Below are 69,787 nucleotides of genomic sequence, written 5' to 3' on the forward strand. Positions count from 1 at the left end.
CTGAATCTAGCCCTTTCCTATTGGTTGTCACTCTTTGTTGCTGCTGGAAAATCATGCTGAAGAGGAAATGTACAAACAAATAATGGTTATTGCTAAGGCACAGTTAATAATGCGCAGATCCTACTGCCTGCATTGGAGAAATATACTTGGTGGTGGCCAGGATTTTGACCCTTCAGAGCAAGAATGTTTCAGAATTAAAGGGAGGCGGTGTGTTGATTGGTAATTATGCTTTTATTAATAAACATGAACAAAAATAACACCACAGCTTGATTATAGTCAACCACACACAAACAAAATTCAACCATATGTACTCACAAATTCAACTTTCTTTCACTCACACACAGATACACACATACATCTGGGATTTCAAATACAAATGCATTACAAATGGTCAATTTGGACAATAAAATGTAAAGTATGAAAGTGCATTGAGCAATAAGGACGATAACTACTCAAAATAATACGTACAGTATGCTCATGTCACATTTGCTTCATAAGGTAAGGTTTATTTAAAGTCAGTGTTCAGTATTCCTCAATTTCAATGTGTTTTTCCATGTCGAAGTCTTTGGGGTCACATCATGGTCCAAGAGTAAAATATTTTAAATAGAATTACACCACACTGTTTTAAAATGACAAATTTGTATTTTAGTATATGTATTTATTAAGGATCCTCATTTTATAATTACGAAAAATAACAAACCACTCATTTCCAGCCTTGAGAACATACAAAACAACAAGTCCATCTCAGAAATAGATGTAACAGCAATCAACCACATACATATCTTTACCTAATCTCAGGCATTTGTTTGCGCAAACCAGTAGACAAATAATGAGATCACTTTGAACTGTGGTGTGGGAAAAGTTTAACATGATTCACCCCACAGACACATAGACATGGATTTTGTACTCTTCCTGGGGTCCAGCAACACTAAGGCAGTTATGTATAACTTAAAATATTACATTACATTATATTTCAAAACACTTTTCACAACACATTAAGTGGGTTCCCTCAGGCCAATACTCTACTACCACATATCTACAATACAAAATCCATGTGTGTGTAGAGTGCGCGGTGAATCATGTTAAACTGTGCGGGGTGCATCATGTTAAACTGTTCGAGGTGTAGATTACATCTAGCATTCCAGTGTTTGAACGTATAAACAACGCATGGAAATGATGCAGAATTATCTATCTGCAATATTAAAGCTAATTTCCCCCAGGCTCAAGATTTGTATTCTTTGGAATACAACACGAGTGAAGTTTCCATAGTTTAAAGCGCATGTTATTAGATAAAATGAGGGTCAACCTAATACTGGGCAACATACTGTAAATGTGTACATTACAGGAACTGATTATGAAAGCTGTAAAATAATATGGTATAGATTGACTACGAATGGCAGCTCAAAACGGTCTCTAAAAAGATATTAAACTGTAAAACTCCTTATTAAATCAATCCTTATGGTTCCATTGCAGTGAAAATGCTTGAATTAATGTGACTCAAACATTGCCCTTTTATGTCCCCACAAAGAAGAGAAATATACGTAGATATGGTTCTTGCACTCTCGCAAACACAGCGCTTTTGTCCTTAATGCTTTTTCTGTGGTTGTGGTTTAACCGTCAGTCAAAGGCCCTCGGATTCTTGAAGGTTCCTTCAGTATAAGGCTAGTTCAGTGCAGCATGACGACATGTACAGAACAGGGAAGGAACTACATTGACTTCAGAAAGTATTCATACTCCGTGACTTATTCCACATTGTGTTGTGTTACAGCCTGATTTAAAAAAAGAAATTCTCACCAATCTACAAACAATACCCCATAATGACAAAGTGAAAACAGGTTTTTTGATATTTGTGCACATTTCTTAAACATAAAAAACAGATACCTTATATACATACGTTTTCAGCCCCTTGGCTATGAGACTTGAAATTGAGCTCAGGTGCATCCTGTTTCCATTGATCATCCTTGAGATGTTTCTACAACTTGATTGGAGTCCACCTGTGGTACATTCAATTGATTGGACATGATTTGGAAAGTCACACACCTGTCTATATAAGGTCTGACAGTTGACAGGGCATGTCAGAGCAGAAACAAGCCAGGATTGTGGCAGGATTGTGGCACAGATCTGGGGAAGGGTAACAAAAATAATTCTACAGCATCGAAGGTCCCCAAGAACACAGTGACCACCATAATTCTTAAATGGAAGATGTTTGGAACCACCAAGACTCTTCCTAGAGCTGGCCGTCTGGCCAAACTGAGCAATCGGGGGAGAAGGGCCTTGGTCAGGGAGGTGACCAAGAACCTGATGGACACTCTGACAGAGCTCTAGAGTTCCTCTGTGGAGATGGGAGAACCTTCCAGAAGGACAACCATCTCTGCAGCACTCCACCAATCAGGCATTTATGGTAGAGTGGCCAGACGGAAGCCACTCCTCAGTAAAAGGTATATGACAGCCCACTTGGAGTATGCCAAAAGGCACCTAACGACTCTCAGATCATGAGAAACAATATTCTCTGGTCTGATGAAACCTAGATTGAAATCTTTAGCCTAAATGCCAAGCGTCACATCTGGAAGAAATCTGTCACTATCCCTACAGTGAAACATGGTGGTGGCAGCATCATGCTGTGGGGATGTTTTTCAGTGGCAGGGACTCATACTGGGACAAAAGTTCACCTTCCAACAAGACAAGGACACTAAGCACGCAGTCAAGACAATGCAAGAGGGGCTTTGGGACAAGTCTCTGAATGTCCTTGAGTGGCCCAGCCAGAGCCTGGACTTGCTCCTCAGTAAAAGGTATATGACAGCCCACTTGGAATTTGTCAAAAGGCACCTAAAGACCATGAGAAACAAGATTCTATTTGGCCTGAATGCCAATAGTCACATCTGGAGGAAACCTGGCACCATCCCTACCGGGAAGCATGCTGTGGGGATGTTTTTCAGTGGCAGGGACTGGGAGAGTAGTCAGGATCAAGGTAAAGATGAACAGAGCAAAGTTCAGAGCAAAGTTGATGAACACATGCTCTAGAGCACTCAGGACCTCAGACTGGGGTAAACATGACCCTACGCACACAGCCAAGAAGATGCAGGAGTGGCTTTAGGACAAGTCTCTGAATGTCCTTAAGTAGTCCAGCCAGAGCCCGGACTTGATCCCGATCGACCATATCTAGATAGACCATAAAATAGCTGTGTAGCAACGCTCCCCATCCAACAAGACAGAGCTTGAGAGGATCTGCAGAGAAGAATGGGAGAAACACCCCATTAAAGGTGTGCCAAGCTTGTTGCGTCATACCCGAGAATAATCAATGCTGTAATCGCTGCCAAAGGTGTTTCAACAAAATACTGAGTAAATGGTCTGAATACTTACGTAAATGTAATATTTCAGTTTCATTTTTTATAAATTTGCTTTGTCATTATGGGGTATGGGGTATTGATGGGGGGGGGGGGGGGGATAATACATTTTTGAATAAGGCGGTAACAAAATGTGGAAAAAGTCAAGGGGTCTGAATACTTCCCGAAGGCACTGTAAGTATTCACACCGTTTTGCTATGAAACTCCAAATTGAGCTCAGGTGCATCCAGTGCATCCAATTTCTTTTGATCATCCTCGAGATGTCAATACAACTTGATTGAAGTCAACCTGTGGCCAATTCAGGATTTAGAAAGAAACACATCTGTCTATATAAGATCCCACAACTGTCTGTAGATCTCTGAGGCTGTAACACAACAAAATGTGGAATAAGTCAAGGGGTATGAATAGTTTCTGAAGGCAATGTACATGATTCAAGTTTTTGTTGTGGTTTGAGGACTCCCGTTTGTGGTTTTGGTTGTTTGTGTTGCTCATAGGCACTAGTTGCAGAGAGCAGGGCACATATTTGACTGTCTCTGACCACCAGACCACTACACTCTAATGGCTTCATCCTGTACACACCACCCCTGCTCATTCTCATCTCCTGTGCAGCTTAATTTTGCCCTCTGTGTCAAGCTTTAGGATAACCTCCATCTCAAAATCAGCATGGTGGACTCCGGTTTTCCTAAACGCGCCGCCATACTTGTTTTCCTCCCAGTAGTGATGCCAGTTCCCATGTTGATCGGCTCCATAGCCAAATACCGACACCTGTAGAGGTCGTTAGCATTAGCATTACTAGTGTTATTAGCATTCTGTTTACTTTCAACCAGGCTTCTCATACCAAAGATACAGCTCTTGATATCAAAGGATACACACCTCATCGCAGATGTGCAGGGAAAATATTATGGCCAGCATGCCCGTGGATGGGTATCTGCCATGGCGCTCTGTCCACCGGTCGTGGGTGTACTTAAAGAATGCTGGATTTATCACCATTACCTGCAAACGAGAGGGTGATTAGCTGTAACGCAACACACAAAAAAGCATTAATAATTCAATGTTTTCATCCAAAATGACAATAAAAAAATGTTTTTTCAGCTTTTTCTTTTGTTACATGTACAGTACATTCTACACACATTTGACATAAATGAAGTTTTGATTAGATTTTTCACAGTAATTGCATTGCAAAAATCAAGTTATTTGATATTTTGATATACATAACATTTCTGTAGATAGATAGTAAGTTTACATTATAAATCATGTTTTCAGAATTTTGTACAATCATTTAAATTGAATAACACTAAGTTTTGAATCAAGTGTTGTTTTGCGTATCAGTTCATAAACCATGCACCATGGAATTGGCACATCACAAACTCTTTCCAACTATTTTGCAACCTGTATGGCGCCACAGTCAACATTTTGTCAAGTAAATGACGAGACTTACCTTATCCTTGTCAGCCCGTACTCGATCTTTCACCCTCATGTATGTCCTGAAGAAACATGAAAGGAAAACAACAATAAGATAGTTTTATTTATTTAACCAGGTGGGTCAGTTGAGAACAGTTCTCATTTACAATGCCAAACATTTGTCACGATTAAAACGGAACAGTAAAAATTGACACAACAAAGACAACTGTCACATACCTCATTTGCACATACTGTATATAGATTTTTCTACTGTATTATTGACTGTATGTTTGTTTGTTCCATGTGTAACTCTGTGTTGTTGAACTGCTTTGCTTTATCTTGGCCAGGTCGCAGTTGCAAATGAGAACTTGTTCTCAACTATCCTACCTGGTTAAATAAAGGTGAAATAAAATGTAAATAATAAAAAACATTAAAAAACAGACTAGGGCCTAGATTCAATCAGATCAAGTGTTAACCGGCGATAGCCTACATACTGTAGTGGAGGTGTGATTATGTTGGAGCTGTCAAATCTGTGAGCAGCTGGTCTTGATCATTGTCACGAAGCCACATCCATCCCGCTGACGTTAGAAGTCCAGAACAAGAAAGTGTAGACTATTTAGAAATAATGGCACTCAAAAAGAAAATCATTAAACTAAATCATGAGGATTTATATCAGCCTAGTCGAGGTGTAGTTTACACCTCACATTCCAGTGATCGAACTTGTCAACAAGACTGCATGGGATTTCTCTTAATGCGACTCTTAATGCAGCCAAAGGCAATGTCAGCTTTGTGGATATGACAGATCAGACACCACTATGTGGATGTCGGCTTAAGTGGATCTGATTGAATAGAGCCCTAAGACAAGATCAAGGTCAACAATTGTCAACAATTAACTACGCCATCTGTTTTAGTCAGTCAGACGAATACCATGCAGTAGTCAGTTGAGTGCACAAATGCAGCTACTGCAATTTGGGAAGTGACAGTAAAAAGCTTGTAATTGGCGTAGAGTAGACCTACGTTTTGATCTCTCCCGTCGACAGGGCGCTGGCTACCCACTGTAGATCGCGGAGTTTAAAGGGCAGCAGGACGAGGTGGACCCCAGGGCCGATGTCCACTGCACTCTCAGGGTACATGAAGTGGTGTGTCGTTCTGTTGCCCACGTCCACCTCGAACCCTAATGTGGTGGCTTTATTCATTCTTGACAGCAAAGTGAGAACATTGCTTCAGTTCACAGGCATGTCATGTATGGTGTGCGAGATAACAATCAGACACTGTATTAGATTTATTAACATGGTAACCCTGCAGCTACTGCGCTGTAGTGTACTGTATTCATTAATTCATTCCAGACAGTCAGTCAACCACCTGACTTAACCAATAGTTAACTAATTATGGTGTTGATTGAGCTCATGCGGTATGCCTCCCTGGTTTCAGGAGATGAGGTAATTGGGTCAGGTGGTTTGTTGCGTGTCTGGAACTGAAGCCTGGTCACTGCAGTTCATCAGGCTCATTATTGCCTAATCCTGCCAATGTGAAAAGCGGTGGGTTGTTTGGATCATGGCAGTGATGGGGTTGTGTAATGCCTGCTCTCGCTGTTTAGACTGTGTTGGTGTGTGAGAAGCATGATTTTTTGGATTTTCTATTGTGGTTGTTTTGTCTGTTAATGGTTGTTTTGAATGTTTGATTGATTGTGTTGTCTGCGTTGGGTCATGTTTTCTCTGGGCCATACCTTATGACACTGTTATGGGAGTCTATCAAGGAGCCATATTGAGAGCCCAGCAGGTTTCCTGAGTTCCCCACCACTGCACACTTCCTGCATTGAGCTTGTTTGGGTTGGACATCCCTGGCGGGGGGAGCGATGACCTGGAACATCTTCTGGATCACCTCGTATATCGTACGCTCATCGGTGGACCGCTGCAAAGCCTGACGGGAATGTTCAAAACTCACTTTAGATGTGGAACAACAATATCTCACAGGAATAATGCCTGTGCTCTCCTTTGGCTACCAACAAACAAAAACAGGGCAATATACAAGGGTCCTTTTAATATTCAGTACTCAGGAAATCCCCAGACTAAATAGATTCTAATTTTGGCAGCTCCAGAGGGAGGCCTTGTGTTAAATGTGCCCCTTCATAACCAGCCAGCCTCTTTGTGGCCATCTTACTAACAATTTTGGCATGGCATTCTTAGCAGACCAGCACTGTGTGTGTGTGTGTGTGTGTGTGTGTGTGTGTGTGTGTGTGTGTGTGTGTGTGTGTGTGTGTGTGTGTGTGTGTGTGTGTGTGTGTGTGTGTGTGTGTGTGTGTGTGTGTGTGTGTGTGTGTGTGTGTGTGTGTGTGTGTGAAATGTAAAATTCAGCATTAGTGGAGACTGCATTCACGGTAAACGCTGCATATGTCGTCTCGATTGGAAGTTGCCGTTGAATTTCTGACGCTTCAGCGATAAAGATTAAATAGAGCCCTAAATTCCTCATATGAATAAAATTATAATTGGCGAGTATATCTGGGAATACATACATTACAGATCCATATACAGTGCCTAGTGAAAGTCTACACACACCTTGCATGATCTTTACATTTTGCTGCCTTAAAATTACATCTAAAAAGGGATTACATTTGATTTTGTTTCCCAAAGATCTACACAACCTACTCCACATTTTCAAATACTGGTGGAAGCACTATTTTCAGCTATTACTACTGTGAATATTTTGAAATAATATCAGACCGACTTTGCTCTTAGAGCAGAGAGCAGAGAGTATATACTTTTTCCACATTTTGTTGTGTTCTAGCCTGAATTTAAAATGGATTAAATTGAGATTTTGTGTCGCTGGCTTACAGACAATACCCCATAATGTCAAAGTGTTGTTTTCGACATCTGTACAAATTAATAATACAAATGAAAAGCTAAAATGTCTTGAGCAAATACATATTCAACCCCTTTGTTATGGCAAGCCTAAATAAGTTCAGGAGTAAACATTTGCTTAACAAGTCACAGACTAAGTCGCATGGACTCACTCTGTGTCCATTAATAGTGTTTAACATGATTTTTGATTGACTACCTCATCTCTGTACCCCACAATCGAGCAGTGAATTTCAAACAAAGACCAGGGAGGTTTTTCAATGTTTCGCAAAGAAGGGCACCTATTGGTAGATGGGTAAAGATAATAAAAAAAGCAGACATTGAATATCCCTTTGAGCATGGTGAAGTTAATAATTACACTTTGGATGGTGTATCAATACACCCAGTCACTACAAAGACACAGGCATCCCTTCTAACTCAGTTGCAAGAGGAAGGAAACCGCTCAGGGATTTCACCATAAGGCCAATGGTGACGTCAAAACTGTTAAGAGTTTAATGACTGTGATAGGAGAAAACTGAGGACGGATCAACAACACAAGACATCACTGAGTACCACTCTTCATATCTTCAAACATGGTGGTGGCTACATAATGTTATGGTTATGCTTGTCATCGGCAAGGAATATGGAGTTTTTTTGGGGGGGAAGAAACAGACTAAAGCTAAGCACAGGCAAAATCCTAGATGAAACAGACACTGGGAGATAAATTCACCTTTCGGCAGGACAATAACCCAAAACACAAGGTCAATTATACACTGGGGTTGCTTACCAAGATGACATTGAATGTTCCTGAGTGGCATAGTTACAATTTTGACATAAGTCAGATTGAAAATCTATGGAAAGGTTTGAGAATGGCAGTTTAGCGATGGTCAACAATCAACGTCATGAATAATGTGCAAATATTGTACAATCTTGGTATGCAAAGCTCTTAGACTTACCCAGGAAGACTCACAGCTGTAATCACAGCCAAAGGTGATTCTAACATGTATTGACTCAAGGGTATGAATATTTATGTAAATTACATAATTGCTAAAAGTTCTAAAAACATGTTTTCCCTATGATAACATTTTAAGGCAACAAAATGTCGACTGTGCAAGGGGTTTGTAGACTTTCACTAGGCACTGTACCTTGAATTATTTTCAAATGACTTATTATTGAACGATAGTGAACAGGATATACAGTAATACAATGTAATACTACATTATTACTATCATTACTAAGTAGAAATGTATTACATTGTACTGATGTACTTCTAATAATGTACAGACATATTATTTGGGAAAGTGTCAGAGATACTTTCTGTCATTTTTGTTACAATATACAGAATTTTTGATGTGTGGTCCTACATCTTTAACAATAAGCTGACAGTATTTGGCCACATACATGGGCAGAGTCTTTGGCCCCTGTCATCAATAGTAATGGTCTTACCAGCCACCACTTCAGGGCCAGGCGGTCCATGTTGTTGTCTCTGTCTGTGAGGAAGGGCTGCTGCTGGGGATCATAGTGCTGAGCGAACCACGCAGAAAACTTCATGTCCGCTATGCAGGATGGGCACTCACATATCCTGTCTGGACTGAGCACCGTGACACTGGGTGTTGCCCATGTTCGGTTAACAGCGGGCCCTGGCACAGTCCTGGAGGTGGCATGGGTCTCCATCAAAGTCATAGACAGGATGTTGTTCTTCTGAATGGTGATCATGACAAAGAGAATCCCACCAAACAGAGAAAACAAGCACAACTTCCTCTTGAAAAGCATGACCGGACGTTGTGAGGTAGGTAGGTAGAGAGGTGTACAGTCAGTGCCCTGGGGAAAAGGCAGTCCAGTGATAGGCGTTGGCACCAGGAGTTTCAGTGGTGGAACCCAACTTAGGCAGTCCAGTGTTATTGTCTTGGCTTATATACTTAGTGATTCTGGATTCAAAGGTAAGAACCAGAAACATTCAGCAACTACTTTCTGATGTTCTATCTCCCTGCTGTCCCAGCCAGAGAGATGTCACACTTCTTAAAATCACAGGTAACACAAACATGCAGAAGAATTGGTTGATACCTGAGTTTATAAAGGGTGTTAGCTGGATTTTGACCCTGGCCTGATGTGTCCTAGTTGATCGAGGAGAATAAGTCCCATGAAACAATTCGACCCAAAAATGTTGTCTGCCGCTTACGAGGGAGACTGCCTTGCTCTGCTCAAGGCAATCGGCAAGGAAATGTAAAAGAGGAAGGGAAACATATAGCCTTCGGTTTCCAAATTCCCTACCCAAGCTTAAAGAAGGCCTCTCATTGGTAAAACCTCCATGTTTCTCTCCAGAGCTCCGGTCTGAATGCGCTGCACAGCTTCCTGCTTCTAGAAGACACAAACACACAGCATCAATGCAACGATTCAGAAAACAAAATCAACATGCTACATGCTGCTTACGTAACAAATAGGAGATGGGGAGAGAAATCAATACTCCAAGAGCCACATACTGAACAGTCAACGGCAGCTTTTGATAAACTGCCCATCAATGTAGGGCTAAATACATACCGTATCTTCAAAAAATCCATCAAAAATATACTGTGTGCATGGCCATCTGGTATTTACAGTATTTGCACTGAATATATGCGCTCAGTACTAACTCCACTTCTTATCAGCACGATCGATAACAAAGCTTGCACAAATGTAACAGAGTCAACCTATTGGCTGTAAAACTTGTTGTTAGTACCCCTCTTCCTGTGTGTGCAGAAAGAGGAAAGTCAGCAGAACTGTTAACGTGCAGCCTTTTTTCTTCACCTTGAGTTCTCAGAGCACAACACTACCATCGAAGGAGTGGAAAGCCAAAACAACTGTTGCCTCTCGCTGAGGCACGCAACTGAGCCTGAGCGTCCACTCTGCAACACACAAGTTTATAAATAAAGTCACATGCTGGCCCTGCATTAATGCATCTCCCATAGATGCAATACCCCCCCCCCCCCCTCTTTGGGGCCAGACTCAGTGACACCAGGGGTGCAGAATCACTTGCATTGAACTCACTTGCATAGAATAAGCCAGCCTTCTGACTACCCTCACTGGGATCCTGCTGCCTCTGGATATTAGCAACAGGGACTCCCCACCTGGCTGCCAAACTAAAGACACAGTGGTTATAGAATCCGAGAGAGGAGGGGTTGGAGGGAGAATTCCCAGGGATCAGCTGATCGTCAGCTGATGCAGTGGAAGAGTTCTGTTAGATGAGATGAGATCATATCGGTGTATCCCTGCCTGCGTGTCTGTCTGCCTGTCTGTCTGGTCCTGGTGCAGAACAAACATCCTTGCATCTTATCCTCAGAACAGCGTAACAAAAGACCCAGGCCCAGACGCTTCACATTCCTGAATTACAATGGCAGGGCAAGAGAGAGAACACCCACATAGGGATACACACAGGGCATCACAGCAGAGTCTGCTTTATATGTGCCAAGGCATATACACATATGCTTAAAAGGAGTAGCTACAGTGCCTTCAGAAAGTATTCATAACTTTGTTGTGTTACAGCCTGAATTCAATATAGTTGAATTTTTCTACACACAATACCCCATATCAATACTTTGTAGACGCACTTTTGGCAGTGATTACAGCACCGAGTCTTTTCTAGGTAAATCTGTAAGAGCTTTCCACTCCTGGACTGTGCCAAACATTAGCCCATTGGTCTATGCAAAATTCTTAAAGCTCATTTTCAGGTCATGCCATAGATTTTAAAGTAGATTTAAAGTGCTGTGGAAAAGTATTTGCCCCCTTCCTGATTGTATCTATTTTTGGGCATATTTCTTTATACTGAATGTTATAAAATCTTCAAACAAAACCTAATATTAGATATAGGGAACCCGAGTTAACAAATAACCAAAAAATATATAGAATTATTTTATTTATTGAATTAACAAAGATACGCAACACTCAATTCCCATGTGTGAAAAAGTAATTGCTCCCTTACACTTAATAAGGTTGTCCCACCTTTAGCTGCAATGACTGCAACCAAATACTTCCACATCCCTGGGTCGCTCCTCATTTCAGTTCGCTGCAGCTAGCGACTGAATCAAGCTGCAACAAACACTCAAACTGCACAGTTTTATCACAATGTCTTAATTCAAAGACTCAATCATGGACACTCTTACTGACAGTTGTGGCTGCTTTGTGTGATGTATTGTTGTCTCTACCTTCTTGCCCTTTGTGCTGTTGTCTGTGCACAATAATTTTTGTTTCATCTTTTGTGCTGCTACCATGTTGTGTTGCTACTATGTTGTTGTTATGTTGAGTTGCTACCATGCTGTGTTGTCGTGTGTTTCTGCCTTGCTATGTTGTTGTCTTAGGTCTCTCTTTATGTAGTGTTGTGTTGTCTCTCTTGCTGTGATGTGTGTTTTGTCCTATATTTATATGTATTTATTTATTTATTTATTTTAATCACAGGCCCCCGTCCCCGCAGGAGGCCTTCTGCCTTTTGGTAGGCTGTCATTATAAATGAGAATTTGTTCTTAAGTGACTTGCCTAGTTAAATAAAGGTTCAATAAAAATAAAATAAACAAAGTTGTTGGTCAGTCTCTCACATCGCTCTGGAGGAAATTTTGGCCCACTCTTGCATGCAGAACTGCTTTAACTCAGTGACATTTGTTTTGTTTTCACCGCTTGTTTCAAGTCCTGTCACAACATTATTGTTGTCTATCAACAATGACAAGCCACTGGGTCTGACCATCTGGATGGAAAATTACTGAGGATAATAGTAGACGATATTGCCACTCCTATTTGCCACATCTTCAATTTAAGCCTACTAGAAAGTGTGTGCCCTCAGGCCTGGAGGGAAGCTAAAGTCATTCTGCTACCCAAGAATAGAAAAGCCCCCTTTACTGGCTCAAATATCCGACCAATCAGCCTGTTACCAACCCTTAACAAACTTCTGGAAAAATGTGTTTGACAAGATACAATGCTATTTCCAGTAAATAAATTGACAACAGACTTTCAACACACATATAGAAAAGGACACTCAACAAGCACAGCACTTACACAAATGACTGAAGATTGCCTGAGAGAAATGTATGATAAAATGATTGTGGGGGCTTGTTAGACTTCAACGCAGCTTTTGACATTATCGATCATAGTCTGCTGCTGGAATAACTGATGTGTTATGGCTTTACAATGCCTGCTATAATGTGGTTAAAGAGTTATATGTCTAACAGAACATAGAGGGCGTCCTTTAATGGAAGCCTCTCAAACATAATCCAGGTAGAAGCAGGAATTCCCCAGGGTAGCTGTTTAGGCCCCTTGCCATGACTACCACTTTTCCACATTAGGTAACTGATGCGAGCAGTAGAATCAGATTTAAAAAGCAGGTAAAAATACACCTTATGGAACAGCAGGGACTGTGAAGTAACACAAACATAGACACATGTATACACACACATGATAACATGTGCACTATACACACAAGTACACAAGGATTTTGTATTGTAGATATGTGGTAGTGGAGTATGGGCCTGAGGGCACACACTTAGTGTGTTTTGTGAATTCTGTAATGAATGTATTGTAATGGTTTTAAAATTGTATAACTGCCTTAATTCTGCTAGACATCTCAAGTGGGATTAGGTCTGGACATTGACTAAGCCATTCCAAAACTTAAAAAGTGTTGCATTTTAACCATTTATATGTAGACTTGATTATGTGTTTTGGATCATTGTCTTGCTGAATTACCCATCTGCGCTACAGCCCACAGATGGATGGCCTGACATTCTCCTGTAGAATTCTCTGATACAGATCAGAATTCATGGTTACTTCTATTAAGGATTAGCCCCTTTTTAAAAATGTTTGCCTAAAATGACATACCCAAATATAACTGCCAGGCCCTGAAGCAAGGATATGCATATTCTTGGTACCACTTGAAAGGAAACACTTCAGTTTATGGTAATGTTAAAGGAATGCAGTAGAATATAACACATTAGATCTGGTAAAAGATAGTACAAAGAAAAAAAACTTTATTTTGTATTTTTTTGTACCATCATTGTTGAAATGCAAGAGAAAGGCCATAATGTATTTATTACAGCCCAGGTGCAATTTATATTTTGGCCACTAGATGGAATCAGTATATGTGCAAAGTTTTAGCCTCATCAAATGACCAATTGCATTTCTGTTCAAGACTGCCCAAATGTGCATAATTTGTTTACTAATAACTTTTCATGTTAAAAAATTGTGCACTCTCCTCAAACAATAGCATGGTATTCTTTCACTGTAATAGCTACTTCAAATGGTACCGGAAGAAATGGCAGCAGTTTTACGGGTTCCCAACCAATTGTGCTATGTGGGTTTCTTTCACGTTATTTGTAACTTATTTTGTACATAATGTTTCTGCAACCGTATCTTACGCCAAAAAAAGAGCTTCTGGATATCAGGACAGCGATCACTCACCTCGGATTATTCAACAAGCAGGAAGCACAGGACATTCTCCAAACACCCGACAGGGCCAACATCCCCATTATTTGCTAGATTAGGAGACGCAGGTATAGAGGACACAGAGCGGGATGCCTCGTGAGGACCCGCAGGAGGCGAGTGGGAAAGCTGTCGAAATTACTCGCCATTGTGCAAACATTGGACAATAAATTAGATGAGGTATGATCACGAATATCCTACCAACTGGACATCAAAAACGAATATCCTACGTTTCACGGAATCGTGGCTGAATGGCGACGTGGATATTCAGCTAGCGGGATATACGCTGCACCAGCAACATAGAACAGCACACTCAGGTTAGATGAGGGGGGGGGGGGGGTCTGTGCATATTTGTAAACAACAGCTGGTGCACTAAATCTATGGAAGTCACTAGATTTTGCTCACCTGAAGTAGAATATATTGTGATAAATTGCAGGCCACACTACTTACCTAGAGAATTTTCAGCTATACTTTTCGTGGCTGTTTATTTACCACCACAGACAGATACTGGCACTAAGACCGCACTCAGTCAGCTGTATAAGGAAATAAGCTCCTAGTGGCCGGAGACTTTAATGCAGGGAAACTTAAATTAGTTCTACCAAATTTCTATCAACAGGTTAAATGTGCAACCAGAGGGAAAACAATTCTAGATAACCTGTACTCCACACACAGAGACACTGTAGTGGAACACAAAAAGGATCTCCCCTCTGACCCGCCTTTCATCCCGACTCAACAAATACCCATGAAAGAACTGACAGTACCGGATGAGCTACCCGCCTGGACTATGTCACCCCCTGAAGAACCAAGCTTCCAAACAGCAGAACCTGACTGGTATCAACTGGCTCCGCCCACGGTAGAAGGAGAATCTGCTGGCTGGGAAAATCTATTAGAATCATTATTGCTTGAATAGGCTGGTCTCTATAAGAGGAAGGTAGCGCTTTAAGCTATGTAGGAAGTACATCCTTATATGGGTATGGACAGATATATGTACTAGCCAACCACACAGGAAATAATATTGGGAGGAAGTAGTAGGTAATAACAGGATGAATTATTCTGTGGAGGACACCTAGGGGATTTTGGACGGTGAAAAAAGGTATATATAGAGAAACTGCCGATACTTCGGCGCTGCCTTCTTGAATTCTGAATTCATAGAGACAACCATTTGAACCAGGTATTGGTGCCTGGCTCATCTCTAGATTCTAACTCTATTGAATTTGGACTAGATTCTTGTGCTGAGACTCCTCGTGTTCCTATCTATTCCAAACCATTACTATTGGCAGTGTGTGGTTCTTGAGGCTTTGTCCACTATACGACAGTCCCTGCTTTGTGATCGCCTGACCAAGGTCTAATCACCGGCATTACTGGAAATAGTTTGGCATCCCGAGACAGGACTTAAACACTGAACCCAGGGGTTTTTCGTTGGAGGATAGTGAAACATCAGTAGACGATCAGTTGACCAAGAACGACTCTAGTTTCCTCATTCAATATAACTTGAATCCAATTTAGTTAAAATAACGACTCCAATTCAACCTCTCAGCAGGTAGAGGGGAGTCGCTACACTAAACTAAATTTCTCAAATTCTGACCGATTGAATCTCTGCTCCTGATCTCGTGGGTCTCCTCGTCATCTCTCAAAGGTAATTAAATAACTATTATAAGCATTTAATATAGAGATAAGTGTTATCATTGTACCAGGCATTTTATAGAGCATTAAGGCATTTGCATGTTTTTGATTAACGCTGTGTGTGACCGAGTAACAAATTGTGTATTTTGAAGTGTGTTTGATTGTAAAAAGACAAAAAACAGAGTGTTTAAAAAAATAAACGGTAGTCTTATTTTGTCTCGAGTAAAAGGTTCTCTCAAAGACAGTTAACGGCACAGGAGATAACAACTCTGACACTCCCCGCTACTGGGACACTGGAAACGGGGATCAATGCTCTATGACGGGGCGGCAGCGTAGCCTAGTGGTTAGAGCGTTGGACTAGTAACCGGAAGGTTGCGAGCTCAAACCCCCGAGCTGACATGGTACAAATCTGTCGTTCTGCCCCTGAACAGGCAGTTAACCCACTGTTCCCAGGCCGTCATTGAAAATAAGAATGTGTTCTTAACTGACTTGCCTGGTTAAATAAAGGTAAAATAAAATAAATAAAAATGACAGAATGAGTTACCATTAAAAGAAGGTGTGTCCAGTAGTGATTCATTTAATTGTCTTATCGATCTATCTAAGTTTTATTTTCCAAGCGATACATAGCCGATGGGCAGAGTAGTGAGACTAAGTTGACTAAAGGTCTTCACACTTTAAACTAGATACATCACAGAGGGGAAATACTCAACCACAGGGAAGTCATATAGAGACTGGTAGGACTAGTGCTTAATAACAACTCAAGGACCAATTAGTGGTGAAGCAAAGAGTCTAGAGGATAAAGGTGGGGTTCACACATCAAAGCTAGAGCTAGACCGTTGAGAGTGACAAGGCAAAAGACCTCTCTACGGGGACAACGCTTCGATATAGAAAGAGAGGCAGGGCTAAGCGAGCGGTCCTGGTTATACCGAGATAACCTGAAGTATCTATAGTGCCCTGTCCAATCCAGGGAACCACCTCTAGCACCCCGCTGCCGGCCAAGGGGCGGGGCTGAAGGTTTCGTATCGCGACACTTGGCGCCCCACACCTCTATTTTAAGACTCTACTACTACCTAAGTTAACGGCCCCTACCAGCACTCTATTTCCAAACAACTTACTAAAGTAGGTATCTTTAAAGAGTTAGAGATATGGCTACGGCAGTACCAACCTACCCAGAGAGCATTGGCTCTCCCTGCGGATGAGGAGGAATTACAAAAAAATAGGCGAGCTAGTGCCTTACCTTACAAACCATCAGGATGTTTCGTCGTACCGGGTTTACCATGGGGTAAACTGAGAACGGTAGACCAGACAGCCATAAAACATATTCTGGGAATAGATGGAAGGCAAATTTTCTGGGATGATAAAAAATTCCAGAAAAGAACCCTAAATGGCAACTACCATAGATACTACGGCAGCTCATGAGGAGCAAAGTAGGGTAGAAAATAATGGTACAGAACAGGAAATGATACGCAATCAAAAGGCAGGTCTACCCAACACTAGGCTCGCAATGTGCGAATACCCTGGGGTCGCTGACCAAGAGGGAACAGACGGCCCCTACAATAACAGGATTAGGCAAATAGCCCTGAATCATAAGAATTTCCCGTGAAGACTGATCAACTTCACTAGAAATTGTTGGAACAGGTGGAAATTAATTATAAAATGATTAAGGAACACCAGCCTCTATTCAAAGTGTGTAACTACTTTGAAATTGTATTATTTCCTTGGGAAAGTAAAGCTAACATAGGGCGTAAGCATCACTATGGGCGTTGTATGCGTAGCCTAGTGGTTAGAGCGTTGGACTAGTAACCGGAAGGTTGCAAGTTCAAACCCCCGATCTGACAAGGTACAAATCTGTCGTTCTGCCCCTGAACAGGCAGTTAACCCACTGTTCCCAGGCCGTCATTGAAAATAAGAATGTGTTCTTAACTGACTTGCCTGGTTAAATAAAGGTAAAATTAAAAATAAAGGTATGAGGAAAAATCCCTGAGAAATAAGAAAGTACTATAGAGTTTATAACTAAATAGGAAATCTAAATACAATCTCAAGGTAAAAAAGCAATGGTGGGTTAGAGTCTACTCTTTGAGGAAAAATCCCTGAGAAATAATAAAGTACTATAGAGTTTATAACTAAATAGGAAATCTAAATACAATCTCAAGGTAAAAAAGCAATGGTGGGTTAGAGTCTACTCTTTGAGGAAAAATCCCTGAGAAATAATAAAGTACTATAGAGTTTATAACTAAATAGGAAATTTATACAAACCTCAAGGTGAAGATATGTTAACAAGAGTGAATTATTTTCAGCGCCGTTAAGGCAGGCAGACCTCGTAGTAATACGAAATTGGGTTCTAATTAAAAGTCATTCCAGAAAAAGAAGGGGGGCCAGAGGATGTAAGTGTGCATTGTGGCAAAGTGGCCTTCTATGCACAGCCCTGGTACCCCATGGCAATGGCCCTGCTATAAGACGGGACTCCAACGAATCTAGGAGACACTAGTGTAATGTTGAGAGCCATACAGGAAGATTTATGTTAAATATTTAGGATATATTTTAAGCCAACAGGGCAGAAAAAAGATGAAGGTAGAAAATGAGTGATTTTATAAGCATTAAATTTAATTATGAAAATAAATATGTTGCAGTTCTTAGGGATAATAAAGTACTGTAGGTAATGGATCACATACTACGCAACATATATACAATTATTGATGAGACTGAGTTAAGATTAACCCAGGTTATTGTTAGATAAAATACAGTGGACTCCCGAAAGAGAGATTTCATTAGTACAGAAAACATATGCTATGTTTAGCAGCGTTTTGGACTTATCTAATCATTTGAAGGTTTGTCTTCAAATAGTAGAAAGATGACAAGAATATATGGCATCTGTTGTGACCCAGGGTCATTGAGAGTATCGGGTTAATTAAGTTGAACTATATAATTATCTTATAGGTTACTACATAGAAATGTTGAGTTCTATAAAATGCATTAGTGTAAACAGGGAGACAGTGAGACAGTCAGTCAATATTTGGAAACAGAGACCATATCTGGTACTGTCAGTATTAGGCCGGTTTTAAACCACAGTCATTAAAACAGCAGTTAAGGGGAAGTTAAACATAGAAATAACTACATTGAAAGAAATGAGACAGATAGTGGCCCATGTGCAAATGTATTAGGTCAGTTAGACACTGACACAGGAGTAGGGGAATGGGACTTTACATGGAAGTAAATAATGCAAAGAGTGGACACCTCAGGGTAAAACTTCAGGGTGGACTTTAAAAAGGATATGAAAATAATAAACCACATAGGGATAAATATGCTACAAGGAGAAGAAAATCTCCTCAGCTTATCGGACGCAAAAAAATTATAAGTAAGGGGAGTCATAAAAATGAACCAATTTTTGTTCCAGACCAAATAGAGAGAGTCAGAACACACAGAGGCAGTAATAGCAGCCCTAGACAGACTCAACAGAGCAGGCATGAAACTGAACTTGACAAAGAGCCAAAGAGGTCGAGAGGAAGTGAACTTTCTCGGTTTCACTATAGGCACTGGAATCACCGCAAGCCAAAATTTCTTAGAAAAAGTAGCAGAGCTCAGCAAGCCTCGCACAGTAAAGGAAATGCAGAGGGCCCTAGGCAAAATAGGGTATCTAAGAAACCACGTCAAAGGTTATAGCAGAGCTGCAAAGCATTGCTACAGAGGCATAACAAGAGAAGAGCATCAAAAGGCCATGTCTCACAAAGAATATGACAGACAACCCATTAATTGGGACATAAATATGGAAGAATCATGGGAGAACTTGAAAGTGATGGCCCTGGAGGCTCAGGAGAATGAGCCCAGGGATCTGACACTACCGCTCTGGCTATGGCTTAAACTAGAAGGGCCAGAGGTGGAAAGAGACGGCTACATTTGGATATCAAACAAACTCTCTCCAAAAACAATCAAATGTTACAGCAAACAGCTGAAAGGGCCCATCATGAAGTACTCCAGTACAGGGGCCAAAATGGCCCTGCTAGAGCTATACTGGAACACAATAGTGTCCCTTGCCCAAGGACAGGCCATAATCATAAAAGACACAGAACTAAACGAACTATGGGCCACTAACCATACGAAAAAATGGTAGGTATTACAACCACCACTTGGGATAAGTGGAGGAACGTACATGCCACCAAAGGAGTTATGTTCATCAGTGACCAAGGATAGGACACTGATGAACCAGGGCCAGGACCTACAACAGTCAAGGTGAAACCAAAGGAGGATAAACCTAGGGACATAGTAGTGTTCACGGATGGAAGCGAGAAAACAGGAGTAACCAAGTGGGGTTTTATTGTAAAAAACAAAGCCACTGGCGAAACACTCATAAAAAGGAAACAAGAAATAGCAGGCACTGCCCAGAAAGCAGAAGTCATGGCCATAATGGAAGCACTCTGCTACACTGTTCTACATCCAATCTAAAGAGAATAGAACTGGTTACAGACAGTTACTACAGTGCACAGGCCATGACTTCCGGCAAAAAGATATGGCAGAACAAGGGTTACAGAAGTGCTAAAAACAAAACAATTCAGCACGAAGGAGAGTGGAGAAAGATCCATGAGTTAATGGATAGAATGGATATTGTTGTCAGTCACCAAAAAGCCCACACAGTAGATGGGGGTGGAAAGGAAGCTGACTTCAATCAACAAGGCAACAGGGAAGTAGATGAACTAGTCCAGATGGGCAGAATAGTTCTCTACAAAACTGAAGCAGACTAACTCAAGGCGTTACACATAGATTGGGGACATCTACGTCCCAAAATCTTTATGAGGCGTCTTAGACAGGACCAGATTGAATTTGACCCAGTAGAGGCCAAACTGGTGTGCCAGCAGTGCATTACCTGTCAAGCGCAAAAGCCTAGTAATCTAGGAAGAGTGTCTGATCAACACATCAAAACATGCACGCCCTGGAGTCAAATAGCATTAGAGACTATGGGTCCCATGAAAAGTGCTACGGTACTGGGACATAGGTATGCTATAGTAGCGGTGTGCATGGCAACAGGCTACACAATGGTACACACAGCGAAAACATGCAATGCTCTGCCTGTGTTGACAATGCTTAACCTTTTGACTCGATCAGGACTGACGATAGATGTCAGTATAAAAACAAAAAGGTAGAGGAATGGTGCACCCAGAGGGGAGTAAAGCACACTTTCTCACCTCCCTGCACACCTCAAGCAAATGGGTGTGCAGAGAGGACCATTGGCAAACTCAAAACAACTTTGGGGTTGTGGAGAGCGGACAAAGATTGGGGACCAAAGCTAGTGCAAGCATGCATAGAGTTAAGTAGCACCCCAACCAGTTCAGGGCCTAGTCCAAGAGAGTTAATGGGATTACCAGGACAAAATAGTACGGTGGATGTTCCTAATCCCCAGTCTACCCCTCTACCTTGTGTTTTAAAGGTAGGAGACTGGATCAGGATTAGAAAAAATCCAGCGGCAGACAAAAGTGACCTGGTAGTGCCCAAGAAATACGGTAAAAAACGTATTAATGAGGAAATAATAAGCGCTAATACTGTAAGGACAGCTTGTGGAAGAACAGTTGACATAGCACAACTTAGGAAAGTATGTCCTCCATAATCGTACCAGACTGGAAATACCTCCTAGAGTGCAGAGCAGGCCTCCAAGTCAGGAGGAGTCCAAACACAATTTTAGGGCCTCAAAGGAGGGAGCACAGGAAGAGTAGTCCGGGAACGAAGCGTTCCGACAGGTCTACCTGGCTCAAGCAGACTGAAGTGTGTCCCTTGTGACGTATGCAATGAGCCCACTGGCGATATGCAATACGAAGGGCCCGTTGAGCATCAGGCAACTAGAGGTGTGCTCTGATGGAGCCTCAGGAGAGTATAGGTGCAGGTATGGAAGAGTTCAGACGTGTGGCAGGTGCAACTGCAACACCATGACCAACTGTGCACTAGACATAAGGACCATTAATGGTTCCTGGGACCTCAGAGGGTGTCAGTGTGCCTGGGATAGATATGGAAACATCTCAGACAAAGATTGCCTGGAATGTCTCTGGCCAATTCCCACTGGAACTGCAGGCCCAGACCCAGCTCTAACAGGTCAAAGGTTCCAATTTAACTCCAGCTATAAGTATCTGAGAGATAGGGACCTTGGAGAGGGACCCAGTGATGGATATGGGATAGACAGAGTCAACAGACAGGCTTGGATGGATCCTAGTAGACCCTAGTGTAGCCTGGGATGGAGTGCTTCTGGAGTCCACGGGTTGGGACCAGGTGGACAAATATCCCCTAGACAACAACCAACAAACATCCTGGATGGATGAGAAGGTGTTGGTGGGATGGTCAGTGCAGGCCAGTTAGAGAGCTACACTGGGGCAGAGCAATGGAAAAGGAACAAATGTTCACCTTCGTCACCCCCATGACTGGAGGAAATGATGTTCCTCCCCATGATGGAGATGGCAGGAGAAGGTACAGGTTAGGCCTAGGATGGCAGCTGTACTTAGCCCAGGACCCTGTGTATAAAACTGAAGGAGTCTACTCTTGTCACAAGTACATATGTAGAGATAGTGCTGCTGGAGAGGGAAAAGGTAAACAAAAGGCAGCACTCAAAAGAGAATATAGCCCACCTAAGAAATCATTCCTGGCTAAGGTGAAACTGGCATTTGGATCAGACCCTGGAGAGGGCCTATCCAAACCCAGAAACCCAATAGTTAAAAAATAAACTAAAAGATGCTCTCCCTCTTATATTTCACAGGAAATATGAAGTTGGGGGAGTGCAGAACAAAGCATAGGGAATGTAAGGTAGGATGGTGCTGGTGGGGGAGTATGTTTTAATAATAGTTGGCGTCCCCATCGCCACCATATTAGGGTTTTATTTGGGCCTAAAATACGATCAAGGAAATTTAGAAATGGGAAAACTAATATACCTAGAGAAACAAAAAATTTGAAAATGACTTAATCACATTTAGAACATACACAAAGAAATGGGGCATACTGGTACAATGTGACACAGCCAATGAAACTGAGTGTCCTGGTTTCCTCACTGTAAAGCTAAAAAGCAGAACTGAGCCTAGGTGAAAATGTCACAATAATGGCAGTATTAGGGTATGCGAAAAAAAATGGGCATGCCTATAGACAAAGTGTTCAAGAGAATTTGGAGAGGGCTGTTTAAAATGATGGTCAAAATAAGTAAACTGGCCCTAAAAATCCCCTGGTCAATCCTTAAGGGGATCAGATGGTTGATAAAGGGACTGATCATCTGGAGCATGGTATATGAAAGAGTGCACCCTCCTAGAAGACAGGAACCAGCAGTTCCTGTTGAACAGGACGTACTGCTCATGACCCCGAGAGGAACGGATGTGACTCAAGTTTAAGGGGCAAAAAGGCGAATAAATAAGAGAGCCCTGGACAACTCAGATCACAAACACCTTCCTGCTCAGAGACAAAGAATCATCCTGCTCTTCACACCACGCAAATCCACAACCAGGTTAACTTTAGGCATAGTGAAACTTAAAGATATCCTCTACCATGACTTCCAACGAAACTGACCATGACACCTCGGCTGAGGCATGCAGTCCCTTCTCTGACCAGGTATGGAAAAACATCTGTTGTCAAATATTAGTTCTCGTAATTTTTTGGAAAATAGCATGGGAAAATAGGCATAATAATGGCTTAGTAACTTGGGTTACTCTATTTATCAATTCATTAGTGGCCATTGCTAGACTAGGGTTAACGATGGGACAAAGAATAATGCTCTCCGTTGTACCAATAATACTAATCCAGAGAATGTACACATTATTAGGAAAATATTAATTGGTCTGTCTATGCTTAGAAGCTCTAGTTGCTGCTATGACTGTAGTAAGTAAAATAGGTGCAATAGAGAAGAACGGAACAGACGGTAAAATGGAACCTGTGTGTGCTACCATAATTGGAATATACTATGTGGTGCGGATCATTGAAGCAGGCCTAGTTGGCATGCTATGTGTCCAAATAGTCAAATTAATGAGAAAACTAAAACCAAAAGATCACCTGAACACAGCCTTAAAGGCCGTCCCACTGGTCCTCTGGGTAACTGTCCTATTGATCCTAAGTAGCGGAGAAGAAATGGGGTGGCCCACAAACATTTTGAAAGTAGTTTGGGGATTGTGTTTACCCATCTTCTTTCCTCCTACTCCCAGCAGGGCCAGGAGGAATACGCCGAGCCCTGGGATGGGGTAAGGATGGCTAAAGTAACAGTGCCCCCCCCAGTGACAGAAACAATAGGGGAAGCAGGTGTATTAATAGAGGTAGAGGAGAGTAGGATATGGTTCATAGACATGCGGATAAGACATTTAGCTGCCCTTAATGCATATACAAATTGTGGGGGTTGTGGCCAATTGGAACCATTGCCACTAGGGCTAGACTCTACCAATGGGGTAGTGTTAGGCGGCACCACCTTCATATGTGCTCATTGTTATCAAGAGAGTGTAGCATACCGCATTAGGCATAACCATGACCCCATTGGTACATCATGGGGAGCCACGGGGCCAGTAACAGAGGAGGGAGACAGATGGATCAGGAAATTGAGGCCCAACGGACCCAACCTGAATCTCTGGAAAAGTGACTCATGTCCCAGAAAGGCATGGAGAAAGCCGGGATACCGAACCTTGACCCTTACCCACCGGAGGGTGGCTGGGGACATAGGAAATGGTACGCAGACCGGGCAGTGGGACGAGGCTCTGGTAGTTAAAGACCTGGAAGCCCATTGGTCTCAGGAAGACCTCATCATGCTAAACCATAGCCCCTGGTTCATGTACGGAGTGCTAGATCACTACTGAGTTGCCAAATCTTCCCACCAAAATGGGAAAGACTAAGCTGTTACCAGTGGAACCTAAACAATTATGTGGCCGTAAAGGACCACTGGTTCCTTAGCGCAGACAATAAAATAGCCATTAGAAAGGCTAGGGGGGAGCCAATGTCCCAAAGTAATTGGGTGTACTGAGACAGGGGAAAGTAAAACTCTGGCTGACTTCAGTAGGAAGCACAGAAGAGGAACCCAAAGAGGCCTTATGAGGCAAAATGGGTTCAGACTTAGGGAGCCAGGGAATCATAGACATCATAGACATTCCTACGGGCACACCCCAGCAAAGAGGGCCTGTAAGGAATGGTCCAGACACAAAGTTAGAGCTAAGATATAGGGAGAACCTCGCATTCTCAGGCCATAGACTGGCCGACTTGACCCTTGCCGCAGAAAGAGCTGTAGGAGCTCTGAACAGAATGACGCCCAGGGGAACGATGGACCTCAAAGTCGCAGGGACAAAAAGAGGACCAGGAAGGGGCAAGGTAGACAATAGGAGAATAACCTTTCTTTCTCCAGGGCCCCATTGAAGACACCCAGTCCGGGGATGGAGATTGGGAAGAGGAAGAAGATAATAGGCCAATAGGGCACAGAGTAATAACCAGAATGCAAGAATTAGAAAGTAAGGGTATGCCAGAGTTCCCAGACACTAGGAATTATCCTGTAGGGTGGATAGCACCGGTAATAATAATTCCTCACCCTGATACTCTTAAAACATGTGGCTCATGTGATAGAAATACTGAAGGGGTACTCAGCGGGAGATTAATGTTAAGAGGACGGATGTTAGACAGCGTATGTATTTTGTGTCTAGCCCAGAGAGATAAGTGGCCTAAACTTAAACTGATAGTGAACAGGGGAAAAATTTGGGCTCATGTAGAAGAGCCTGAGGAGTTGAACCTTATGATGGTGTACAAAGGACAGGAGGTAGATTGGGATAGACGTACTGGCACTGTTGAATTACATGGAATGGCTTACAAGACCTATTCAACAGGTTGGAGGAGAAGAACAACTGAGACTGGTTCCAAGATGCTCAGGCTGTAATCAAGGGACTAGAGGGGAGTATACATGTCCAACCCATTTGGGAGGATATGTAACAACGAGACAATTGTGTAAAAAGTGCTTTTGTTTTCAAGTATGCTATAGGGAGAAGAAACAGTGGTACAGGGAAAATGAGTCAGAACCCTGGCCCATGGAAGGACGTTTCTCAGACTTATTTACATGGGGCAGAATAATTAGCAGGTGCAAACATAATGATGAGTATTATTTAAGGTTAAGAATAGCAAAGAAAGGAACCAAAGGACAGCCCGAGGTTTGGGGAGTGGTGTGTAGGTCAGATGGTAAATGTCTGGCCATAGCAAAGGAACTAGGTGACACTGGGCTAGGGGGAGTAAGGAGAAAAAGGAAAGGGAAATGGTTAGATCCTGGAGAGGGTGTAGTGGAACACAAAAAGGATCTCCCCTCTGACCCGCCTTTCATCCCGACTCAACAAATACCCATGAAAGAACTGACAGTACCGGATGAGCTACCCGCCTGGACTATGTCACCCCCTGAAGAACCAAGCTTCCAAACAGCAGAACCTGACTGGTATCAACTGGCTCCGCCCACAGTAGAAGGAGAATCTGCTGGCTGGGAAAATCTATTAGAATCATTATTGCTTGAATAGGCTGGACTCTATAAGAGGAAGGTAGCGCTTTAAGCTATGGAGGAAGTACATCCTTATATGGGTATGAACAGATGTATGTACTAGCCAACCACACAGGAAATAATATTGGGAGGAAGTAGTAGGTAATAACAGGATTAATTATTCTGTGGAGGACACTTAGGGGATTTTGAACGGTGAAAAAAGGTATATATAGAGAAACTGCCGATACTTGAGGCTTTGTCCACTATATGACAGTCTTTGTGATTGCCTGACCAAGGTCTAATCACCGACATTACTGGAAATAGTTTGGCATCCCGAGACAGGACTTAAACACTGAACCCAGGGGGTTTTCGTTGGAGGATAGTGAAACATCAGTAGACGATCAGTTGACCAAGAACGACTCTAGTTTCCTCATTCAATATAACTTGAATCCAATTTAGTTAAAATAACGAGTCCAATTCAACCTCTCGGCAGTTAGAGGGGAGTCGCTACACTAAACTAAATTTCTCAAATTCTGACCGATTGAAACTCTGCTCCTGATCTCGTGGGTCTCCTCGTCATCTCTCAAAGGTAATTAAATAACTATTATAAGCATTTAATATAGAGATAAGTGTTATCATTGTACCAGGCATTTTATAGAGCATTAAGGCATTTGCATGTTTTTGATTAACGCTGTGTGTGACCGAGTAACAAATTGTGTATTTTGAAGTGTGTTTGATTGTAAAAAGACAAAAAACAGAGTGTTTAAAAAAATAAACGGTAGTCTTATTTTTTCTCGAGTAAAAGGTTCTCTCAAAGACAGTTAACGGCACGGGAGATAACAACTATGACACTCCCCGCTACCGGGACACTGGAAACGGGGATCAATGCTCTATGACAGAATGAGTTACCATTAAAAGACAAGGAGGAAGGTGTGTCCAGTAGTGATTCATTTAATTGTCTTATCGATCTATCTAAGTTTTATTTTCCAAGCGATACATAGCCGATGGGCAGAGTAGTGAGACTAAGTTGACTAAAGGTCTTCACACTTTAAACTAGATACATCACAGAGGGGAAATACTCAACCACAGGGAAGTCATATAGAGACTGGTAGGACTAGTGCTTAATAACAACTCAAGGACCAATTAGTGGTGAAGCAAAGAGTCTAGAGGATAAAGGTGGGGTTCACACATCCCAGCTAGAGCTAGACCGTTGAGAGTGACAAGGCAAAAGACCTCTCTACGCGGACAACGCTTCGATATAGAAAGAGAGGCAGGGCTACTCGAGCGGTCCTGGTTATACCGAGATAACCTGAAGTATCTATAGTGCCCTGTCCAATCCAGGGAACGGGACGCTAACCACCTCTAGCACCCCGCTGCCGGCCAAGGGGCGGGGCTGAAGGTTTCGATTGGCGCCAACACGTAAAAAGCTCTCTCTCACCCTCCATTTGGTAAATCCGACCAAAAGTCCATCCTCCTGATTCCTGCTTACAAGCAAAAATTAAAGCAGGAAGCACCAGCAACTCAGTCTATAAAAAAGTGGTCAGATGAAGCAGATGCTAAACTACAGGACTGTTTCGCTATCACAGACTGGAACATGTTCCGGGGTTCTTCCGATGGCATTGAGAAGTACACCACGTCAGTCACTGGCTTTATCAATAAGTGCATTGAGGACGTCATCCCCACAGTGACTGTACATACATACCCATTAGTTATTAGTTACAGGAGATAAATACAAAAAGGAAAATGAATCAAAATAAATATATATATATAAAATAAATATGGGTTTTATTTACAATGGTGTTTTTTCTTCACTGGTTGACCTTTTCTTGTGGCAACAGGTCACACATCTTGCTGTTGTGATGGCACACTGATGGCACACTGGTATGTCACCCAATATACAGTGGGCAAAAAAGTATTTAGTCAGCCACCAATTGTGCAAGTTCTCCCACTTAAAAAGATGAGAGAGGCCTGTAATTTTCATCATAGGTACACTTCAACTATGACAGACAAAATGAGAAGATAAAAAATCCTGAAAATCACATTGTAGGATTTTTTATGAATTTATTTACAAATTATAGTGGAAAATATGTATTTGGTCACCTACAAACAAGCAAGATTTCTGGCTCTCACAGACCTGTAACTTCTTTAAGAGGCTCCTCTGTCCTCCACTCGTTACCTGTATTAATGGCACCTGTTCAAACTTGTTATCAGTATAAAAGACAGCTGTCCACAACCTCAAACAGTCACACTCCAAACTCAACTATGGCCAAGACCAAAGAGCTGTCAAAGGACACCAGAAACAAAATTGTTGACCTGCACCAGGCTGGGAAGACTGAATCTGCAATAGGTAAGCAGCTTGGTTTGAAGAAATCAACTGTGGGAGCAATTATTAGGAAATGGAAGACATACAAGACCACTGATAATCTCCCTCGACCTGGGGCTCCACGCAAGATCTCACTCCGTGGGGTCAAAATGATCACAAGAACGGTGAGCAAAAATCCCAGAACCACACGGGGGGACCTAGTGAATGACCTGCAGAGAGCTGGGACCAAAGTAACAAAGCCTACCATCAGTAACACACTACGCCGCCAGGGACTCAAATCCTGCAGTGCCAGACATGTCCCCCTGCTTAAGCCAGTACATGTCCAGGCCCATCTGAAGTTTGCTAGAGAGCATTTGGATGATCCAGAAGAAGATTGGGAGAATGTCATATGGTCAGATGAAACCAAAATATAACTTTTTGGTAAACTCAACTCGTCGTGTTTGGAGGACAAAGAATGCTGAATTGCATCCAAAGAACACCACAACTACTGTGAAGCATGGGGGTGGAAACATCATGCTTTGGGACTGTTTTTCTGCAAAGGGACCAGGACGACTGATCCGTGTAAAGGAAAGAATGAATGGGGCCATGTATTGTGAGATTTTGAGTGAAAACCTCCTTCCATCAGCAAGGGCATTGAAGATGAAACGTGGCTGGGTCTTTCAGCATGACAATGGTCCCAAACACACCGCCCGGGCAATGAAGGAGTGGCTTCGTAAGAAGCATTTCAAGGTCCTAGAGTGGCCTAGCCAGTCTCCAGATCTCAAACCCGTAGAAAATCTTTGGAGGGAGTTGAAAGTCTGTGTTGCCCAGCAACAGCCCCAAAACATCACTGCTCTAGAGGAGATCTGCATGGAGGAATGGGCCAAAATACCAGCAACAGTGTGTGAAAGCCTTGTGAAGACTTACAGAAAACCTTTGACCTCTGTCATTGCCAACAAAGGTTATATAACAAAGTATTGAGATAACCTTTTGTTATTGACCAAATACTTATTTTCCACCATCATTTGCAAATAAATTCATAAAAAATCCTACAAAATTGGATTCGATTTTTGAATTCTTTAGGGCCAAATGGCATTCTAGTTTGCTCTGTTTTTTTGTAAATACTTTCTAATGTGTCAACTAATTAACTTTTTGTTGGGTCTAATTGGTTGGGTCTAATTAGGTTGCTGCCTGTGGCTCTGTGGGGTCTGTTTATTTTTGTGATCTGAGCCCCAGGACCAGTTTGCTTAGGGGGCTCTTCTCCAGGTTCATTTCTCTGTAGGTGATGGCTTTGTCATGGAAGGTTTGGGAATCTCTTCATTTTAGGTGGTTGTAGAATTTAATGGCACTTTTCTGGATTTTGATAATTAGCAGTTATCGGCCTAATTCTGTTCTGCTTGCATTATTTGGCATTTTACTTTGTACACAGGGGATATTTTTTCAGAATTCTGCATGCAGAGTCTCAATTTGGTGTTTGTCCCATTTTGTGAATTCCTATTTGGTGAGCGGACCCCAGACATCAAAACCATGAAAGGCAATTAGTTCTGTAACTGATTCAAGTATTTTTAGCCTGATCCTAATTAGTACGTGAAATTTTATCTTCCTTTTGATGTTATAGAAGGCCCTTCTTGCCTTGTCTCTCAGATCGTTCACAGCTTTGTGGAAGTTATCTGTGGTGCTGATGTTTAGGCCGAGGTATGTATAATTTTTGGTGTGCTCTAGGGCAACGGTGTCTAGATGGAATTTGTATTTGTGGTCCTGGCAGCTGTACCATTTTTTGGAGCCCCATTATTTTGGTCTTACTGAGATTTACTGTCAGGGCCCAGGTCTGACAGAATCTGTGCTGAAGATGTAGGTGCTGCTGTGCCCTCCTTGGTTGGTGACAGAAGCACCAGATCATCAGCAAACAGTAGAAGCCATGGATTACAGGCAACATTCATACTGAGCTAAAGGGTAGAGCTGCCGCTTTCAAGGTGCGGGACTTTATAACCCAGAAGCTTACAAGAAATCCTGCTATGCCTTGCGACAAACCATCAAACAGGCAAAGCGTCAATACAGGGCTAAGATTGAGTCATACAATACCGGCTCCGATGCTTGTCTTATGTGGCAAGGCTTGCAAACTATTACAGACTACAAAGGGAAGCACAGCCACGAGCTGCCCAGTGACACGAGCATACCAGGCGAGCTAAATCACGTCTATGCTCGCTTCGAGGCAAGCAACACTGAGGCATGCATGAGAGCATCAGCTGTTCCAGACGACTGTGTGATCACGCTCTCCGTAGCCGACGTGAGTAAGACCTTTAAACAGGTACACAAGTCTGCGGGGCCAGACAGATTACCAGGACGTATGCTCCGGGCATGTGCTGACCAACTGGCAGGTGTCTCACTGACATTTGCAACATGTCCCTGATTGAGTCTGTAATACCAATATGTTTCAAGCAGACCACCTAGTCCCTGTGCCCAAGAACACGACGGCAACCTGCCTAAAAGACTACAGACCTGTAGTACTCACGTCCGTAGCCATGAAGTTCTTTGAAAGGCTGGTAATGGCTCCCATCAACACCATTATCCCAGAAACCCTTGACCCACTTCAATTTGCATACCGCACCAACAGATCCACAGATGATGCAATCTCTATTAGAGGTCGACCGATTAATCGGAATGGCCGATTAATTAGGGACGATTTCAAGTTTACATAACAATCGGAAATCGGTATTTTTGGACACCGATTTGACCAATTTTTTTTACACCTTTATTTCATCTTTATTTAACTAGGCAAGTCAGTTAAGCACACATTCTTGGGCCTCCTGGGTGGCTCAGTGGTTAAGGGCGCTTTATTGCAGTGCCAGCTGTGCCACCAGAGACTCTGGGTTCGCGCCCAGGCTCTGTCGTAACCGGCCGCGACCAGGAGGTCTGTTGGGCGACACACAATTGGCCTAGCGTCATCTGGGTTAGGGAGGGTTTGGCTGGTAGGGTTATCCTTGTCTCATCACGCACCTGCGACTCCTGTGGCGGGCCGGGCACAGTGCACGCTAACCAAGGTCGCCAGGTGCACGGTGTTTCCTCTGACACATTGGTGCGGCTGGCTTCCAGGTTGGATGCGCGCTGTGTTAAGAAGCAGTGCTTCAGTGGTTGGGTTGCATATCGGAGGACGCATGACTTTCAACCTTCGTCTCTCCCGAGCCCTTATGGGAGTTGCAGCTATGAGGCATAGTGATGATAGTAGCTGCTAACAATTGGATACCATGAAAAAATAACACATTCTTATTTTCAATGACGGCCTAGGAACGGTGGGTTAACTGCCTCGTTCAGGGGCAGAACGATAGATTTTTACCTTGTCACCTTGTCGCAACCTAACAGTTAACTAGTCCAACGCTCTAACCACCTGATTTACATTGCAATCCACGAGGAGACTACCTGTTAAGCGAATGCAGTAGCCAATGCTAGCTAGCATTAAACTTATCTTATAAAAAACAATAAATCATAATCACTAGTTAACTACACATGGTTGATGATATTACTAGTTTATCTAGCGTGTCCTGCGTTGCATATAATCGATGCGGTGCATATCGTTGCTCCAATGTGTATCTAACCATAAACATCAATGCCTTTCTTAAAATCAATACACAGAAGTATATATTTTTAAACCTGCATATTTAGCTAAAAGAAATTCAGGTTAGCAGGCAAAATTAACCAGGTGAAATTGTGTCACTTCTCTTGCGTTCATTGCACACAGAGTCAGTGTATGTGCAACAGTTTGGGCCACCTAATTTGCCAGCATTTTACGTAATTATGACATAACATTGAAGGTTGTGCAATGTAACAGGAATATTTAGACTTATGGATGCCACCCGTTAGATAAAATATGGAGCGGTTCCGTAATTCACTGAAAGAATAAACATCTTGTTTTCAAGATGATAGTTTCCGGATTCAACCATATTAATGACCTAAGGCTCGTATTTCTGTGTGTTATCATGTTATAACTAAGTCTATGATTTGATAGAGCAGTCTGACTGAGTGATGGTAGGCAGCAGCAGGCTCGTAAGTATTCATTCAAACAGCACTTTCGTGCGTTTGCCAGCAGCTCTGCTGTTTATGACTTCAAGACTATCAACTCCCGAGATTAGGCTGGTGTAACCAATGTGAAATGGCTAGCTAGTTAGCGGGGTGCGCGCTAATAGCGTTTCAAATGTCACTCACTCTGAGACTGGAGTGGTTGTTCCCCTTGCTCTGCATGGGTAACGCTGCTTCGAGGGTGGCTGTTGTCGTTGTGTTCCTGGTTCGAGCCCAGGTAGGAGCGAGGAGAGAAAGCTATACTGTTACACTGGCAATACTAAAGTGCCTATAAGAACATCCAATAGTCGAAGGTTAATGAAATACAAATGGTATAGAGAGAAATAGTCCTATAATTCCTATAATAACTACAACTTAAAACTTCTTACCTGGGAATATTGAAGACTCATGTTAAAAGGAACCACCAGCTTTCATATGTTCTCATGTTCTGAGCAAGGAACTTAAATGTTACCTTTCTTACATGGCACATATTGCCCTTTTACTTTCTTCTCCAACACTTTGTTTTTGCATTATTTCAACCAAATTGAACATGTTTCAGTATTTATTTGCGGCTAAATTGATTTTATTGATGTATCGGATTTTATTCGGGATCAGCTTTTTTTGGTCTTCCAATAAATCGGTATCGGGGTTGAAAAATCATAATCGGTCGACCTCTAATCTCTATTGCATTCCACACTGCCCTTTCCCACCTGGACAAAAGGAACACCTATGTGAGAATGCTATTCATTGACTACAGCTCAGAGTTCAACACCATAGCACCCTCAAAGCTCATCACTGAGCTAAGGATCCTGGGACTAAACACCTCCCTCTGCAACTGGATCCTGGAATTCCTGACGGGCCGCACCCAGGTGGTGAGGGTAGGTAGCAACACATCTGCCACACTGATCCTCAACACTGGAGTCTCCCAGGGGTGCGTGCTCAGTCCCCTCCTGTACCCCTCCTGTGCTCAGTCCCCTCCTGTACTGTTCATCCACGACTGCATGGCCAGGCACGACTCCAACACCATCATTAAGTTTGCAGACGACACAACAGCCTGATCACCGACAACGATGAGACAGCCTATAGGGAGGAGGTCAGAGACCTGGCCGGGTGGTGCCAGAATAACAACCTATCCCTCAACGTAACCAAGACTAAGGAGATGATTGTGGACACCAGGAAAAGGAGGACTGAGCACGCCCTCATTCTCATCGACGGGGCTGTAGTGGAGCAGGTTGAGAGCTTCAAGTTACTTGGTTTCCACATCACCAACAAACTAGAATGGTCCAAACACACCAAGACGGTCGTGAAGAGGGCACGACAAAGCCTGTTCCCACTCAGGAGACTGACAAGATTTGGCATGGGTCCTGAGATCCTCAAAAGGTTCTACAGCTGCAACATCGAGAGCATGGTCCAAACTGGTTGCATCACTGCCTGGTACGGCAATTGCTCGGCCTCCAACCTCAAGGCACCACAGAGCGTAGTGCGTATGGCCCAGTACATCACTGGGGCTAAGCTGCCTGCAATCCAGGACCTCTACACCAGGCGGTGTCAGAGAAAGGCCCTAAAAATTGTCAAAGACCCCAGCCACCCCAGTCATAGACTGTTCTCTCTAGTACCGCATTGCAATCGCTACTGGAGTGTTAAGTCTAGGACAAAAAGGCTTCTCAACAGTTTTTACCCCCAAGCCATAAGACTCCTGAACAGGTAATCAAATGGCCAACCCCTTTTTTACTCTGCTGATACTCTCTGTTCATCATTTATGCATAGTCACTGTAACTATACATTCATGTACATACTACCTCAATTAGCCTGACTAACCGGTGTCTGTATGTAGCCTCACTACTTTTATAGCTTCGCCGCTGTATATAGCCTCGCTTCTGTTATATTTCACTATCTTTTTAATGTGGTTTTTAATGATTTTCTTACCTATTGTTCGCCTAATACATTTTTTGCACTATTGGTTCGAGCCTGTAAGTAAGCATTTCACTGTTGTATTCAGCGCACATGACAAATAAACTTTGATTTGATTTGATTTGTATATTAGACAGTGCCGTTAGATTAAAAGAATTTAAGCGCTCTGCCAATATCAGATATGTCTATATCCTGGGATATTTTCTTGTTACTTACAACCTCATGCTAATGGCATTAGCCTTCGTCAGCTCAACCGTCCCATGGAAGGGACACCGATCCCGAATAAGTTTTAAGAGGCCTCAAGGCAATTCGTCCAGGTCCTGAGGTACCAAATCATCCCCAAACCCTCACACTACCACCTCCATGTTTGAGCTTGGGTATAAGGTTTTCCCATTATGTATATTACTTTTTCAAACAGAGGAATTTTGGCATTGCGTAATTAAATAATATAAATATATTTTTATATTTTTTTACTCAGTTTCTCTTTCTCTAATAGGTTTTGGTTGAAGATCAGTATCAAAAATATGCAAAAATAGATCAAATCACTTGCCTAGTTAATACTTTTTCACAGCACTGTAAGTCATAAATATAACTCGGAACGTTCACCGTCTTCTTGGTAAGCAACTCTATTGTAGATTTAGCCTTGTGTTTTAGGGTATTGTCCACCTGAAAGGGGATTTAATCTCCCAGTGTCTGGTGGAAAGCGCGCTGAACCAGGTTTTCCTCTAGGACTTTGCCTGTGCTTTGCATCATTCCGTGTATTTTTTATTCAGAAAAATTCCCCAATCCTTAATGATTACAAGCATACTCATAACATGATGCAGCCACCACTATGCTTGAAAATATGGAGAGTGGTACACAATCATGTGTTGTATTGGATTTGACCCAAACATAACATTTTGAATTCAGGACAAAAAGTTAATTCTTTGCCAATTTTTTGTTGTTGCAGTTTTACTTTAAGTGCCTTGTTGCAAACATGATGCATGTTTTGGAATATTTGTATTCTGTACAGGCTTCCTTCTTTTCACTCTGTCATTTAGGTTAGTATTGTAAGTAACTACAATGTTGTTGATCCATCCTTAGCCTTCTCCTATCACAGCCATTACAATCTGTAACTGTTTTTAAAGTCACCTTTGGCCTTATGGTGAAATCCCTGAGCGGTTTAATTTCTTTCTGGCAACTGAGTTAGGAGGGATGCCTGTATCTTTGTAGTGACTGGATCTATTGATACACCATCCAAAGTGCAATTGATAACTTCTATCACGACACAAGGCAAGACCCATGTGCAGACACAGGAGGCAGATGGTTTGAGTTCTGGTATTTATTATAATCCAAGCGATAGACAAAAGGCAGGTTGGGGACAGGCAAGAGTTCATAGCCAGAGCAGAGTCCAAAACGGTACAGGGCGTCAGGCAGGCTCAAGGTCAGGGGCAGGCAGAGTGGTCAGGCAGGAGGGTGAGAAAAAGAGAGACTGGGAAAAACAGGAGCTGAGAGAAAAACACTGGTTGACTTTGCAAACGCGATGAAAACAGAAAACACAGGTATATATACCCAGGGGATAAGTGGGGAAGATCGGCGACACCTGAAGGGGGGTGGAGACAAGAACAAGGACAGGGAAAACAGATCAGGGTGTGACAACTTAACCATGCTCAAAGGGATATTCAATGTCTGCTTCTTTTTTTTGACCCATCTAGCAATAGGTGCCCTTCTTTGCAAAGCATTGGAAAACCTTTCTGGTCTTTGTGGTTGAATCTGTGTTTGAAATTCACTACTCGACTGAGGGACCTTACAGATAATTGTATTTGTGGGGTACAGAGATGAGGTAGTCATGAAAACATAATGTTAAACACATGCAACCTATTATGTGACTTGTTAAAACCTCTCTGGGATATGTGGGACGCTAGCGTCCCAACTTGCCAACATCCAGTGAAAATGCAGAGCGCCAAATTCAAATAAATTACAATAATTGATTGATGAAATCACACATTCAATATACCAAATTAAAGCTACACTTGTTGTGAATCCAGCCAACGTGTCAGATTTCAAAAATGCTTTTCGGCGAAAGCAAACGATGCAATTATCTGAGCATAGCACCCAAGCAAACAAACACAGACCATCATATTTCAACCCTCCAGGCGCGACACAAAACGCAGAAATAAAGATATAATTCATGCTTTACCTTTGATGAGCTTCTTCTGTTGGCACTCCAATATGTCCCATAAACATCACAAATGATCATTTTGTTCGATTAATTCCGTTGATATATATCCAAAATGTCCATTTATTTGGCCCGTTTGATCCAGAAAAGCACCGGTACCAACTTGCACAACGTGACTACAAAATATCTCAAATGTTACCTGTAAGCTTTGTCCAAACATTTCAAACTACTTTTGTAATACAACTTTAGGTATTTTTTTATAGAAAATCGATAAAATTGAAGACGGGATGATCTGTGTTCCATACCGGAGGAAAACAATGTGTAGCGAGCCTCTGTGTAGCGCGCCTCCAACAAATAGTACACTTCATTCTGAACAGTGTTACTTCTTCATTTCTCAAAGGGAAAACCTCAACCAATTTCTAAAGACTGTTGACATCCAGTGGAAGTGTTAGGAACTGCAAGAAGGTCCCTTAGAAATCTGGATTCCCAATGAAAACCCATGGAAAAGAGAGTGACCTAAAAGAAAAGATCTGAATGGTTTGTCCTTGGGGTTTCACCTGCCAAATAAGTTCTGTTATAGTCACAGACATGATTCAAACAGTTTTAGAAACTTCAGAGTGTTTTCTATCCAAATCTAGTAATATGCATATCTTGTCATCTGGGCATGAGTAGCAGGCAGTTTAATTTGGGCATGCTTTTCATCCAAAATTCCTATCCTAGAGAATTTTTAAGCACATTTTTACTCCTACACTTATTTAGGCTTGCTATAACAAAGGGGTTGAAAAAATAAAAATGTAATTACTCTTTTACATTATGGGGTATTGTGTGCAGGCCAGTGACCAAAAATAAATGTGTAGAAAGTCACTTTCTGAATGCACTGTACAACACTGTACTACTATTCTATCTCAAGGCCATTAGACTGTTAAATTAGACTGTTAAATAGCCATCACTAGCCAGCTACCACCCAGTTAACTCAACCCTGCACCTTAGAGGCTGCTGCCCTATATACAGTACATAGACATGGAATCACTGGTCACTTTAATAATGGAACATCAGTCACTTGAATAATGTGTACATACTGCTTTACTCATTTCATACACTACCGTTCAAAAGTTTTGGGTCACATATTTCCATGTTTTTTTAAATGAAAAGCACATTTTTAATCCATTAAAATAACATCAAATTGATCAGAAATACAATGTAGACATTGTTAATGTTGTAAATGACTATTGTAGCAGGAAACTGTAGATTTTTTATGGAATATCTACATAGGCGTACAGAGGCCCATTATCAGCAACCATCACTCCAGTATTCCAATGGCACATTGTGCTAATCCAGGTTTATCATTTTAAAAGGCTAATTGATCATTAGAAAACCCTTTTGCAATTATGTTAGCACAGCTGAAAACTGTTGTGCTGACTAAAGGGATATTTAACAAGTCCCAATGAGTCCCAAATGCTCTCCATCCAACCTCACTGAGCTCGAGCTGTTTTGCAAGGAGGAATGGGAAAAAAATGTCTCTCGATGTGCAAAACTGATAGAGACATACCCCAAGCGACTTACAGCTGTAATCCCAGCAAAAGGTGGCGCTACAAAGTATTAACTTAAGGGGGCTGAATAATTTTGCACGCCCAATTTTTCAGTTTTTGATTTGTTAAAAAAGTTTAATTTAAAGTTATGTGATTTGATTTATGTAAATACATTTAAGTATTGTTTAACACACAGTAACCAAAAACCTGATTTAATTCATATATTCATACTGAGTTTGCAGCAAACAGAATGTTCATAACAAGTTTTCCAGAATTGTTTGCCAGAAGTTCACAATTTGCCTAAAATTTACCACAATATTTTGCCTAATTTACCACTAATTTTCATGTGAAAATATGCGGCAAATTGGCTGAAGTTTTTTTTGGTAAGGGTTGTTATGATTCTCAATGTTCAAATAGCTAGCAATAATGACAAGAATCTGCCATGTGGGAAATCGTAGGTGGCTTGTTTCAGCATTCAGCGTCTTGTTTTGATGTGTTTTGACTGTCAATGCTAATTCAGCTGAAATTCACCTGTTTATCTAACCAACAACTGTAACAATGTATTTGAGAGACAAGTGCTCATTGTGAAAATGTATTTGTTTTCAATAAACATTGAGACTAAATATAGTTTTCATGTTGTCAACAGTTGCGCACGCTTTTGTTGCTAAACAACCAACCCGTGTGTGGAGAATGGTGTTATTTCTATCAACAACAAAATATCCAAAGTACATATTGTTCCACTTGGAACCGATAGGTTGTGCGGCCTTATTCATAATTTCATCACAAGAAAAGGTGTTGGAATTATGAGGGAATTTTGTCAAGGTCAGAATACGGCTTATCTGTAGACACACCTCCGCCTTAATTTGTTTGATCTTCACCCCAAACGAATAGCGGGTGAAGAGAATGCTATTCTCATGCTTAAATTCAAGGTCAGAATATGCATAGAAAGTATTCACACCCCTTGACTTTTTCCCAATTTTGTTTTGTTGTAGCCTGAATTTAAAATGGATTAAATGTTGATTAAAAAAATCACTGGCCTACACACAATACCCCATAATGTCAAAGTGGAATTATATTTTTCGAAATGTTTACAAATTAATTAAAACTGAAAAACGGAAATATCTTGAGTCAATAACTATTTAACTCCTTTGTCATGGCAAGAGTAAATAATAACATGTTTTGCTAAACAAGTCACATAAGTTGCATGGACGCCCTCTGTGTGCAATAATAGTGATTATCATGATTTTTTTCAATGGCTGTCTCATCTCTGTACCATACACATACAATTATTTGTAAAGTCCCTCAGTCGAGCAGTGAATTTCAAACACAGATTCATCCACAAATCAATATCAATATCAATATCAGAAATCAATACACCCAGTCAATACAAAGATACAGGCATCCTTCCTAACTCAGTTGCCGGAGAGGAAGGAAACCGCTCAGGGATTTCACCATGAGGCCAAATGGTGACTTTTTTAAAAACCATTTGCAACAAGGCACTAAAATAATACTGCAAAACATGTGTCAAAGGAATTAACTTTTTATCCTGAATACAAAGTGTTATGTTTGGGGAAAATCCAATAAAGACATTACTGAGTACCACTCTCCAGCTTTTCAAGCATAGTGGTGGCTGCATCATGTTATGGGTATGCTTGTAATCGTTAAGCTTTTCAGGATAGAAAAATAAATGGAATGGAGCTAAGCACAGGCAAAATCCTAGAGGAAAACCTGGTTCAGTCTGCTTTTCAACTGTGAATGTTCCTGAGTGGCCGAGTTACAGTTTTGACTTTAATCTACTTGATAATCTATGTCAAGACCTGAAAATTATTGTCTAGCAATGATCAACAACATTTTTGACAGAGCCTGAAGAATTTTGAAAAGAATAAGTGGCAAATGTTACACAATCAAGGTGTGGAAAGCACTTAGTCTTACCCAGAAAGACTCACAGCTGTAATCACTGTCAATGGTGCTTCTACAAAGTATTGACACAGGGTTGTGAATACTTATGTAAATGTATTATTTCTGTATTTAATGTTCAATACATTGGCATGGTTTCATTGTCATTATAGGGTATTGTGTGTAGAAGGTGAGAATTCTTTTACATTTAATCCATTTTGAATTCATGCTGTAACACAACAACATGTGGAATAAGTCAAGGCGTATGAATACTTTCTGAACACTGTATCCCAGTTTGCTTTCAGAATTTAGAACCATGGAAAGTGAGGTCATTTCCTGCCGTATTCAGTTGTCAGTCCAAGTGCAATACTTTCTTGGCAGGCCTTCTCCATATGTTTTGAGGTCACACAGTCATACTGTAGGATGGGCCCATCGGGTTACTGGAAATACTGATCTATAAATCAGCAGGCAAAGGACCTCAAAACCTAATGGTGCTTATCTCCTTGCTTGGCTTCCTTCCTGTGTCTGGTTTGTGTAGTGCCCAGATAACAATCCATTAAATGTAGAGGTACTGTTCTAAGTGCAAGGGTTACACAAAATGAATTAGCTTGACGTTAATTTGAAAGATAAATTGACTGCATAGAGAAGTACACCAGGCCTTGTCTGACCAATACATCTTCTCTGTAATGAAGTACCATGCCATACAGTTTGGGGCACATAGGGTTTTGTATGACATTTTTGTGACAACATATACTGTTTTCTGTGTTGAACTTCGGATTTGCAAACAGCTGTTACACACTGTTGAACAGGATGTGTTCTATCTCATGAACTGTGCTGTCTCACAGCTTTATGATTAGAAAGAAACAAATAAAGAACCATTTTAAGATTAGATGGGACTCTTTGAAAACGTTAAAATTACAGTTGAAGTCGGAAGTTTACACACACCTTAGCCAAATACATTTAAACTCAGTTTTTCACAATTCCTGACATTTAATCCGAGTAAAGATCCCCTGTTTTAGGTCAGTTAGGATTGCCACTTTATTTTAAGAATGTGACATGTCAGAATAATAGTAGAGAGAATTATTTATTTCAGCTTTAATTTCTTTCATCACATTCCCAGTGGGTCAGAAGTTTACATACACTCAATAGGTATTTGGTAGCATTGCCTTTAAATTGTTTCACTTGGGTCAAACGTTTCGGGTAGCCTTCCACAAGCTTCCCACGATAAGTTGGGTGAATTTTGGCCCATTCCTCATGAAAGAGCTGGTGTAACCGAGTCAGGTTTGTAGGCCTCCTTACTCGCACACGCTTTTTCAGTTCTGCCCACACATTTTCTCCAGGATTGAGGTCAGGGCTTGGTGATGGCCACTCCAATACCTTGACTTTGTTGTCCTTAAGCCATTTTGTCACAACTTTAGAAGTATGCTTGCGGTCATTGTCCATTTGGAAGACCCATTTGTGACCAAGCTTTAACTTCCTGATGTCTTGAGATGTTGCTTCAATATATTCACATACTTTTCCTGCCTATTTTGTGAAGTGCACCAGTCCCTCCTGCAGCAATGCACCCACACAACATGATGCTGCCACCCCCGTGCTTCACGGTTGGGTTGGTGTTCTTCGGCTTGCAAGCCTCCCCCTTTTTCCTCCTAACATAAGATGGTCATTATGGCCAAACAGTTCTATTTTTGTTTCATCAGACCAGAGGACATTTCTCCAAAAAGTACGATCTTTGTCCCCATGTGCAGTTGCAAACCGTAGTCTGGCTTTTTTATGGCAGTTTTGGAGCAGTGGCTTCTTCCTTGCTGAGAGGCCTTTCAGGTTATGTCGATATAGGACTTGTTTTACTGTGGATATAGAGAATTTTGTACCGGTTTCCTCCAGCATCTTCACAAGGTCCTTTGCTGTTGTTCTGGGATTGATTTGCACTTTTCGCACCAAAGTACGTTCATCTCTAGGAGACAGAACACGTCTCCTTCCTGAGCGGTATGACGGCTGCGTGGTCCCATGGTGTTTATAATTGCATACTATTGTTTGTACAGATTAACGTGGTTTATTTTCCCATGATGTCAAGCAAAGAGGAACCGAGTTTGAAGGTAGACCTTGAAATACATCCACAGGTACACCTCCAATTGACTCAGATTATGTCAATTAGCCGATCAGAAGCTTCTAAAGCCATGACATCATTTTCTGGAGTTTTCCAAGCAGTTTAAAGGCACAGTCAACTTCGTGTATGTAAACTTCTGACCCACTGGAATTGTGATACAGTGAATTGTAAGTGAAATAATCTGTCTGTAAACAATTGTTGGAAAAATTACTTGTGTCATGGACAAAGTAGATGTTCTAACCGACTTGCCAAAACTATAGTTTGTAATCAAGACATTTGTGGAATGGTTGAAAAACGAGTTTTAATGACTCCAACCTAAGTGTATGTAAACTTCCAACTTCAACTGTAGATAAATTACTACCTAGGGATAACACTGTTGTGTGGCATCCACACTTGGCACCTGTTTTGATTGACAATGATATTGTGAACGAATATGATGATAACCATTGTCCATTTTCTGTGTTGAGTAACTTAGCCACACAATCCAAATAAGTCCTAATAATATTCATCATATTACAATCAAAATGCCAGCTTCACCATAATAGAAATGGAAACTGTTGAGAACGCACCATCTAATAGAGATTTTGTCTTTGCAACCTTGGCAAGAAATAGCAGCTGGACCAAAACCTCTGTGTACTTCTATCATGAAACTTTGGGTGGTTTGGCTGCTATTCCCAAGAAGAAAGCAACACACAGGAAATTACTCATGTTCAAAATTCACAGACATGTTTTTTAGTCAGTTTGTCTGAGTGAGAGAGAGAGAATATGAAAGTATGACTAATTCTAATCAACTTGAATATATGTATAGAATGTCAAAAGAAAGAAAAATAACTGCTCTTTTAGTTTGAGAATGAGAGAAAAAGAGAGGCATGGTTACCTTGTTTGATGCCTGATAATGGGAGTCCTGTCTGTAGCTCCAGTCTGGATGTATGTCCCATTCCTTGCGCTGTGGGGGAGTGTAATCTGCACAAAATGGTTTAGATTATGACGTGAGGGGGCATGTCAGTATGTGAGAGGCTCTTTTTTCTATACAAAGAGGTGGAGCAGAGCATGTTTTGTCCACTTCAGTTCACTTTCAAAAGACTAATGCACTTCCCAGTCCCAAGCTTCATTCATACCTGGTTTTAACATGTGTCCTGTGTCCTGCTCCTGTCCACATTCTAATTGTTCCCACATTTTCAGACATGCGTCTACTCATGGTATTAAAATGTATCTCTTATTCGTCCATTGTGTCCCCATTGTGACCAGATTTCCTGGTCCTTCCCTGTACGCAAATCATTTGACAGCTATCCTTTCAAAATAATATTTATTTTGACACATATTGATGCCATAAATGAATGGTGCCACCTGTCAATGATTTTAGAGGGCGGAGTTATGAATTAAATGGTTTTGCTGTCCAGATCCGTCTACACTTGTAAGATATCCAGACAATGTGTGCCTGACTACATCCAGAGGTGGGCAGGAGGAACCGATCACAATCAGATCACAATTTGTCTTTTGGTTGTCTACACCTGTCTAAAAATGTGGGCACAATCATTTTAGAACCAGGTATAATGGGGCTCCAGTCATAGTCATTTGGTTCTTACATTTTGTCAATGTCATCAACCTGATCACTGAATGCATTGCTTCGATAGTCATTAGCAATGTCTCTGAACTCATATTTAGGAAAGACTGACACTAAACAAATATGGAGACTGCAGAGAAAGTTGATTATTTTTAATAAGTGGTGATGAAAACAAAATGTTGCTCTTAAAATGGGATAAGTATGAATTTATTCATGTATAATTATTTATTCATGAAGAAGTTATTAACGATTACTTTTCATCAGGAATCGTTTGTCTGTTCTAATAGGTTTAGAATTGTGCAACGAGGTAAATGATCTACAGCAATGGCTGTGTTTTTGTGAAAGATACCAGCTGTGAAGGCTGTATGATAAGCTGGGTGAAGAGGAGGTGGGGGTGGGGTACACAGAGCCAGTATGTGCCTGGACACCTTAGGAACTGACAAACAGGAGGAATGGGGGAACAAAGTCTTACTGTTGCCAAAGTGTTTCAATTCAAATTCCTTGAGGGAACATTCTGTGTGGTGCCTAATTGGTATATACAAGACACATAACAACATAAAACATATGAGGTTCAAACTTAACTGCCCACGGTGTCAAGGTGTTTTGGTGCAGAGATGGAGCGGTTTCAGGATTTGCCATCAGCCAGTGAAAGATGATAAGATGGAAGTGGTTATGGGTAAGATTTGTTGTTCTTTTGTGTGGTGAGACGACAACATGTACAGCCATGTCTGTGTCTCAGTCACGTCACATTACTCTAATACTGCTCTTTCTCTCCCTCCAGATCCATGGAGTCTTGACATGCTCTCTCCACTCTGGCACATTTAGGTTTGGCATTGAACATAAGAAAAACTGATTTGATCAATACTTAGGCTAATCATCTTTCAGTCAGATTTCTTGGCCAGAATGCAAAGACCCATAGCCAATCCAGAGACATGTCATGGTAAATGAGTTCTCGTGTGTGTGTGTGTGTGTGTGTGTGTGTGTGTGTGTGTGTGTGTGTGTGTGTGTGTGTGTGTGTGTGTGTGTGTGTGTGTGTGTGTGTGTGTGTGTGTGTGTGTGTGTGTGTGTGTGTGTGTGTGTGTGTGTGTCTAGTTTGTGAAACTTCTGGTACGGCCAAACAAAGAGCTTTCACATAGGAGTTGTAAAATGAACCATATATCAGTTCCAGTAAACAAACATCGACATGTTTCGACAAATCTTGGCATCCAGTTGCATAACCAGAGGGAATTGGGATGATGCGTTATATCTGGTATTGTGTCGTTAAATTAATGAAAATAAGGATTGGGATGAATTCCTCATCAGTCATCCCATAGAGCACACAGGAAACATTGGTATGTTCCTCAAGGAATAACAACAGAGATATACAACGAGGGTGATGAATGATTCAAAACACATTGGAATGAGTTCGTAAAACTGAATTGTCATGCTGATTTACTGCTTGTATGTTTATTTTCTTCCAAGAAAAATGGTAAATTCTACTTAAAACCCATAAGCTACAATTATGTGAAGCAAAATGTACATGGTTGTGAATCATTGTATACTTCCTCTAATTATTTCACAGAAAAGCATAAGGCAAACGTGAGCGTGTGATGATGTTGAGTTGACATCATCAACTTTAATTCACTCTGAACTTTGTCTTCCTTCCTATTCAGTGTACAGTCAGTCGCCCATTGTTTACATGTCTTCAGATCGACCATGACTGTAATTGTTCCCTTCCATTTTGGAAGGGCTAATGTAACCCAGACAACTGTAAAATGCCACCCAGAGGAGGTGGAACGAGTGAGGAGGGGTCAATGAGAACTCTGCTTCAACGAGCACTGCTCTGTGGTATTTTTGTCATGTGTGGGAGTGAAGGTACCCGAGCCAAGAAAGCTCGAAAGATAGACATTACAACTGATATAACTATTTTTCCAAATGGGAATTACTCTGTTGATAGGTGTAGAATCATTTCAGTTTCCTCATCAAAAACTAATTGATCTTTGCAACTTTACAAACTGTGATAGAGGGTGACACAATCATTAATTGGACCAGGGAGAACTTAAGATTCTCAACATGGGAGAGGGTAAGAAAACATGCATGATTGATTGTCCTGAGGGAGTTTGATTTCACAACTGCAGAGACATGACAGATCTCCCTGTGCTCCTCTGCTCCTCCATAATTTATGTGCCAAAGGGATATCTCCTTCAGTGCAAATGTAAAGAGGTTATTTGATAAACTTTCCTAAATCAAACACAAAAAAATAAAAAGAGAGAATGTCCAAGATGGTGCCGACAGAGATGGTCGCCTCGCTTCAGGTCCTGAGGAAACTATGCAGTTATTGTTTTGTTTTTATGTATTATTTCTTACATTGTTAGCCCAGAAAACATCAAGCGTTATTACATACAGCCGGGAAGAACTATTGGATAAAAAAGCGATGTCAACTTAACAACATTACGACCAGGAATACGTTTTTCCCGAAGCGGATACTTTATTTGAACCTCCACCTTGGACATGGGATCTTATCCCAGTGCCCGACCCAAAACAACGCGGTCGCCGCAGGAGAGGAAGATGGAGCGGCCTACTGGTCAGACTCAGAAGGCGAGCACACCATTCACCAAGCATATTACTTGCCAATGTCCAATCTCTAGATAACAAGGTGGACGAAATTAGGGCACAAGTTGCTTTCCAGAGAGACATCAGAGATTGTAACATTCTCGGTTTTACGGAAACATGGCTCACTCGGGATATGTTGTCAGAGTCGGTACAGCCACTCGGTTTATTCATGCATCGCTCCGACAGAAACAAACATCTCTCAGGTAAGAAGATGGGCGGGGGTGTATGCCTTAAGATTAACGTCGCAACAACATACAGGAACTCAAGTCCTTTTGTTCACCTGACCTAGAATTCCTTACAATCAAATGCCGACCGCATTATCTTCCAAGAGAATTCTCTTTGATTATAGTCACAGCCGTGTATATCCCCCCCAAGCAGATAACTCGTCAGCCCTGAGAGAACTTCACTGGACTCTATGTTAACTGGAAACCATACATCCTGAGGCTGCATTTATTGTAGCTTAGGATTTTAACAAAGCTAACTGGATAACAAGACTTCCACAATTCTATCAGCATATCGAATACGCAACATGGGCTGGTAGCATTCTGGATCATTGTTACTCTAACTTCCGCAATGCATACAAAGCCCTCCCCCGCCCTGCCTTCGGCAAATCTGACCAAGACTCCATTTTGTTGCTCCCAGCCTACAGACAGAAACTAAAACAGGAAACACCAGTGCTCAGGTCTGTCCCACACTGGTCTGACCAATCGGATTCCACGCTTCAAGATTGCTTCGATCACGTGGACTGGGATATGTTCCGGATAGCCTCAGAAAACAACATTGATGTATACGCTGACTCTGTGAGCGAGTTTATAAGCAAGTGCATCAGAGATGTCGAATCCACTGTGACTATTAAAGCTTTTCCTAACCAGAAACTGTGGATTCATGGCAGCATTCGCACAAAACTGAAAGCGCGAACCACCGCTTTTAATCATGGCAAGGCGACTGAAAACATGACTGAATACAAACAGAGCAGCTATTCTGATTCAACAGCTCAAACACAAGACTTATGTGGAAGAGTCTACAGTCAATCACGGATTACTGTAGCATTTAACACCATGGCATTTAACATCATAGTACCCTCCAAACTCGTCATTAAGCTCGAGACCCTGGGTCTCGACCCTGCCAAGCCCAACTAGGACCTGGACTTTCTGATGGGCCGCCCCCAGGTGATGAAGGTGGGAAACAACATCACTACACCGCTGATCCTCAACACAGGGGCCCCAAAGGATGCATTCTCAGCCCTCTCCTGTACTCCCTGTTCACCCATGTCTGTGTATCCATGCACGCCTCCAACTCAATCATCAAGTTTGCAGACGACACTACAGTGGTGGGCTTGATTACCAACAACAACGAGACGGCCTACTGGGAGGAGGTGAGGGCACTCGGAGTGTGGTGTCAGGAAAACAACCTCTCACTCAACGTCAACAAAACAAAGGAGATGATCGTGGATTTCAGGAAACAACAGAGGGAGCTTTAACTTCCTGATTGATGTTGCTTCAATATATCCACATAGTTGTCTTGCCTCATGATGCCATCTATTTTGTGAAGTGCACCTGTCCCTCCTGCAGCAAAACACCCCCACAACATGACGCTGCCACCCCCGTGCTTCACGGTTGGGATGGTTTTCTTCAGCTTGCAAGCATCCCGCTTTTTCCTCCAAACATATCGATGGTCATTATGGCCAAACAGTTCTATTTTTGTTTCATCAGACCAGAGGACATTTCTCCAAAACGTACGATCTTTGTCCCCATGTGCAGTTGCAAACCATAGTCTAGCTTTTTTATGGCGGTTTTGGAGCAGTGGCTTCTTCCTTGCTGAGCGGCCTTTCAGGTTATGTTGATATAGGACTTGTTTTACTGTGGATATAGACACATTTGCACCTGTTTCCTCCAGCATCTTCACAAGGTCCTTTGCTGTTGTTTTGGGATTGATTTGCACATTTCGCACCAAAGTACATTCATCTCTAGGAGACATAACACGTCTCCTTCCTGAGCGTTATGATGACTGAGTGGTCCCATGGTGTTTATACGTGCGTACTATTGTTTGTACAGATGAACATGGTACCTTCAGCCATTTGGAAATTACTCCCAAGGACGAACTAGACTTGTTCAGGTCTACAATTTTTTTCTGAGGTCTTGGCTGATTTCTTTCGATTTTCCCATGATGTCAAGCAAGGAGGCACTAAGTTTGGGCACAGTCAACATAGTGTATGTATATTTCTGACCCACTGGAATTGTGATACAGGGAATTATAAGTGAAATAATCTGTCTGTTAACAATTGTTGGAAAAAATGACTTGTGTCATGAACAAAGTAGATGTCCTAACCGACTTGCCAAAACTATGGTTGAGTGGTTGAAAAACGAGTTTTAATGACTCGTGTATGGACACTTCCGACTTCAACTGTATATACTGTTCTATACCATCTACTGCATCTTGCCTGTGCCGCACGACCATCGCTCACCCATATATTTATATGTACATATTCTTATTCATCCCTTACATTTGTGTGTATAAATTGTTATGAATTTGTTAGATTACTAGTTAGATATTACTGCATTGTCGGAACTAGAAGCACAAGCATTTCGCTACACTCACGTTAACATCTGCTAACCATGTGTATGTGACCAATAAAACATGATTTGATGTGCTTTTTTAGTGCTGCTGAAATCTTTCGCAATGATTTTCAGATAAGGCTGATTCAAGCAACTCTTGCACTAAGCTGTTAATCAAGGGTTACATAAAAACTGAATTTTTATTTATTTTACCTTTATTTAACCAGGTAGGTCAGTTGAGAACAAGTTCTCAGTTCCAACTGCGACCTGGCCAAGATAAAGCAAAGCAGTGCGAGTTTGAGTCAGGGGCTGAGTTTGGAAAACATTGCTTTAAACCACAGTAATAGTTAGTGTTACTACAGTGCATTGGAAAAGTATTCATTCCCCTTGGAGTTTTTCCTATTTTGTTGCATTACAATCTGTAATTTAAATATATTTTTATTTGGATTTCATGTAATGGACATACACAAAATAGTCCACATTGGTGACATGAAATGAAAAAAATTACTTGTTTCGAAACATTCAAAAAAATGTCAAACGGAAAAGTGGTTTGTGCATATGTATTCACCCCCTTTGCTATGACGCTCCTAAATAAGATCTGGCGCAACCACTTACCTTCAGAAGTCACATAATTAGTTAGATTGCACACAGGTGGACTTCATTTAAGTGTCACATGATCTGAGTATATATACACACCTGTTATGAAAGGCCCCAGAGTCTGCAATACCACTAAGCAAGGGGCACCACCAAGCAAGCGGCACCATGAAGACCAAGGAGCTCTCCAAACAGGTCAGGGACGAAGTTGTGGAGAAGTACAGATCAGGGATGGGTTATTAAAAAATATCCCAAACTTTGAACATCCCACGGAGCACCATTAAATCCATTATTGAAAACATTTAAGAATATGGCACCCCAACAAACCTGTCAAGAGAGGGCCACCCACCAAAACTCACGGACCAGGCAAGGAGCGCATTAATCAGAGAGGCAACAAAGAGACCAAAGATAACCCTGAAGGAGCTGCAAAGCTCCATAGCGGAGATTGGAGTATCTGTCCATAGGACCACCTTAAGCCATACACTCCACAGAGCTGGGCTTTACAGAAGAGTGGCCAGAAAAAGCCATTGCTTAAAGAAAAAAATCGGTGTTAAAATCTATTTTAATTCCAGGTTGTAAGGTAACAAAATCGGAAAAATGCCAAGGAGGTAAATACTTTCGCAAGCCACTATTACTGTGGGTTAAATATTGAGGATATTGAGACATGCAGAGAGTGAGTGGTGAGATACTGACAAATAGGGAGGGGTAGAATCCTGGGGATTTCATGAGAGCGCTAGTGATCTGGGTGGATGGGAAGGAAGCAAAGTTAGAAAAATTGCCACATAAACCACAAACTGAGTCATGATGACCAGACACATGGGTGGAGAGGCTGAGTCTGTCAATTATATTTGAACTCAATTTGTCTTATTTTTCATTGGGGTGGATCGAGTGTGGGAAATCAGAACCGACAGAGAACATGCAGACATGAGTAATTGTTCATAAATAAACCATATGTGGACAAATTGAAAAAATTGTAGGGGGACAGCTTATATGGAACTCAGAGTGGGAAGGCTACACTGATAAAGCAGCCTGCAGCTTGAGGTGCAAGTAGCCTAGCGGTTAGAGTGTTGGGCCAGTAACCGAAAGATCACTGGTTTGAATCCTAAAGCCGACAAGGTGAAAAATCTGTTGATGTGCCCTTTACTCCAGGGTCGCTGTTGATAATGGCAGATCTTGGCCGTGACCCCTCCCTCTTTGAGGGTGTCTCAGGGAGATTTGGCATATGCAAAAAAACTTGTTTACAATTTACACTTGTATTAATACACACGTATACATGTGTAAATATAGGACAAATATAGCACCTAATTATAGATTGAGGGAAATATATCACACAGTATCCAGAATTTAGGACTGGCACCCTGTCATTACCATTGGTTGGTGTACCACACTGCATAGGCCTATGCCTTAAATATTTTTGCTCCAGTAGGTGGCAACCAAAATCAAATGAATGGCTGATATAAAATTAATACAACAGATACAACATCAAGTAAGTTCTTATGAGTCACTTTATATAAAATAAAACAATAAAAATTGTACAAGGAGAAAAAAAAGAAGTTTAAACGTAAATGTAGTGGGACGTTGTGGGATGTACCCATTGAATTTCACCTAGATGGCAGAGGGAATCATAATGGAAATGGTTGTCGAATTTGAAACGAGAAGTGGAGTTGGAGAAGATGAGTAGCGTCAAAAAATGGATTTAAAAATGAAAAGGTATCAAAATTGATAAGTGTATGTTCGACAAGGATTTGTTTCTTCTTGGGATGCGATTTTTGAATATCAAAATTTGGATGACCATTGTGGGAGGTACCCATTGAATTTCACCCGGATGGCAGTGGGAATCAAAATGGAAGTGGATGTTAAATCTGAAACAAGAAGTGGCTTTGGAGAAGATGAATGGACATCAATAGCATCTAAGAATGGAATGAAAAATAAAAAAGTATTGAAATTGATACGTGTATGTCGGACAAGGATTTGTTTCTTCTTGGGATGCAATTTTTTTAATAAGTATGTTTATATGGGAGATCCGTTTGGGGTCTGGAAGAGGGTGAATCATTTGCTCTGAAAAGTGAAATCCATTAGAGACCACAGGTGAGCTTGTCCTGATTAATTGTGTCTGAGGAATAGAGGAAGAAGACAGAAGCAGAACTCGGTCCACGTAGAGATACCCAATGGAGATCTGCAACAAGTAACGACATCATTATAATTCTGACACATAAAGAGCGGCAATTCGGGGCAAGGTGTTAGGGCTAAACTAAGCATACTTTACAAATGTATCCAAGTGTGCTTTTCTCTCGTGCTCTCTCTCTCTCGTCGGAGTGCATGCTGGGAGTGCATGCTGGGAGTGAGTCGTCAAGCAGGGGTGATTGTGAGAGCGAATAGAATTTCTTTTTCACTCTATCGGGTTTTTGTATGTATATATATATATATATATATTGATTAGTTTAGTTGTTTTAAGGGTATCTTGTTTAAACTATCACTAAGCACGTATAGGGGTGGTGGGATCTTTGAGGTTGGTTTTTCGCGAGGGCACAACCAGCGGGTGGGGCTGGTTGCTATGGCCACTCGTGGAAATGGAGAGTTTGAAAAACTTAGTCGGAGGCATGGAGTAAAGATTCCTGCTGCGACAGGGTGTTCAGTGGAAGAATGTAGCTTGGCTGTGGGTGCTATCATTGGGTATGATAGCATCTAATCAGCCTCAAGGATGAATAGCGCTGTAGTGATATTCTTAGATTCAATTGAAAAGGTGAATAAATAGTTGAGAGGGGTGTTGTGTTAAGGGAGACACAGACGCCGGTATTTCCGCTTATGAATCCGGCGAAGAAAGTCATGCTTTCTAACGTGCCACCATTTGTTAGAGATGAAGTGTTAGAGCGAGAGTTATCTCGCCATGGTCAAATAGTATCTACAATAAAGAAGGTTCTTTTTGGATGCAAATCTCCGTTGTTGAAACATGTCGTGTCTCATAGGAGACAAGTGCATATGATTTTAAAAAAGGAAGGAGATGAACTGAATTTAGCGTTTAGCTTTAAGATTGATGGATTTGATTATGTCTTCTATGCATCTACTGAATCAATGAAATGCTTTGGATGTGGAAGAGAGGGGCATTTGGTGCGTAGTTGTCCCGAAAAGAAGCGCGCTGAGCCTGGTGGTAGTTTTAGTGCGAGTGCAATTAACGCACCACCGCGAAGGGATGAACATAATAAGGGTACAGGAGAAGAGAGAAGGTGGGCAGATGTGGTTGGAAAAGCAGGAGAGGAAGGCAGTGTGGTAGATCAGAACAAAGAGGGAGGGGAAACAGTAGGTGAGATTGAGACTGCCGTCGCTGAGGTGGTGCTGGAAAATGAAATTGGAAGTCAAGAGGAGATTGAAATAATGGAAAAGGAAGCGGATGTTTTCAAAATACCGAGGAGTAAAAGGAAGAATTTAAGGAGTGGTGAAGGGTCTAATTCTAAGAGAAAGGTAGAGTTTGATAAATCAATTGAAGATGAACAAGGTGTAGAGATGGTGGAGTATTCTTCTGGGGAGGATAGTGAGAGTGAGTCATCTGACGTGTCACAACAATATAGTGAGATAAATGGGGTGGAAGGGAGGTATGGGATCGAGAGGATACGTACATTTTTGAAGTTGACAAAAGGGAAGAAATATATGCAGGATTACAATGTAACTGATTTTTTCCCTGAACGTGAATTGTTTATTGAATCAGCAAAGTTTCTGATGTCAAAAATTACAGGGGGAAGTTTGAAAAGCCCTGAAATTGCTAGACTCAAGAAAGTGGTCACAAGAGTGATAAGTGATGTAAATTCTAAAGAAAATGAAAGAGTTCAGTTGCAGTCTTAACTCTGTAAAGAGATGTGGTGGCTGGATCTTCCTCTGTATATTTTTTTTATCCATGAGCAGTTTTAAGATTTGTTCTTTAAACGTAAATGGGGCAAGAGATGTTAAAAAAAGAGCCATGGTGTATGAGTTAATTAGGGGAAAGGGAAGTGACATAATTTTTCTACAAGAAACGCATAGTAATTTGGAAAATGAAGTTATGTGGCAACAGGAGTGGGGGGGGACAGTGGTGTGTAGTCATAAAAACTCAAAAAGTGGGGGTGTGGTTATCTTGTTCTCAAAAGGGTTTTTGCCGTTGTCATATGAGGTTGAAGAGGTAGTTGAGGGGAGGTTATTAAAAGTTAGAGCAAGGTATGAAAACATCACTATGTGTCTGATAAATGTATATGCCCCAGTGGTGACAGTTGAGAGGGTATGTTTTTTAGAGACACTATCAAATACCATTGAGAAATGTAACAAAGAAGATTATTTGTTTATTGCTGGGGATTTTAACGGCACAGTTAGTGATTTAGATAGAAATCACCAAGAACCTCATATAGCCTCAAGGATGTTTTTAAAACGCCTCATTGTAACAAATGAATTGTGTGATATTTGGCAGAGTCAACATGGAGGAACAAGGCAGTACACCTGGGCGCATGTGAGAGAGAACATCATTTCTATGGCCAGGTTAGATAGGTTTTATGTTTTTGAGCATCAATCTCAGGTCTGTAAATCAAGTGTGATAACTCCAGTGGGATTTTCTGATCATTGTTTAACAGAGGTGGTGTTCATTAACGATGTAAAACCCAAAAGCGCATACTGGCATTTTAATATAACTTTATTGAGTGATGCTCACTTCAGGAACTGTTTCAGTTTTTTTTGGGAGAGGTGCAGGTCTCAAAAGGCCAGTTTTGTATCCATTCAACAGTGGTGGGATATAGGGAAAATCCAGATTCAACAATTTTGTAATCAATACACGAGGAATGTCACCAAAGATATCACCAGATCAATGAAAGCCCTAGAGATTGAAATAGTGGAACTCATGACGTTGGTTGAGACCACAGGAGATCGAGGCCATACTCAGGCCCTCAAGAGGAGAAAAACTGCATTGGCAGACCTGCTGGGTATCAGAGCACAGGGGGCACTGGTGAGAAGTAAATTTCAGGGAATATCTGAATTTTTCTTTGGTTTAGAGAAAAAGAATGGACAAATAAAAATTATTCATTGTCTCAAATCAGCTGTTGGACAAGAGCTCACTAGCCCTAGTGAAATTAGAAAGAGGGCAGTAGAGTTCTATGCTGAGCTCTACAAGTGTGAGTACAAAGAGGACAAAACAGTGACACAGCAGTTCTTTGATGGGCTCCCAAAGGTGGCTGCAGAAGCTCAGATTGAGCTTGAGCAACCATTGTCTTTGCAGGATTTATACACTGCATTAAAAGGCATGGAAAATGGAAGGGCACCAGGCATTGATGGGCTTCCCGTTGACTTTTTTAAGTCATTTTGGGCTATGTTGGGAGAGGATTGGTTAGAAGTAGCTAATGATAGTTTAACCGGAGGGTTACTACCAATAAGCTGCAGAAGGGCTGTCCTCACCCTACTGCCCAAAAAGGGTGACCCGAGGGAGGTGAAGAACTGGAGGCCGGTGGCTTTATTGTGCACTGATTATAAGATATTGTCAAAAGCTTTGTCCAACAGGCTGAGGGAGGTGATGGGGCAAATCATACATACGGATCAGTCCTACTGTGTTCCTGGCAGGCAGATAGGGGATAACATTTCTCTGATTCGTGATTTTTTTGGACATTTCTAGGGCTATTGGGTTGGATGCTGGTCTAATTTCAATTGATCAGGAAAAGGCATTTGACCGAGTTGAACATCAATATTTATGGCACACGTTTGAGGCGTTTGGGTTCAGCTCTGGTTTTATTGCCATGATAAAGGTGATATATGGTGACATTGAAAGTTTATTGAAAGTTAACGGTGGTTTGAGTGCTCCTTTTAAAGTGTGTAGAGGTATTAGGCAGGGATGTTCTATGTCAGGGATGTTATATGCCATTGCTATAGAGCCACTACTAAATAGCATTAGAAGTCGCATTGCAGGGGTGTGCCTTTCAGAGGATATTCCTCCTATTCGTCTCTCAGCCTATGCTGATGATGTAGTTGTGCTAGTGAAAAATCAAGCGGAGGTGGATAGCTTGAGTCTAATGGTTGATCGTTTTAGGGGAATATCCTCTGCAAAGGTAAATTGGGAAAAGAGTTGTGCGTTACAGATTGGAGAATGGTCTGGAGGGATCATGGCTTAGCCAGGGGGGCTAGAATGGTGTAAGGGAGGTTTTAAGTATCTTGGAGTGTACCTAGGAGATGAGGGGACTATGGAAAAAAGTGGGGTGGTTGAAATGGTGGAAGGGAGGATGAGGAGATGGCGTTGGTTATTATCTCATATGTCATATAGGGGGCGCACTATTATAGTTAACAATGTGATTGCATCTGCACTGTGGCATCGGTTGTCAGTTTTAGAACCACCATCTGGCCTTCTGGCTAAGATACAGGCAATTATTGTGGATTTCTTTTGGGATAAATATCACTGGGTTCCACAAAGTGTTTTGTATTTGTCAAAAGAAGAGGGGGGACAAGGTCTTGTACATCTTGCTAGTAGGGCTGCTGCTTTCCGGTTTCAGTTTATTCAAAGGTTGCTTTATGGACCGGAAAATGTGGTGTGGAGAGGGGTGGCAGGTCTTATATTACAACGGGTTGGAGGATTAGGTTTAAAGAAGGCTTTATTTCTGGTTGATAGTAGCCAGATTTCTAGGGAGGGAGTACCTCCGTTTTACAGAGGACTTCTCAGAGTGTGGAGCATAATGAAGGTGTCCAGACGATCTTCAGCGGAGTCAGTGCATTGGCTGTTGGAGGAACCTCTGGTGTATGGGGCAAGACTGGATTGTACAACTGCAGCTGTTCCACATTTCTCCAAGATTCTGGTGAAGGGGAAAATCATCACCTTAAGACAGTTAATGGCCATGGCTGGGCCCGCCTTAATGGATGGAAGACGGGTGGCAGAACATTTGGGGATGAGGTCGGAAAGGATTGTCGGACAAATTCTGGGGAGCTGTAGGAAGGCTTTGTCAGCGGAAGAATGGGGTATGCTTAGTAGCCACAAGAAGAAGGTACAAGATGAAGATGTCTCATTTCCAAGACTAGGGATTACACCAAATATCCCAGAGTCAGAAAGAAAGGCGTTATTGCTGGATTTGAGAGGGTGGGTTTGGATGAGGTGAATGGGAAGGACTTGTATAGGGGGTGTGTCAAGGTGTTGAATAAAGATAAATTGAAAAATAGAAAAGACACTCCATGGAGGGTAAAATTGGGCATTGATGATAGGGTAAAGCCAGCATGGAGGGCACTGTACAAACCACCGTTACAAAAGGGTACTGGTGATATGCAATGGAGGGTTTTACATGGCATCATTGCAGTTAATGCTTTTGTATCTGTTATTAATTCAGATGTTAGAGATGGATGTCCTTTTTGTAATATAAGAGAAACCATTTTTCACTGTTTTATGGAGTGTGAGAGGATAAAACCTCTATTGGAAATGCTGGAATCTTTGTTTAAAGCTGTAGGGTAATTTTTCAATAACACTGTTTTTATTTTGGGGTTTCAATATAGTAAACAACAGAAAAGAAAATGTCAAATGTAAAATTTGGGACAAGCTAAGATGTAAATTTTTCTGAGTAGAAAACATAAGATAGAAACGGGATATGGGAAGGATGTAAGATGTGTTTTTAAAGGATTAGTGAAAGCAAGAATAAAAGTAGATTTTGAGTTCTTTTCAGCTGTAAAATATCTCCTATTATTTGAGAAGAAGTGGGCCTACGAAAGAGCGCTTTGTTTTGTAGAGGAGGGGAAATTATTTTTTGCTGATGAAATAAGTTGAATGTATATGTTATGTATTTATTTTTGTTTAGGAATTACATTTGTTGTTTCATTTCTGAAAAGGCAGTGTGTCATTTTTTAAAATGTTAACACTTGAGTAAAAAATAAAGGTTTTATAAAAACTCAAAAATCTCTCTCTCTCTCTCTCTCTCTCTCTCTCTCTCTAAAATCCCCATCTTATGTAACACGTGTCATATTGTGTTGGTCTGCTAGGGACCTGTTTCATTGTACTACGTTCTAATCAATAGACTGTGTGTTTGTTAATGTTTTTCTTATATTATCATTTAGCTTGTTAGTAAATAAATAATCAACTTAATTGGTGTGGTACGTACGTAATGATTTAGTGAGACCCGGGTTTGTGCAGATTTACCAATTATTCTATGTTCAGGATGAGACTGTAGAGGAAATTAATGCATTTGCGACTGCTGTAAAATCAATATTCTGATGTTCTTTGAGTTCATTTGGGAAACGCAAACTCATTAAACAAACTTTTCCCATGGTGCCCCAGGTTACTGAGTTAATGATTACCTGATTAATCTAATCACATCATTATAAACATAGTTAATTATTCGATAAACAGCAGTCGTCACATTAACGATATAAAGTCACGATACCATGCAAAAACAGATATCTCTAGCTTAAACAGACAGATTTTGATGTGGATTTTTTTAATGCTAATTAGATTTCAGTGGGGAGGCGAGGGGTTAAGGGAGTCATCTCCAGGGTGTCGATGGAAGTTAAGGAGGATAAACTCGCAACGAGAATCCCAGGTATGGTAAGTGCCTTTCATTTGACCCGCTTGACGGAAGATTGGATTGAAGAACAGCCGTGCTGCAGTTGTGGTGGGAATTATGACCCAGAGTTTGTGGGGTGCCCTGTAAGGGTGAAGAAGGTTGATGTGGCAGTCCATCAAATCTCCTATGGGGAGGTAATCAAAATAATTGAGAGAGCAAGTGACACAAGTGTTGAAGAGATGGTAGTGTGGGGCACAGCACATAGTGAATATTTGTCAACCAAGAGAACCAGATACGCTGTATGTAAAGAACATTTATTTTGTGATGTTCATTGCAACTGTGATAAACTGCATGGCTCAAGTAGCAAGGTAGTCAAATAAATTGGACATCATTGTGGGTGCGGCAGGAAAGTGTCTGGGAAGAAAGTGTCACAGTGGAAGATTAGCAAGAAACACAAAAGAACTGTCAATCTCCATCGGCCTGGGGCTCCATGCAAGATCTCACCTCGTGGAGTTGCAATGAATCAGCCCAGAACTACATGGGAGGAGCTTGTCAATGATCTCAAGGCAGCTGGGACCATAGTCACCAATAAAACAATTGGTAACACACTACGCCATGAAGGACTGAAATCCTGCAGGTCCCCCTGCTCAAGAAAGCACATATACATGCCCGTCTGAAGTTTGCCAATGAACATCTGAATGATTAAGAGGACAACTGGGTGAAAGTGTTGTGATCAGATGAGACCAAAATGGAGCTCTTTGGCATCAACTCAACTCGCCGTGTTTGGAGGAGGAGGAATGATACCTATGACCCAAGAACACCATCCCCACCGTCAAACACAGAGGTGGAAACATTATGCTTTGGGGGTGTTTTTCTGCTAAGGGGACAGGACAACTTCACCGTCAAATCTTGGGTGAGAACTTCCTTCCCTCAGCCAGGGCATTGAAAATGGGTCGTGGATGGGTATTCCAGCATGACAATGACCCAAAACACACGGCCAAGGCAACAAAGGAGTGGCTCAAGAAGAAGCACATTAAGGTCCTGGAGTGGCCTAGCCAGTCTCCAGACCTTAATCCCATAGAAAATCTGTGGAGGGAGCTGAAGGTTTGAGTTGCTAAACGTCAGCCTCGAAACCTTAATGACTTGGAGAAAATCTGCAAAGAGGAGTGGGACAAAATCCTTCCTGAGATGTGTGCAATCCTGGTGGCCAACTACAAGAAACGTCTGACCTCTGTGATTGCCAACAAGGGTTTTGCCACCAAGTACTAAGTCATGTTTTGCAGAGGGGTCAAATACTTATTTCCCTCATTAAAATGCTAATCAATTTCTAAAATTTTTGACATGCGTTTTTCAGGATATTTTTTTTGTTATTCTGTCTCTCACTGTTCAAACAAACCTACCATTACAATTATAGACTGATCATTTCTTTGTCAGTGGGCAAACGTACAAAATCAACAGCGGATCAAATACTTTTGCGTGCTATTGTTTGTACAGATGAACGTGGTACCTTCAGGCGTTTGGAAATTGCTCCCAAGTTTAACCAGGCTTGTGGAGGTCTACAATTAGTTTTCTGAGGTCTTGGCTGATTTCTTTTCATTTTCCAATGATGTCAAGCGAAGAGGCACTGAGTTTGAAGGTAGGCCTTGAAATACATCCAAATAGTCCATCAGAAGCTTTTAAAGCCATGACATCATTGTCTGGAATTTTCCAAGCTGTTTAAAGGCACAGTCAACATAGTGTATGTAAACTTCTGACCCACTGGAATTGTGATACAGTGAATTATAAGTAAAATAATCTGTCTGTAAACAATTGTTGGAAAAAATGACTTGTGTCAGGCACAAAGTAGATGTCCTAACAGACTTGCCAAAACTATAGTTTGTTATTGACAAGAAATGTGTGGAGTGGTTGAAAAACGAGTTTTAATGACTCCAACCTAAGTGTAAATAATCTTCTGACTTCAACTGTACTAGGCCTACTGGAAATTATAATATATTGCTGAAAATATTAGGATGCTCATCCTTGGCTACGTTTAATTCTTTGCACTCCATTTAATAAGAGAGGAAAGGCAACTCTGGAACCTGTTGTCATTGCTCGATCGCACATGCTGACCATCATGACGATGGCTGCCTACAGTTTTATTCCCATCTGATTAAAGATATCCAGACAGGCTAGGCCCTTAGGAAACTTTCCGAACGGACATATAGAGAATTAGCAAACTCATACACATTCACCCACCCATACACCTAAAATGACCCATCAATCAAATCTCACTCAGACTGTCACGCCTTGGTCTTAGTATTTTGTGTTTTCTTTAATTATTTGTTCAGGCCAGGGTGTGACATGGGTTTATTGTGTTGTCGTATTGGGGTTTTTGTAGGCATTGGGATTGTGGCTGATTAGGGGTGTGTCTAGCAAACGCTTGGCTGCCTGAGGCGGTTCTCAATCAGAGTCAGGTGATTCTCGTTGTCTCTGATTGGGAACCATATTTAGGTAGCCTGGGTTTCACTGTGTGTTTGTGGGTGATTGTTCCTGTCTCTGTGTAGTTTCACCAGATAGGCTGTAATAGGTTTTCGCGTTCCGTTTGTTGTTTTGTTTATATATATATAGTTATTTCATGTATCGCTATTCTTCATTAAAAGACATGAGTAACCACCACGCTGCATTTCGGTCCGACTCTCCTTCAACAGACGAACGCCGTTACAGAATCACCCACCACACCCGGACCGAGCGGCGTGGTAACAGGCAGCGACAGCAGGAGCAGCGAAAGGAGGAATGGACATGGGAGGACGTTATGGACAGCAGGAGTATGGAGTATACGACGTGGGAGGAAATAGACAGGTGGGCGGTCGACCCAGAGAGAGTGCCGGAGCCCGCCTGGGATTCGCTGGAGCAGTGCGAAGAGGGCTATAGGAGAATGGAGTCGAAGAGAAAGACACGGCGGCGCAGAAAGAAACCCGAAAGTCAGCCCCAGAAATTTATTGGGGGGGGGGCTCAGGGAGAGAGTGGCAGAGTCAGGAGTCAGACCTGAGCCAACTCTCCCTGTTAATCGTGAGGAGCAGCGATCAAAGGACTTCTGGACTTGGGAGGAGATATTGGACGGAAAAGGACCCTGGGCAGAGCCTGGTGAATATCGACGCCCCAAAGAAGAACTGGAGGCGGCTAAAGCGGAGAGGCGCTGGTATGAAGAGGCAGCACGGCGACGCGGATGGAAGCCTGCGAGTCGGCCCCAAAAATGTATTGGGGGGGGCTTACAGGGAGTATGGCTATGCCAGGTAGGAGACCTGCGTAAACTCCCTGTGCTTACCGGGGGGCTAAAGAGACCGGGCAGGCACCGTGTTATGCTAGTGAGCGCACGGTGTCTCCAGTGCGGGTGTATAGTCCAGTACGGTACATACCAGCTCTTCGTATTAGCCGGGCTAGAGTGGGCATCGAGCCAAGTAAGGTTGGGCAGGCTCTGTGCTCAAGAGCTCCAGTGCGCCTGCACGGTCCGGTCTATCCAGTGCCACCTCCACACACCAGTCCTCCGGTAGCAGCTCCCCGCACCAGGCTTCCTGTGCGTGTCCTCGGTTCAGTACCACCAGTTCCAGCACCACGCACCAGGCCTTCAGTGCGCCTCGCCTGTTCAGCGCAGCCAGCGCTTTCCTCCTCTCCTGCGCTGCTGGAGTCTCCCGCCTGTTCAGCACAGCCAGAGCCTTCCTTCCCTCTAGTGCTGCCGGAGCCTCCCGCCTGTTCAGCACAGCCAGAGCCATCCTTCTCTCTAGCGCTGTCGGAGCCTCCCGCCTATTTAGCGCAGCTAGAGCCTTCCTCCTCTACAGCGCTGCCGGAGCCTCCCGCCTGTTCAGCGCAGCCAGAGCCTGTCTCCTCTCCTGCGCTGCCGGAGCCTCCTGCCTGTTCAGCGCAGCCAGAGCTGTCAGCCTGCATGGAGCAGCCAGAGCTGTCAGCCTGCATGGAGCAGCCAGAGCTGTCAGCCTGCATGGAGCAGCCAGAGCTGTCAGCCTGCATGGAGCAGCCAGAGCCGTCAGCTTGCATGGAGCAGCCAGAGCTGCCAGTCTGCATGGAGCAGCCAGAGCTGCCAGTTTGCATGGAGCAGCCAGATCTGCCAGTCAACCAGATTCTTCCAGATCTGCCAGTCAGCCATGATCTTGCAGATCTGCCAGTCAACCAGATTCTTCCAGATCTGCCAGTCAACCAGACTCTTCCAGATCCGCCAGCCAGCCAGGATCTGCCGGAGCCAACTACCTGCCTGAGCTTCATCTCAGTACTGGGCTTCCTCTCAGTACTGGGCTTCCTCTCAGTACTACTGTGTGTTTGTGGGTGATTGTTCCTGTCTTTGTGTTTTGCACCAGAGAGGGCTGTTTTAGTTTTTTTTCACATTTCTTGTTTTTGTAGTCAGTTGTTCATGTGTACATTTACGTATTAAAAGAACCATGGACACTTACCACGCCGCATATTGGTCCTCTGATCCTTTTCGCCTCTCCTCTTCGGAAGAAGAGGAGGAATTCCCTGACAATGATTAACCTGGTTAAATAAAAATAAAGTTTAAATTGGTCTTTGCATGCAACAAACCGATAGGCATATGCATTTTCATTTGTTTTCATCGTTTGTTTTTGACTTTATACTGTGTAAAATTAACTTGCATTCCAAAAATATCCCATTACATATATATATATATATATATACAGTGGGGGAAAAAATAATTTAGTCAGCCACCAATTGTGCAAGTTCTCCCACTTAAAAAGATGAGAGGCCTATAATTATGACAGACAAAATGAGAAAAGAAATCCAGAAAATCACTGTTGGATTTTTTATGAATTTATTAGCAAATTATGGTGGAAAATAAGTATTTTGTCAATAACAAAAGTTTAACTCAATACTTTGTTATATACCCTTTGTTGGCAATGACAGAGGTCAAACGTTTTCTGTAAGTCTTCACAAGGTTTTCACACACTGTTGCTGGTATTTTGGCCCATTCCTCCATGCAGATCTCCTCTAGAGCAGTGATGTTTTGGGGCTGTTGATGGGCAACAGGGACTTTCAACTCCCTCCAAAGATTGTCTATGTGGTTGAGATCTGGAGACTGGCTAGGCCACTCCAGGACCTTGAAATGCTTCTTACGAAGCCACTCCTTCGTTGCCCGGGCGGTGTGTTTGGGATCATTATCATGCTGAAAGACCCAGCCACGTTTCATCTTCAATGCCCTTGCTGATGGAAGGAGGTTTTCACTCAAAATCTCACGATACATGGCCCCATTCATTCTTTCCTTTACACGGATCAGTCGTCCTGGTCCCTTTTGTAATAACATATTAACACATGTAATAAAGCATTCACTGACTGTTGTCTGCTTGTGGCAGACAACAGCACAGGTGGCTGAAACTCCATTACCACAGTTCACACACACACACACACACACACACACACACCTCAGCACAGAGAACAAAGAACTCAGCTCTGCACCAATGGAGAAGATACAGCGGGACCAGACCAAGCCCTGCTGTTCCACGCCAACCAATCCGAAGCAAGAACAAAGACGATTCTACCTACGTCATTCTATGTACAAAATATTATGCACACGATGTTTGGGGGCTCTCTTCAGCTGTCTCCTTCCGAGTCAATTGAACGAGTCCGTGCACATTTGAGCAATATCTTTCTATTGAATAAACAGCCTTACTCTATACTTTACTCCACCGAGTCCTGGTTCTTGACCCAGTCAGTTCCTCTAATCTTATCATCAACACTTTGCAGAAAAACAGCCCAAAAGCATGTTTCCACCCCTATGCTTCACAGTAGGTATGGTGTTCTTTGGATGCAGCATTCTTTGTCCTCCAGACACGACGAGTTGAGTTTTTACCAAAAAGTACCAAAATCTTTGAGTCCCTGGTGGCGTAGTGTGTTACTGATGGTAGGCTTTGTTACTTTGGTCCCAGCTCACTGCAGGTCATTCACTAGGTCCCCCCGTGTGGTTCTGGGCTTTTTGCTCACCGTTCTTGTGATCATTTTGACCCCACAGGGTGAGATCTTGCGTGGAGCCCCAGATCGAGGGAGATTATCAGTGGTCTTGTATGTCTTCCATTTCCTAATAATTGCTCCAACAGTTGATTTCTTCAAACCAAGCTGCTTACTTATTTTGCCTATTCAGTCTTCCCAGCCTGGTGCAGGTCTACAATTTTGTTTCTGGTGTCCTTTGACAGCTCTTTGGTCTTGGCCATAGTGGAGTTTGGAGTGTGACTGTTTGAGGTTGTGGACAGGTGTCTTTTATACTGATAACAAGTTCAAACAGGTGCCATTAATACAGGTAACGAGTGGAGGACAGAGTATCCTCTTAAAGAAGCAGTTACAGGTCTGTGAGAGCCAGAAATCTTGCTTTTTTGTAGGTGACCAAATACTTATTTTCCACCATAATTTGCAAATAAATTCATAAAAAATCCTACAATGTGATTTTCTGGATATTTTTTCTCATTTTGTCTGTCATAGTTGAAGTGTACCTATGATGAAAATTACAGGGCTCTCTCATCTTTTTAAGTGGGAGAACTTGCACAATTGCTGGCTGACTAAATACTTTTTGCCCCACTGTATATAAAGACTTATTTTTATTATTCAGCTCACTCATTTTTATTATTCAGGTCTGGGCAACACACACCCGTGGCCCAAACTGGGGAGAGGAGAGGATGAATTAACAATAAAGTTGAGCAAGTAAGACTGATTATATAGCCTAGAATATAATAACCAGTTGTCAGTCTGACCACCGGCTTCTGCCCGCAGCATGAAAAATGCCGACCATGCTGCAATGATCTCTGTTGGGCCCATGGTCCCGTGAGCACCCCGCAGTAAATGCAGCCCTTCTACCCCAATGCAATGGCCAAGCTACCCCATAGCTATACCATTGAAACTTTCATTGTGCCGCCACTGAGCAGGACTGTGGGGTTCTAAGGGCTCAGACACACCAATAGCTTTTGCTGGCCAACAGGTAGGCTAATGGATTTGCTCATTGGTGGTGTGTTAAGACAATATGAAATACTGGGCTATCAAACATCCCATCTTTTATAGATTTGAAGAAATTGTCAAAACTCAAAATGATATGAAATAAATAAAAACTTCTTGATTTCAAGAACAGGCTAGCAGTTTGAAATGCATTAACATTAATTACCATAAACATTGTAGCCTAGAATTAAAAAATGGGGATTAATGGTGAACATTTACTGGTGATACAATCAGTGTTTGATGTGGACTGAAATAGGTGCCAGTGACCTGTTCATTTTGGTTGCTGGTAGGCTACTGTTTATACACAATACCTTTGAGCTAATATTCTATATGAGGAACAGGAGCTCAGTAGAACATTTGAGGTGCCGGTAGGCTACTCAGCGCTGGTGAGCTCCTACCCAAGTCAAGCACTGGATATACAATGCATACGTAAAGTATAAAGACCAGTTGACTTTTTCCACATGTTGTTACGTTACAGCCTTATTTTAAAACTGATTAAATCGTGTTTTCCCCCTCATCAATCTACACACAATACCCCATAATGACAAAGCAAAAAAACAGTTTTTTTTTTGCAACAGTATTGAAAATAAAAAACTGAAATATCATTATCAGTATTCAGACACTTTACTCAGTACTTTGTTGTAGCACCTGTCGTGGAAATTCTTACACAGGGACACTAGAAGTGAATCTTAAATGAATCATTGTTTATTGTCAGCACACGGTAGAGGTTCCAACAACTCAATGCACCATAGTACACGTCAATCAGGAGCTCTGCCTGGGCAGTCTCAGCAGTTGTCTTATATACGGCTATACACAGACAAATTATATTTGCATGATTTAGCATAATTAATCAATCATTACCGTTTTGTTTCATTGACAGACCAACACCTCACGGGGCTTCGTCTCTCTAAGCTGAGACCTTGAAACTGAGATATCTTTCGTTCATTCTCAAAACAAGGTCTGGGCGTACTGCCAAATTGCAGCTACTGATAGTGAGAATTTGTAAGTCAGCCACTTGCATGAACACAGAAATTGGTTTATAGAAGAACACATGAATAGAACACAGAAAATAGTCATAAGAAAAGCACAAAACATTAAAATTCCATTACACAACTTTGGCAGCGATTACAGCCTTGTGTCTTCTCGGGTATGACACTACAAGCTAGGCACACTTGTATTGGAGAATTTCTCCCATTCTTCTTTTCAGATCCTCTCAAGCTCTGTCAGATTGGATGGGGACTGTCGCTGCACAGATATTTTCAGTTCTCTCCAGATATGTTTGATTGGGTTCAAGTCTGGGCTCTGGCTGGGCCACTCAAGGTAATTCAGAGACTTGTTCGGAAGCCACTCCTGCGTTGTCTTGGCTGTATGCTTAGGGTTGTTGTCCTGTTGGAAGGTGAACCTTCGCCCCAATCTGAGGTACTTATCACTCTGGAGCAGGTTTTCATCAAGGATCTCTCTGTACTTTGCTCTGTTTATCTTTCCCTCGATCCTGAGTAGTTTGCCAGACCCTGCTGCTGAAAAACCTCCCCACAGCATGATACTGACATCACCATGCTTCACCGTAGGGATGGTGCCAGGTTTCCTCCAGACGTGATGCTTGGCATTCAGGCCAGAGAATTTCATCTTGGTTTCATCAGACCAGATAATCTTGTTTCTCATGGTCTGAGAGTCCTTTAGGTGCCTTTTGGCAAACTTCATGTGGGCAGTCATTTGCCTTTTACTGAGGAGGGGCTTCAGTCTGGCCACTACCATAAAGGACTGATTGGTGGAGTGCTGCAGAGATGGTTGTCCTTCTGGAAGGTTCTCCCATCTCCACAAAGGAACTCTGGATCTCTGTCAGAGTGACCATCGGGTTATTGGTCACCTCCCTGACCAAGGCCCTTCTTCCCCTATGGCTCAGTTTGGCGTGGTAGTTCTAAACTTCTTCCATTTAAGAATGTGTTATTTAACTAGGCAAGTCAGTTAAGAACAAATTCTTATTTACACTGACCGAAGGGTTGCTAGACCGAATCCCCAAGCTGACAAGGTAAAAATCTGTCGTTCTGCCCCTGAACAAGGCAGTTAACCCACAGTTCCTAGGCTTAGGAACTGTGGGTTAACTGCCTTGTTCAGGGGCAGAACGACAGATTTTTACCTTGTCAGCTTGGGGATTCGGTCTAGCAACCCTTCGGTTTCTGGCCCAACTCTCTAACCACCTGCTGCCCTTAAGGACATTCAATGCTGCAGAAATATTTTGGTCATCTTGCACAGATCTGTGCCATGACACAATCCTGTCTCGGAGCTCTAAGGACAATTCCTTCGACCTCATGGCTTGGTTTTTGCTCTGACATAAACTGTCAACTGTCAGACCTTATATAAACAGGTGTGTGCCTTTCCAAATCGTGTCCAATCAATTGAATTCAGCACAGGTGCACTCCAATCAAGTTGTAGAAACACCTCATGGATGATCAATGGAAACAGAATGCACTTGAGCTCAATTTCGAGTCTCATAGCAAAGGGTCTGAATACTTATGTAGATAAGGTATTTTTAAATGTATATTCTTATAAATTTGCAAAAATGTCTAAAAACCTGTTTTTGCATTGACATTATGTGGTATTGTGTGTAGATTGATGAGGGAAATTATTTATTTAAACATTTTTAAATAAGGCCATAACATTCCAAATGCAATGTTTCTGAATGCACTGTAAATGATCAGGCTAAGTAACAGGGAATTGATACATTAACAAAGGAAGGTAGTTGAAAAAACTATTCAAACAATGAAAGAACAAATGTGCACAAATATTGTCAGTAGAAAGACAGAACCTATAAACCCCGAAATAGGCCTATCCCACTGGGCACAGACTGTAATGGCTTTCTTCTGTGGACGAAGGAGAGGTTAGTGTTCATCATGTTTAATATAGACGATAAACGTGAACACTACAAAATACAAAACAACAAATGTGGAAAAACCGAAACAGTTCTGTCTGGTGCAGACACACGAAGAAGACAACCACCCACAAAAACCCAACACAAAACAGGCTACCTAGATATGATTCCCAATCAGAGACAATGACTAACACCTGCCTCTGATTGAGAACCATATCAGGCCAAACATAGAAATGGGAAAACTATACACAACATAGAATGCCCACTCAGCTCATGTCCTGACCAACACAAAATAAACACAAAATAACTATGGTCAGAACGTGACAGTACCCCCCAAGGTGCGGACTCCGGCCGCAAAACCTGAACCTATAAGGGAGGGTCTGGGTGGGCATCTGTCCGCGGTGACGGCTCTGGCGCAGGACGTGGACCCCACTCCACCATAGTCTTTGTCCGCTTTAATGTCCTCCTAGGAACGGTGACCCTTGCCGCCAACCCAGACCTGGGAACCCTAATAAATAGGCCCACGGGACTGAGGGACACCTCTGGACTTAACAAATTCCTCCGGACTGAGGGGCAGCTCCGGACTGAGGGGTAGCTCCGGACTGAGGGGTAGCTCAGGACTGAGGGGTAGCTCAGGACAGAGGGGCAGCTCCGGACTGAGGGGTAGCTCCGGACTGAGGGGTAGCTCAGGACTGAGGGGTAGCTCAGGACAGAGGGGTAGCTCAGGACTGAGGGGTAGCTCAGGACTGAGGGGTAGCTCAGGACTGAGGGGTAGCTCAGGACTGAGGGGTAGCTCAAGACTGAGAGGTAGCTCAGGCTGGTTGACGACTCTGGCGGCTCCTGGCTGACTGACGGCTCTGGTGGGTCCTGGCTGGCTGACGGCTCTGGCGGATCCTGGCTGGCTGATGGCTCTGGCAGCTTCTGGCTGGCTGACGGCTCTGGCGGCTCCTGGCTGGCTGACGGCTCTGGCGGCTCCTGGCTGGCTGACGGCTCTGGCGGCTCCTGGCTGGCTGACGGCTCTGGCGGCTCCTGGCTGGCTGACGACTCTGGCGGCTCCTGGCTGACTGGCGGCCCTGGCGGTTCCAGGCTGACTGGCGGCCCTGGCGGCTCCATGCTGACTGGTGGCTCTGGCGGCTCCATGCTGACTGGCGGCTCTGGTGGCCCATGACAGACTGGCGGCTCTGGCGGCTCAGGACAGGCGGGAGACTCTGGCGGCTCAGGACAGGCGGGAGACTCTAGCAGCTCTGGACACGCGGGAGACTCTAGCAGCTCTGGACAGGCGGGAGACTCTAGCAGCTCTGGACAGGCGGGAGACTCTAGCAGCTCTGGACAGGCGGGAGACTCTAGCAGCTCTGGACAGGCTGGAGACTCTAGCAGCTCTGGAAAGGCGGGAGACTCTAGCAGCTCTGGACAGGCGGGAGACTCTAGCAGCTCTGGAAGGCGGGAGACTCTAGCAGCTCTGGACAGACGGGAGACTGTAGCAGCTCTGGAGAGACGGGAGACTCTAGCAGCTCTGGAGAGACGGGAAACTCTAGCAGCTCTGGAGAGATGGGAGAATCTGGCGGCGCTGGAGAGACGGGAGAATCTGGCGGCGCTGGAGAGGAGGAAAGCTCTAGCTGCGCTGGACAGGCGGGAGCACCTGTAGCAAAAGGACGGAGAGACAGCCTGGTGCGGGGGGCTGCCACCGGAGGGCTGGTGCGTGGAGGTGGCACTGGATGGACCGGACCGTGAAGGCGTACTGGAGATCTTGAGAGCAGGGCTGGCACCATCCGCCCTGGCTGGATCTTCACCCTAGCCCGGCAGATGTGGGGTGCTGGGATGTAGCGCACCGGGCTAAGCACGCGTACTGGGGACACCGTGCTTTCCACCGCATAACATGGTGCCTGACCAGTACAACGCCCGCCACAGTTAGCACGGCTAGGAGCACTGTAGCGCTGAGATGGCACAGGACGTGCAGGGCTAGGAAGGTGCACAGGAGGCCTGGTGCATGAGGCTGGCACAGTCTTAACCAGATGGCTAGCACGCACCTCAGGACGAGTGCCGTGCATACTGCGCCAAACCAACAGCTCTCTCTCCTCCAATTTCATCAACAACTCCTCGACAATCTCAGACTCACCCCTCAACTTCGCAGACTGC

The 69,787-nt window shown here is 42.5% G+C and overlaps 1 protein-coding gene and 1 long non-coding RNA gene across 3 annotated transcripts; one reads left to right on the forward strand and one right to left on the reverse strand.

The window, feature by feature from the left end:
• Nucleotides 1-210: 210 nt before the first annotated feature.
• Nucleotides 211-42,998, reverse strand: st3gal8 (ST3 beta-galactoside alpha-2,3-sialyltransferase 8). 2 transcript variants are annotated; one of them, XM_020482797.2, is made up of 7 exons: nt 42,903-42,998; nt 9,026-9,937; nt 6,472-6,665; nt 5,763-5,942; nt 4,783-4,828; nt 4,218-4,337; nt 211-4,109 (listed from the first exon to the last, which is right to left on the reverse strand). In XM_020482797.2, exons 2-7 carry the CDS (start codon nt 9,350-9,352, stop codon nt 3,939-3,941), a joined length of 1,038 nt encoding a protein of 345 aa, XP_020338386.1. In that variant the 5' UTR covers nt 9,353-9,937; nt 42,903-42,998; the 3' UTR covers nt 211-3,938. The 2 variants fall into 2 exon arrangements, with proteins under 2 accessions (XP_020338386.1, XP_020338385.1); XM_020482796.2 differs by lacking the exon at nt 42,903-42,998 and adding an exon at nt 10,118-10,302.
• Nucleotides 22,881-27,804, forward strand: LOC109890772 (uncharacterized). The gene is made up of 3 exons (XR_002255454.2): nt 22,881-23,203; nt 23,791-23,826; nt 24,969-27,804. It is a non-coding gene; the product is annotated as an uncharacterized LOC109890772 (long non-coding RNA).
• Nucleotides 42,999-69,787: the final 26,789 nt, after the last annotated feature.

This window comes from Oncorhynchus kisutch, linkage group LG5 (genome assembly GCF_002021735.2).
Source record: "Oncorhynchus kisutch isolate 150728-3 linkage group LG5, Okis_V2, whole genome shotgun sequence".
Classification (NCBI taxonomy): domain Eukaryota; kingdom Metazoa; phylum Chordata; class Actinopteri; order Salmoniformes; family Salmonidae; genus Oncorhynchus; species Oncorhynchus kisutch.

Bases quoted from the DNA above. Each gene is read 5' to 3' on its own strand.
- st3gal8 (XM_020482797.2), bottom strand. From the start codon at position 9,352: ATGCTTTTCAAGAGGAAGTTGTGCTTGTTTTCTCTGTTTGGTGGGATT. The intron at 6,666-9,025 runs GTAAGACCATTA...CATTCCCGTCAG, and splicing joins TGGCCCTGAAGTGGTGGCTG to GCTTTGCAGCGGTCCACCGA. The intron at 4,338-4,782 runs GTAAGTCTCGTC...TCTCGTTTGCAG, and splicing joins TACGGGCTGACAAGGATAAG to GTAATGGTGATAAATCCAGC.